Source organism: Vitis riparia, chromosome 2 (assembly GCF_004353265.1).
Source record: "Vitis riparia cultivar Riparia Gloire de Montpellier isolate 1030 chromosome 2, EGFV_Vit.rip_1.0, whole genome shotgun sequence".
NCBI classification, from domain to species: Eukaryota; Viridiplantae; Streptophyta; class Magnoliopsida; order Vitales; family Vitaceae; genus Vitis; species Vitis riparia.
Window position 1 is genome coordinate 15,890,849 of NC_048432.1, and position 67,364 is coordinate 15,958,212.

Genomic DNA, 67,364 nt, shown 5'->3' on the forward strand with positions numbered 1-67,364 from the left:
GCCCATACCCATTGGCTTACCCCCAGTAATTTGGGAATTTTTTGGCCCACCCATCAAAGTTGCGTTTCGCTGCAGGGGACGGCCGCGCGCGGCCCACAGGGTGAAGTGGCAGTTGTTTTGGATGTGGAAAGTGGAAGCGTGAATGAAGGTGAAGAAGAGGGTGGTGATGAGGAGGAAGAAGGAAGTGGAAATGTTGTTTCAGCTGCCGAAGAAAGTCATCTTGGGGTTTTGGCATTTTGGTGAGGAAGTGATCAGATTTTTCATGAATGGTTTCGGTTGATGGCTATGGGGTCGTTGGACTTGACTTCTATACGAGTCAACAAGCGGAGGGAGACATGTTTTGGGTGCCTCTCTTCAAGCCCAATATCGTGCCCCCAAATGGATCCAATTCAAATATCTGTAGGACTCGTTTGGCATCCACATCGCTTTTAGTGAAAAAATTTTAAAGGCACGTCTCTACTTTTCTCATTAAAGTACAGGCGGCTCCTTGTGAGGATAAAAGTTTGGGGATGATCCTCTGCTCTGCAGTCCAGGCCAGGATGCCATGTGTCGATCAGTTTCCTACTTAATGGAGGCGGCTACTTTGACTTTTTGTGCCCAGTGGCGAGGATGAGATCAAGATTAATATTAAGTAGTTTGATGCCGCGTGGTGTGTCTGGGACATCTTTCAATCCCACTCAGGTCTAAAGTCAAAGTTTGATTGGAAAACTTTTACACAAAAAGATTTATAAAACATGATAGTTAAAAAATCACTTTTAAATTTATGTTAATTGGTGAGAAGTTTAATAAAAATTTGTTTCTTAAATAGGCAACTTCCAATCCAAATACAAAATTTAGAAATTCTCTTAAAATTTACTTTCAAATCGGATAAATTTAATAAAAATGTTTTTTTTTCAATTAAAACTTCACAAATTATTATAAATTTGAAAATAATTTCTCAATTATTAAAAATATTAAATAATTTTTATAATTATTATTAGGGTGTAACAATATACGACTCTTAAATAAAATGGATAAATCATTCAAATAATAATCATTGAATATTATAAAAGATTTAATTTAGTCTACCACTATCAAAGATCCAATAATTACGATTTTCATAATAATTTTATGATAACATTTAAAAGAATATTAAAAATCTTATTCCCACTTAGATTTTTTTTTTTTTTTATTTATCACACATGGTCTCCTAACACTTGTCCTTGAAACCAAGCTTTATTAATTTATAAGAAATTTAACTCTTTTTAAAAATATAAAATCTAAATAATAATTTTAAATTGATTTTATTATGATTTTAGAGGTATTCATGACTACTCTTTAGATTTATAAAAGTATTGTTTTATCACCCTTGTCACTGAAGCTTGGATCGGGCCTCAATAAACATAGTTTATTTATTATCCCTAAACTAGTAAATTAATCTTTATTATTAAAAAAAAAAAAACATTTCTTTGAAATATTATTGACTGCTTAGATTTAATATGAAAAAAATTTCAAGCTCAAAATTCCTTTTTTATTTTACAGAAAAGAAAAAAGAATTATTAATTATTTTATTAGATCTGTACTCAAATTAGAAACCTGTTTGATTCGTAGATTATTGTCGGGTGTCGAAGGAATCTATTGGGCCTGTTCAGGCTTCCACTACTTATTTCAGATCTAGTAGTAAAAAAAAAAATTATTCTGCTTGAAGACAGCCTATATCAGTATGGGCCGCTGTCGGGTGTTGTTGGAAATTGAAAGATTCTCACATATTCAATTCTGAATTTCAGTTTGGGATGTGCTGCCTTTTTCTTTATAGGGGTTCGTTTCTTATCAACCTATTTGGATTTCATGTCCTTCATAAAGTGTATGCTGATGGGTTTGGGCTCATTAATATAAATTGGGCGGACATCATGGGCCTAAATTTCAAGCCATCCAGTTGCAAATTTGGTGGGCTGGATGGGTTAGGTGTGTTCCTCCAACCAGTCCCAACAACAAATGGGGTGGCAATTTGTGTAAAATGGTTATATTAGTATAGTGTTAAAGCCTAAGCTTTCTATTATATAAGTTAATCTAAACCCGATATGAATAATAATCGTATTAAAAATATAAATTCAAATATTATCAAATTATTAAACAAGTAATACATTATGTAATTCATTTAAGAATTAATTAGTTAAAAGGGATGAAATAATCTTCATATTTATGAATTTAACCTCTCCCATGTTTTTATTTGAAGAGTAATCAATTTTTAACATAAATGTCCTTAACTATTTCAAGTATTTACGTGTGTTTTAAAAGAAAGAGTTATTTTTATAAAAAATAAATAAATGAGGCCAAAAAATAATGAAGGGTTTTGTATTATGGAGGTTGAACCCAAAAACTATGTTTTTGTTAAAGTTATATAGGTTGACAAGTTTCATCCAAGGTGAAAATGAGTAACTAGGCTTCTTCATTTATTTTTCACTGGAATCACATTACAGACTGATTATCACGTCACATGCGCACAATACTATCATTACGTGCACAAATTTATTCTTTACTACGCTGAAAACTAAAACTTTCCTGGGTGTCTTGTACTCTTTTCATTCACCAAGAAAGTGAAGGAAAATGAGTTCCAACTTTCAAGGGCAAAACGTGACCTTGTAGTTGGTACCAGAAGGACAGGTGAACAAGCTGGTTTTATCATCCTGAGGGTAGCTATAAGCATCTGGGCACCTGTCCTTGAAGAATTTGGAGTATGTGGTCGGACCACAGCTTCCAGGTCCATCAGTGCAACAATACTCATTGGTCTTGAACACTGTACACGGGTTGTTGCATCCACCGGGGGCCTTCAACTCACTGGGGCATTGCCCATTGATGTCAGCGGAGCACTGGATGCCGCGGCAGCCGCTGAAGTCCATGGGGATGTTGAAGCCATCGACAAGGGAGATGTCGATGTAGTCGAGGTTATTGGGCTGGTTTAGAGCGAATTCAGCGAGGGTGTTTGGGGGTGAACCGTAGCCCTGGCATTCGAGGAGGCCATTGCAGTCACCAGTTTCGCATTTGCCACGCCCATTGGCGTCGAAGGTGCATGAGGTTCGGCCCCAGATGCGAGCATTGGTGGTGCCGGGGTTGACGGTGATTGTCCAGGACTGGCCGGAGTCAAGTCTCCGTCCGCCGCCGGGGGAGGCGGCTGCCCAGACGGTGTAGGTGCATTTATTGAGGATGTCGAAGGTGGCTGCATGGGTGGAGGTAAAGAGGAGGCTGAGGAGGAGAGGGATGAGAATTGGGAGGGTGGTGTTGAAGCGCATTTTGATGTTGAATGAATCAGATGACCAGAATCGAAGTATTTAGAATTCTTATGGGTTTGGGCTAATGCGGTGTCTTGGAGATGGATGTATGGTGGGGTTTTTATAGATGAAGGGTGGCTATGGTTTGGGAGATTACGTGAGAAGTGGGTTAATTCGAATGGAAATTTCAGCATTTTGTTGGACTTGATTGGATGATTGATTTCAGATAAAAAGATGATGAAAGAATCAGAATTGCCCATTCATGAATACTGAATTTATTTCAAGGGGTCCACATCATTATCATTTTTATTATTTTCAGAAACCTGTCTAACTTTTATGGAAATTCATGAATACTGAATTCTGAGGACAGGCAGGAAGGCATCTTGAAAACATGGCCGGGTGCGTGCCGCGTTGCGTTGGAAAAATTTATTTCAAACTTCCTTTCTTGAATGAGATAGCAATATGAATGGCCACTTCAAATGCTTTGAAAATTTGTTCGACTGGGAATATTTTCCATAATATCATAATTGAATTTTGACCTTTATCTGAGAAGCAACCAATTCTAGAGAAGAGAAAATCCACTGTTTATTTTCCAATTAAAGGCACATGACCACTTTGTGTGATTTTCCAATGTCCTCTCGAACCAACTCCGTGGATGACTACAACGTACGCATGTTAGGCAAAACGTAATTTTAATTATTTTTATAAATAAAATTTTGTTTAAAACCTCAAATATAAAAAACTATATTTTTATTTATTTTTTTAAAGGTAGTGTTTTGAAATGATGCTCCCATAATTTGAAAATAGAATAGTAAAATAATAAAAACCCTTTTAATTATGAAGGAAACCCAAAGAACGAAACTAAAAAATATTCATCATATAAATACAAAATTGCAACCTCTCTTTTTACGATTTAGAGGAGATAACATAAAAACTTGCAAAAAAATAAAAGTTTTTTTTAGGATGAAGAATATCAAGGATGGATGCCCCTCAGATAGCATAAAGAAGCTCTCCTTTTTTCTGGTTTTTTTTTAATTATGTGAGATGACTTTCACTTTAATATTATTTCACTTGAAATCATATTTCTATGTTTTACCCTATCACATGTTGCTTATGTTATTGTGAAGTCAGAAGAGGATTTGCACTAATTGAATTTATCAGTGTTAATTGGTTTTGTTAAGGCATTTACCGGATTGTCCTTCGTATGAATGTTTTGCATGTTCAGTGCTCCTTCTTATACTACTTCAAACAAAATGATATTGAACTTCTATGTTTAGTCCTAGAATGATTTAGACAAAGTGATATTAAAAGTAACCACAATGAAGACAAAGATTGACATCCGTTACACAAACTATTCATACTTGATAGCTACATGAACCATGCTTGCAAAAAATAATTTGCAAGTGATCATGTTAATGCAAACACGACCTCATCCAAAATCCTGAAGAACATTTTTTAGTTATACATTAAATCAATGAGAACATATTACATAGAAAGTTGTATAACAAAATATATATATATATATATAAGAGAATGTTCTTAACAGGCCAAGCCAAGACAGAGCACTAACACTACATTTTGATATTGAATGAATTTGATGATCAAAATGGAAGTATTTAGAATTTCTCATGGGTTTGGGTTAATTGATGTTTTGGAGATGCATGTATGGTAGGGTTTTTCTAGATGAATGGTGGCAATGGTTTTGGAGATTACGTGAGAAGTGGGTTAATTCGAATAGAAATTTCAGCATTTTGTTGGACTTGATTCCATGGAAAAAGATGAAGAAAGAAATGGAATTGTCCACTCATGGCTTTACTCTAGACTTGGCAAGCCAAGTGGCCATGGTAGAACTGAGGAAAGGCCAGAGTCAGGAGAATACACGCATAATAAAATCAAGACAATCCTCCCATGAGAAAACGTGACTTGAATGGAGCGTGCATCTTTCCTGCTTAGATTCTAATTCATCACGCGTCCACACACATAGGAATGACTGAAGAGAACGGCATTAATCATGGCCCTACATCTGTGACATCTCCAATGCAGAATGCGGAAGTGAAGTCAAGCTGTCAGAACCTAGAACTTGGAAGAATCCGGGGAACCCGTAAACTTGCATTTGAACAACCTATCATGTTCAATTTTTTGGATGACCCTTGACTGTTGCTTTAAATTATCAATGCCATTCTAGATGAAATGGCGTCAGGAGCAAATCAATGAAGAAAAGAAAAAAATTGTTAATAAAATTGATATTTTTTTTTTATATATGTTTGACTATATTATAAAAAAATAATAAAATAAATTTAATTATAAGCTCATACAATTTTTATATTAAAATTTAAAATAAATAAAATAAGTTTAAAATAATATATAAAAATAATTTATTCACCCTAAATTTATTTATTTTTTTTCTTACACTTTATGATGAAATTTTTTAGAATGATTAGAATGATAATTAAAATTATTAGAATTTTAATATTATATTTGGTTCTCATAAAATTTAAGGAAAAATAAATAAATAAAAAATAGAATTAAAAGATGATAAATTATTTTTATATATTTTAACTCATTAATATAAAGATTAAATAATTTTAAAATCTATAAATTTTTAATTATTTTTAATCATATTTAATTTTTTAAAATAATTTATAGGATAATCAAATATAAAAAAAATTATTTTTTTAATAATTTTTTTCTTTCCTTTTACTTTTCGAAACCAAATATAACCTAAGAGATACAGTAGACTTTTCTAGAATCCGAGTATTAGATGATAAAAAGATACGAGGTTTGTGGATTGTTTGGGCGGACAGCGTCTCTTTAGACTTTTACGGTGTTTGCCTGAGTCGTTGGCTGCCAAAATGTCTTGCAACGAAGCCTAAGTTTTGGCTTTCAGTCAATCTCTAGCCGATGAATTTTCCCCGCAAATCAAGGTGTAGTTTATTACTCGTGTTTAGTTCAGGAAAATTTGCGGAAAGAAAATACAGAAAATATAATAATATTATAAAAGGTTTGAAACGGTCATCTTATGGCATATTCCTCATGAATTTTACGATGATACTTTAGATTTTCTGAGTTTCCATTCAACGAAAGATGTTGCATCGGAAGTGATGATTACGAACAGCCTATTTGACGATGTCATTTGAAAACAATTTTTTAAAAATAAAGTAAAATATAAAATAATTATAAAAAAAATAATGAGAAGTCTGTGGGTCCTACATCCATCTGGATAAAAGCCTCTCTCCGTCGAAATATTAAAATGATAAAAGGATATTCTATCAACGTCTTTATTCACTGCGCAAATAATAAATATTTCAAATCATTATATCGGATGCCTTCACAAGTATAAACGTCCTACTGTAAGCTCAAAAACTGTTATTTGCAAGGTCAATTACAGAAGTTTAAAGTATTAAAAAGACACATAAAACATTACAACTCTATTATAATAAAACTATTATCTATTTCTTCAAAAAATAAACTTAAGCTTCAAAAAGACATACCCAAAAAAATAATTCGAACACACTTTGTTACAAGTACATTCATCGTTCACTTAGAGAAAGCTAGCGGAAAAAGACATTATTAACCGTAAATGAACAAAATCATATTCACATATTTTTTTTAGAGAAAAAAGAGAAAATACAGATAAATGAAAAATATATATAATTTTAAAAATATTAAAAAAAAAAAGAGTAAATTAAACAAAATATGATTCAACTTTCCTTTCATTATCTGTCCATGAACTAGTATGAAAAATTGTCAAATATAATCTCTATTGCAATTATACCTATTTTTGTTAAAGGTTTTTAACTTCTCTAAATTTTTTCATTAGATAAATAGATTTTAAATTTAGTAACACTTGGTATGGGATTTATTAACTTTTATTAGTCTGAATGTTCAATTTTTGTCCGTATATCAACATTTTAAACTGATGACAATCCTTTATTTATTTATTTAAAAAAAAAAATTGGGCTAGAGCACTATGACATCATCACTACCCATTGGCCCACCCCTAGTAATTTGGGACTTATAAAGGCCCCCTCCCAATAATTTGGGAATTTTTTGGCCCACCCATCAGAGTTGCGCTCCGCCGCCGGGAACGGCCACGCGCGGCCCACAGGGTGAAGTGGCAGTTGTTTTGGATGTGGAAGGTGGAAGCGTGGAAGCGTGGAGGAAGGTGAAGAAGAGAGTGGTGATGAGGAGGAAGAAGGAAGTGGAGAGGTTGTTGCAGCTGCTGAAGAAAGTCATCTTGGGATTTTGGCGTTTTGGCGAGGAAGGTGATCAGATTTTTCATGAACGGTTTCGGTTGACGGCTATGGGGTCGTTGGTCTTGACTTCTAGACGAGTCAACAAGCGGAGAGAGACATGCTTTGGTTGTCTCTCCTCAAGCCCAATATTGTGCTCCCACTTGGATCCAATTCAAATATCTTTAGGACTCGTTTGGCATCCACATTTAAAATTTTTAGATGACTCTCCTTTTATGACTTCTTTTACAAAAGTATGCTAGTTCTTAGTATCATCTCTCAAAATTTTAAAGAGTTTGAAATTTATAATACTACAGCTTTTAAAAATGGGCATATTGATACATTACTTTTTAAAATAATACAGAAGTTATCGAGTATTTATTTCAATGGGTCATCGAACAAAACTTAGGAAGAAATACCCTCATAGCATAAAATTACACGGCAATTCAGAAAATTCTTCAAACAATGAATAGCAACCCATAATTCAAGGGCAGAAGACTACACGATAGTTAGAGCCAGTGGAGCAGGTAAACAAACTGGTTGAATCATCATCCTCAGGGTAACTGTATGCATTTGGGCACCTATCCTTGAAAAACTCGGAGTAAGTTGTAGGGCCACAGATCCCGGACGTGCAACAGTACTGAGAATTTTTGAAAACGGTACATGGGTTGTTACACCCACCCAGGTCCCTCAACTCATTTGGGCACGGCCCGTTAATGTCGCCTGTACAATTGGCCCCTCTGCACCCATCAGAAGTTGGGCTAAACTCCATTGGAAGGTTGAATCCATCCACCAGAGAAACATCGAATAAATCAGTTTTGTTGGATTGGTTTAGGGTGTACTCGGCAATGGTGTTGGGCGGTGAACCATATTCTTGGCATTCAAGGAGGCCTCCACATCCACCGGACTCGCAGCTCCCCCTTCCGGCTTCATCGAAGCTGCACTTGGTTCTGCCCCAGATGCGGCCCGTTATGTTGGAGCTCACTGAAAGGTTCCAGGTCTGGCCTTGGTCGAGTTGCCTTCCGCCGCCGGGTACTGCGGCTGCCCAGACGGTGTAGGGGCAGCTGTTTCGGATTTCGAAAGTGGTTGCATGGATGAAGGTGAAGAAGAACAGGAGGATGAGGAGGCAGAAGGAAGTAGAGAGGTTGCTGCAGTTGCAGAAGAAGCTCATTTTGGGGTTTACGCGTTTTGAGGGGAAAATGAAGCTTTTGGGTTTTTCCGATACGTCCGCTTCATTGAACGGAGACGTTGACTTGTCTTGAAGACAAGTCAAAAAAATACAGCTGCACATGGCAGGCCAGGCCCACCTGCCCCTCCCCATCAATAAATCTTTTGGGCTTCTATAACCATGGCCCAGTTAATCTTTTTAACTTCTGAGGCTCTATTAGCATGATAGATGAATAAATAAAGCTTTGTTTGAAATAGTTTTTTATTTTTAGATTTAACTAAATGTTGAGGGTGCAACCAAAATCTTAATTTTTAATAGGTAATATTAGTATTATAAAATTTATATTAAATATTAAAATATTTCTTATCTAAATCATATTAAACTCGTTTTTAAATCATAAGTTCTTTAAATAAAATTAGTAAAATAAATATTAAAAATCTTATTGATATTTTTTTTTTTTACAAAAATAAATTCAAACATATATTTATTTAATTGATAGACAAGTGGAACTTCAATATTTATGTGACATAACTCTCCTCGATATAGGGTTATGGTTTGAATTACTTATGCCACTTTTAACAACTTTCTTTTCCACTACTGCAATAAAGGGTTATGACACGCCGTGTTTGGACTGCTACAATGTTTTCCCGGAAACGTGAGTCAAATATTATTAAAAAAAAAAAATGCCATGTACACAGTAAGGAAGGTAGTTTCCAAGTAGGATAATGACTTGTAGGCAAATCCTCCTTGGCGGTTTGTCATATTTCGTTCTCAAGACCAATGGTTTGGACCGCTTGATTCTAGAAAAAAATAAAATAAAATTTACACTTTAGTCAAGCTTCATTAACCGATCTTATCCTCAGATATTATATAAAATAAAATATATATATATGAAATATTACTTGGACGGGACCATAGACGTTAGAAAGAAAGAAGATCGCATAAATCTATATATATATATATATATATATATATATAAAAAAAAACATCCATTACTTCTACTAGTGTAGAAATCTTGTTACATGACCACGAAAATGTGCCCAACTTTATTCCTCTAGGCTTTTGGAACCCAAGGTGGATACCATTGCCTCCTAATAGTTGAGACTAGTAGAGGCATACTAGCATATGATTTAAATAATAGATTTATGGGCAGAAGATAACTTCATAATTGGTACCGGCAGGGCATGTGAAGGTGCTTGTCTGATCGTCCTTAGGGTAGCTATAAGCATCAGGGCACCTAGTCTTGAAAAACCTTGAGTAATCTGTAGCACTACAGCTCCCAGAATTGCAACAATATTCATCGGTCTTGAAAACGGTGCATGGGTTGTTGCAACCACCGGTAGTCTTTAGCGCAGCGGGGCACTCTCCCACGATGTTGGCGGTGCAACTGATACCTCGGGTGCACCCATTGGAAGTAGGACTAAAGGTCATAGGCACATTAAATCCATCAACCAAAGATATATCAAAGAAGTCCAAGTTGCTGTATTGGTTAAGTGCGAATTCGGCTAAGGTGTTAGGGGGTGTACCATAGGCCGTGCATTGGAGGAGGCCACCACAGTCCCCGGTCTCACACTTCCCATTCCCTGACGCATCGAAGTTGCAGTTGGTACGGGCCCAAACACGGCCTCCAGTGGTGCCGGCATTCACATTGAGGCTCCAGGATTGGCCTGAGCCAAGCTGCATGCCCCCGCCTGGGACTGCCGCAGCCCAAACCGTGTAGGAGCAATGGTTTTGGATGTTGAAGGTGGCTGCATAGCTGGAGGTGAAGAATAGGGTGGTGAGAAGGAATGAGGAAATGGAGAGGATTTTGCAGAGGCCCATTGTTGAGGATCGGAAGATAGGCTTGATGGTTGGAGTGGGGTGATCTGTGAGGAAATGGGTGGGGGTTTATATAGGGTGAAGGTGGGCTTGGGTTGGTGTGTATGTGGAAAAAGCGTCCTGTAAAAGTGCCAAAAGATGGCGTCATCTTTGTGGTCGACTTCGTTGTGGCCTGTACGCATGGAAAAGTCAATGTAGCGTGGCCCTTTTGTTTTTCCTCAAATCTGATCAACAAAAGCCCATAATTTTTTTAAGAAATAAAAATAAAAAAGCTTGTAAATTTTTTTTTTTTTTAAAAAAAAACATATATTACATATTGAAAATACTTATTTTTAGAAAAATAAGTATTTTTTATTTAAAATAATTTACAGAGACAAGGGTCCACGTGATTATCATTTTTTTTATTTCCAGAAATCTGCCTAACTTGTATGTAAATTCATGAGCACTGAATTCTGAGAACAGTAGGAATGTATCTAGAAAACGTGGGTGCATGGTATTGAGAAAATTTATTTCAAATTTCTTTATTTGAATGAGACAACCCTGTTGAGCACCTTCCTGGAATTCTTCCAATACGATTGGCCACTTCAAATATCTTGACTAGTCGTTAGATTGGGACTATTTTCGATAATATCATAATTGAATTTTAGTCTTTATCATTTAAAATATTGAGAGGCAACCAATTCAAAGAAAATCCAAAGTTTATTTTCTTAATGATGTATTTATTTTTCTTACTTGAAGTTTCAAAGTCTTTGTCGAGGTGGGAGAAAATTTAAAAACACTTCCCAGGAATTCCAAAAGGAATATATGCATCATGATAAGAAAAAGAGATAAGTATCTCAATTTCCCTAAAAACAATGTAGTTATTTTTCTTAAATATGTATTTAGGGTTCTAAAGTCCTTTTTAAGGTGGGGAAGGCCCTGAAATCACTTTTTCGAGTTGCTTAAATGAATATATAAACTATAATAAGGGAGATAAGAGTGTTGATTCCCCTAAGAACAAATATACTTATTTTCTTAAAGATGTACTTGGAGTTTCAAAGTCTTTTTCGAGGATGACATAAAATTACTTCTCAAGGATCTCTAACGGAATATGTAGACTATGATAAGGGAGATATGGGTTTGGATTCCTTTAAGAACAAATATACTTATTTTTCTTAAGAATGCACTTGGAATTCTAATGTCTATTTTGAGGATAGAGAGATATCCAATCATTTCTCAAGGGTCTTCGAAGAAATATATAGCCCATGATAAGGGAGATAGAGGTCCTAGTTCCCCTAAAAATAGATGTATTTATTTTTCTTAAAGATATACTTATTTTTTAATGATGTACTTGGGGTTCCAAAATCCATTTCGAGGTGGGGGAGCTTGAAATCACTTTTTCAAAGTCCCCAAAGGAATATATAGAATATGATAAAAGAGATAGGAGTCTTGGTTTCCCTAAGAACATATGTATTTATTTTTTTTAAAGATATACTTATTTTTCTTAAGTATGTACTTATTTTTCTTAAGGATGTAATTAGGGTTTGAAAGTCCATTTTAGGGATGGGGGAAGGCTTGAAATCACTTCCCAAGGGTCCTCAAAAGATAGGTGTGTTTGACAGTGATTATAGGAAGTATTTCTAGTATTTTTAATACTTAAATGATGAAAATTTTCAAATGTTACAGAGGTTAGAAACACTTCTTATAATCACTACCAAACGTACTCTATATAAACCATGACAAAGGAAGATAGGGTCCCAATTATCCTAGGAACAGATGGTCTTAGTTTTCTTTAGGATATGCTCATTTTTCTTAAGGATGTATTTGGGGTTTCAAAGTCCATTTTAGGAACGGGGAGAGCTTCAAATCACTTCCTAATGATACCCAAATGAATATATAAATCATGATAAGAGAGATAAGGGTTCTGGTTCCCCAATAACAAATGTACTTATTTTTCTTAATGATATACTTGGAGTCCCATAATCCATGTTTTGGTATGTGAACATCTCAAATCCTTTCCCAAAGAAACATATAGGTTATAATAAGGGTGATTGGGTCCTAGTTCCTAATGAAAAAAATGTATGTATTTTTATGAGTAATGTACTTATTTTTCTTAAGGATGTACGTGAGATTCCAAAGTCCATTTTTGGATAGGGGAATGCTTCAAATGACTTCCTAAGGGTCTCCAAAGGAATATATAGGTCAAATATAGGTCTTCCACCACCTCAAAATGTGATTTTGAACCTTATGTGCATGCTTAATACAAACATGTACATTCTTCATAAAAATACGTATATTTTTTTGGAGGTTAATTGGGACCCCTTTAGGCCCTATTTGGGTCTATATATTCATTTGGAGAGTCTCGAGAACAAATTGAGGCATTTGCCCACCCTAAAATGTAATTTGTAACCCTACATATATTATACTTGAGAAAATATATATATATATATACATATATATTCTTTACAAAAATATGTACAATTTTTTGGAGCCAATTGAGATCCCATTAGGCCCTATTTGAGTCTAAATATTCTTTAGGGGATCCTTGGGAATGGATTTGAGTCATTCCTCCACCCAAAATACGATTTAGAACCTCATGCATATCCTTAAGAAAGATATGTACATTCCTCATAAAAAATACATATGTTTTTTTGGAAGTTAACCGATATCTCATTAGACTTTGGGTCTACATATTTATTTGGAGAATCTTGAGAACGGATTTGAAGTCTTAGGCCACCATAAAATGTGATTTGGATATACATCATTGACAAGAATACATACATTATTTACAAAAATACATATATTTTTTTGGTAGCCTAGGGCTTTATTAGGCCCCTATTAGAATGAATATATTTTTTAAAGGATGCACATAATTTAACAAATATAAGAAAAATTGATTAAGAGAAATTAATATAAAATGTTAAATAATTTTTTTGTATGAAAAAATATATTTTCTTTTATATTTTATCTTGATAAAAAATTAAAAAATTTAACCAAGTAAAAAGTTAAAACCACAATTAAAACCATAACAAAAAAAAATTACTATCACTTATTGTGATTTTGATATGAAGAATTTTAAATAAAAATAAAATTAATAAAATAATATTACAAAGATATTTTTTTACTTTTACGTATGATAAGATTTACAAAATCAATAAATATTTTATTTAGCATTAATATAAAAAAATTATATCATAAACCTCTAAATAATAAAAACATAATTTTTAAATTTAAATCTTAAACATTATTATAATTAATATTTAAAATTATCAAGTATATTATTTGTGAGATAATATTTTAATTTTTGTTCATTAATATTATGTTTTTATTTAATTTTTTATTATTAACTATTTATTATATATTATCATTTTAAGTTTAATGTGTCTAAAAAATGATTAAAATCAATAAATATGGAGAGATTAGAGAGCAGAAAAAAATTGAAATTAAAGATGTTTTATAAGAAAATACATGAGAAATGTCAAAGAAAAAAAGGGAAAAATAACAATAAGAAATATGATAGGTGGCTATGAATATGTTGGTGAGAGATAAAAAAAACGTATGAACATGGCGGGTGAAATGGAGGTGTGAGAGAGTTGATGTAAAAAAAAAATGATAGGTGTACTTAGTATACAAAATTTTTGAATGTAATTTTGGAATAAATTCAAAAGTGTTATTGAAATGCATGAATGAGTTTTTTTTTTTTTTACCCCACTTTACGCACTCAATTTGTGAAGGTAAAAATAAAATCCCAAAAATACTTATTTTATTGGTCCAATGTATGGTTGGATTATTCCCCTTAGAAAAAGTGTCATGTTCACAATAAGGGAGGTAGTTTTCAAACAGGATGATGGCTCTTAGGCAAATCCTCCTTGGCTATGTGTCATATTTCCTTGTCAAGACAATTAATTTGGACCGCTACAAGGTAGGATTAGAGAAAAGGAAATAAAATAAAATTTTTGACGTCAGTCAAGCTTCGTTAACTGGTCTTTATCCTCACATATTACATGACCACGAATATGGGCTCAACTTTATTCCTCTAGGCTTTTGGAACCCAAGGTGGATACCATTGCCTCCTAATAGTTGAGACTAGTAGAGGCATACTAGCATATGATTTAAATAATAGATTTATGGGCAGAAGATAACTTCATAATTGGTCCCGGCAGGGCATGTAAAGGTGCTTGTCTGATCGTCCTTAGGGTAGCTATAAGCATCAGGGCACCTAGTCTTGAAAAACTCGGAGTAAGTTGTAGCATTACAGCTCCCAGAATTGCAACAATATTCATCGGTCTTGAAAACGGTGCATGGGTTGTTGCAACCACCGGTAGTCTTTAGCGCAGCGGGGCACTCTCCCACGATGTCGGCGGTGCAATTGATGCCACGGGTGCACCCATTGGAAGTAGGATTAAAGGCCATAGCAACATTAAATCCATCAACCAAAGATATATCAAAGAAGTCCAAGTTGCTGTATTGGTTAAGTGCGAATTCGGCTAAGGTGTTAGGGGGTGTACCATAGGCCGTGCATTGGAGGAGGCCACCACAGTCCCCGGTCTCACACTTCCCATTCCCTGACGCATCGAAGTTGCAGTTGGTACGGGCCCAAACACGGCCTCCAGTGGTGCCGGCATTCACATTGAGGCTCCAGGATTGGCCTGAGCCAAGCTGCATGCCCCCGCCTGGGACTGCCGCAGCCCAAACCGTGTAGGAGCAATGGTTTTGGATGTTGAACGTAGCTGCATAGCTGGAGGTGAAGAATAGGGTGGTGAGAAGGAATGAGGAAATGGAGAGGATTTTGCAGAGGCCCATTGTTGAGTTTCGGAAGATAGGCTTGATGGTTGGAGTGGGGTGATCTGTGAGGAAATGGGTGGGGGTTTTTATAGGGTGAAGGTGGGCTTGGGTTGGTGTGTATGTGAAAAAACCGCCCTGTAAAAATTCCAAAAGATAGCGTCATCTTTGTGGTCGACTTCGTTGGGGCCTGCGGGCGTGGAAGAGTCGATGTGAGGTGGCCCTTTTTCTTTCCTCAAATCTTATCAACAAAAGCCGATAATATTTTTAAGAAATAAAAATAAATAAGCTTGTAAATTAATTTTTTTTAAAAAAACATATATTACATATTGAAAATACTTATTTTTAGAAAAATAAGTATTTTTTATTTAAAATATTTTACAGAGAGAAGGGTCCACTTCATTACCATTTTTATTATTTTCAGAAATCTGCCTAACCTTTGCATAAATTCATGCATACCGAATCATCAGAACAGTAGGAATGTATCTGGAAAACGTGGGTGCAAATTTCCTTTCTTGAATGAGACAGCCCTGATGTTGATCACCTTCCTGGAACTATGCCAATATGAATGACCACTTTCGACTGGGTCTATTTTCGATAATATCATAATTGAGTTTTGGTCTTTTACCATTTAAAATACGCAGAAGTATCTGACTATAGAGAAGAGAAAAATCTAAAGTATATTTTCCACTGCCATCACGAACCAACTCCGTAGACAACTAGAACATAGGCATGTTAGGCAAAACAAAATTTTAATTATTTTTATAAATAAAATTTTGTTAAAAATCTCAGACATAAAAAAAAAAATAATAATAATAAATATATATATATATTTTTTTTCTTAAAGTTGACATACACTTATATATAATATATTTTTTTTAAAAAATAATTTTCATATTTTTAATAATTATTATTTAATATAACATAATAAAAAAACCCTTAAATTTATTCTAAAAGATAATTCAGTTTTAGAATATATTCTCAATTTCTTTAAATTTAATTTTTTATATTTTAAATAAAAAACTATTTTTAAGCATAATTTTTATAAAAAAAAATTGCCATAGTTTCTTAATTTTCGAAGAAGAAAATATTAATAGGCTGGCGTGGCAAACAGGTTTTCTACAACCTTCTAGAAACAGACATCATAAAATTTCTTTCCTCTATATTTTTCACAACTAAGGGTAAAAATATTTATTGCTTGTACTACATTAGTAGTATCTTCCATTACACTTTTATTTTTCAATTTTTTGAATTAAAATTGTGATAAATGTTTTTGAAAATCATATTTAGCAACAATTTTTTTCCTTTTAAAAATTTTATAGCAATATATATATATATATATATATATATATATATAATATTTTTATTATCTAATTTTTTTAAAACAAATTATAAAAAAAAATAATACCCAAAACCCAATCACATTATATTTCATTATTAACTCAATAACCTACTGAAAACAAAGAACCAGAAAGAAATCATTGAAAATTGACAAAAAATCATCATAAAATGATTTTTTTACTTTTGGTTATGTAATTATTAAATGTTTTTTTTAAAAAAATTACTAAAAATGTTGAATTAATATTTATAAAAAGCAAGAACCTAATATAAATATGTTTATATTTTTTAAATAATTAAGACAAAAATATATCCTACTAATAGCTAAATTACTTACATTCATGTTGTTAATTTAGTAAATATTTTATCCATACCATGTATTAGTAGAGGAATTTTATTACTTATTAGGACTAATATAGGGTTATAACTTAGTGTTAAGATTTAGTTATCTACTCAATTTCAAATGAATGATATAAGAGAGACTAACTATATTTTTTACATCAACTTTTGCATGACCAAAAAAATAAATGGTAAGTTATGTTAGAAAGTGTTCTAAATTTCCAATGGGTAATTTTATTTTTTATTTTTTTGTAAAAAATATTGTATAAAATATTTTGTTTTTATAATATTATATTTACTTATAAAATAAGTAAAGTTATTTTAAATATCTTTATAAATATTTTAGGTTATAAGGGAAAAAGGTCATAAAATAAAGATAGATCTGTAAAAGTTATATGAGGTGGATAGAAATATTTGAAAGAATGGGAGACTTCAGGTGGAATAAAGGAACGGATTCATGTTTTAGAATGTAAATACAAGAAGTAGGAATATATGAGATGTTTTGGGAACTCAATAATTGTAAATGATTTTTTCATTTGTAATATTTTTTTATAGTATATTAGAATGATTTTATCTCAACTATGAATGTAAACATAATTAGTCAAATCATATTAAAACCTCATGCACTTTTCTATAAATTATTTTTATCTTTGTATTTTTCAACTAATATTATTTGCATTAAAGTTTTTATTGGCACAATAACTTACCTTTCAAATAAAGGGTTCCTCTTTCTTATTGATCAATATCCTAATTGAAGAGAAAGAGAATAAAAGTAATATCCTCTATATTGTTAGGCATTACTTAACAATATCAACCTATGGTGTTGGTGCATCCATTAGAACTAAGGGTTATGTTTGGCTACCGGAAATATTAGGAAAAAAAAAATATTAATAAAAATGGTTTTCTCATATTTTGTTTCACTATAAAAAAAAATAGAAAATCAAATCAAATATAATTTATTATATTTAAACTATTTTTTATTTTTCTTCATTTTTTTGTCCTCGGTATTTTTTTTCCTTTAAATTTTCTCTCAAATTTTTTTAGAACCAAACATAGTTTAGAAGCACAATTAAAAATAAACTAAAGACATATCAAATATATGCTTGGACAATACTATATTAAAGAAGTCCAAGTTATTGAATTAGTTATTTATAAGTTATTAAATTGGTTTGAGTAAATTTTAAAAGCAAATATATTTGAAATTTAAAATTTATTACGTAATAATTGAATGGAAAGCGTAATAGTTGGATTGAAAAAAAAAATTGTATTAGATTTAATTGATGGACGAGTCCAACTTCAATACGTATGTGTCCCGCTATTCCACACAATAAATGACTACGATTTTAATTAGTTAGACTTTTAGCCACTTCCCTCTTATTTATATGGTGTTTTCCTTGAACAAGCAACCTGTTTGGACTCTATGGAAGCTACGGGGAAGAGCGAGTCAAAGATTACTAACAAACGCCATCGCCCCGATAAGGGAACATAGCTCCAAATAGTTATTGACTTTTTGGCATATCCTCTTTCGATGTCTGTCATATTTCCTTACCAATTTTTTGGACCACTACAAAGTAGGTCTTGGGAGAAAACACTGAAACTTCGACTTTAATCAAGCTTCACTAACTAACTAGTCTTGTCCGCAAATCAATTTTCCTTGTACTCTATCCTCGACATCCTTTTACAAAAATTTAACTTGGGTACGTAACTCAAGCCTCCACCACCGCTCTTGACTCTTGAGCAAAGGTTTTTCCACACCACAATAACAGGATTTGTTTATGTTAGAGCTGAAAAATAATTTATTCACTTCTAAAAATTATTCAAATAAAAAATCCCAAAATATTTACCAATTTAATTTAAACACCATTACTGAATTCTATCATTCTCGATGTATTTAAAATATGAATTCATTTAAAAGTGATTCTAATAACTATGTTTTTAATATATAGTATTTAGAGTTTGTTTGATAATAATTATAAGAAATATTTATAAATTTTTTAATATTTAAAAAGTTTTATTTTTTAAATATTAAAATAATTAAAAATACTTTTAAAAATCAGTACCAAACAAACTCTTAGAAAACAATATTTCAACTAAATCATTTTCACGAATAATTAGTTCTAAACTTTTATAAGTAAAACACATTTAAACATTATTCAAACTTCTAATCCCTCTTAAAATCATTCGATTTCCACCATGGTAGAAATCTGATTACATGACTATAGACATGGACAAGTGCTCAAATTTATTCTTCTAGACATTTGGATCCCAAGATGGTACCAAATCGTCTAACAGTTTAGACTAGTAGAGGCATACTAACATACAATCTGTAAGAGTAGATTCATGGGCAGAAGATAACATCATAGTTAGTACCACCAGGGCATGTAAAGGTGCTTGTTTGATCATCATTAGGGTTGCTATAAGCCTCCGGACACCTATCCTTGAAAAACTTGGAGTAAGTTTGTAGGGCCACAGTTCCCAGAATAACAACAATATTCATCGGTCCTGAAAACAGTGCATGCATTGTTGCAACCACCGGGAGCTCGGAGCTCATCAGGGCACTGTCCGACTATGTCGACGCTGCATTGGATGCCACGGGTGCACCCATTGGAAGTAGAATTAAGAGCCATGGGCACATTAAATCCATCAACCAAAGATATATCAAAGAAGTCCATGTTGTTGAATTGGTTAAGTGCGAATTCGGCCAAGGTGTTAGGGGGTGTACCATAGGCTTGGCATTGGAGGCGGCCACCACAATCCCCGGTCTCACACGTCCCGTTCCCTGACCCATCAAAGGTGCAGTTGGTACGTGCCCACACACGGGCTGTGCCAGGGTTCGCATCGAGGCTCGGCCCGGACCAAGCTGCCTGCCCCCATCTGGTACCGCCGCCGCCCAAACTGTGTAGGAGCAATGGTTTTGGATGTTGATCAGCGTGGCTGCGTGGCAGGAGGCGAAGAATAGGGTGGTGAGAAGGAATGAGGAAATTAAAGGGATTTTTGAGGAGGCCCGTTTTTTCAGGAAGATGGGCTTTATGGTTTGGGGTGGTCCGTGAGGAAATGGCTAGGAGTTTATATGGAGCGAAGGTGGACTTGGGGTGGGACACTAAAACAATGTTTGAAAATTTCTATTAAGGATTTATCTTTTTGGTTTTTAGAATTAAAAAAATATAAAAACACATTCGATTGTTAATTATAAATTTAAAAGTAAAACTATGAAAAGTGATTTTTTTTTTTTTACATATATTATATTTTAATTATTTTTTAGGAATTATTGAAAAAATTATTGAATAAACATGAAGAATGTCTTAAAATAAAGTATTATAAATATGAATTATTTTTAAGAAATATTTAAAAATATAAAAATAAATTGAGAATATTCTAAGCTCTTCAAAACTTTTTATTTTAAAAATATTAAAATATTATTTTTAAAAGTTATTCTTGAGAATTACTTTTTAAGAATTATTTCTAAAAATGTTCCTCGACCAACCCTAAGTTAACGACCCTAAATGAAAATATTTTAGCAATAAGCTTTGTTAAAATCTAAAAGATGGTGCTCGACTTAGAGGCATGGAAGAGCCAATCTTACCTCATCTTTGTTTTTCCTCAAATCTTATCAAGGGAAGCTGATAATTTTTTTTCTTAAGAAACAAAAATAAATAAGCTTGTATAAAAAGAAATGTAAGATTTAACATTTTTATAAAATTTATGTTCAAACTAGTCCTTTATTGTCACATAAAAGTCATGTCAGAAAATATATATATAAATAAGCTTTTATATATAGATTTTTTATTATTTTAAAGTACATGTTTATAATTTTACATTAAAAAAAAACTAACAACATATATGCCTTGAAGATGCATTTTAAAATTAGTTAATAAAATTAATTAAAAAATATTTACTACAAAATATAATTTTTAGTAGTTTCATCTATGTCACAAAAAATGTTCACTAAACATTTATATAGTAGGAAATAAATTTTATAATCTCACATGCCTTTTCAAAGAGAGAACATATACATAACTCCCATTTTAGTCATTCCTCTCTAATTGTAACAAGTAGTATTTGTAATATAACTTAAATTAACAAATTATTTAATTTTATATTTTATTTATATGTTATATAACTTTATTATTTTAAAATTATTAATTTATTGATAAATAAAATTATTTATTTATTTATAATAGTTATCAATTTATCTTTATTAGAATAATGCTAAATCCTTAAACTTAAATATATAATTTTTTATTACAAATTAATATTTTTAATTAAATTTTAAAATGAAAAAAAAATAACTAAATTCTCAAGGTTTTAGTTTAAAAAATAAAGTTTTAATCGTCAAAATAAGGTTTTAATTAAAAAAATAAAGTCTCAATTATCAAGTGAGGTTTCAATTAAAAATGAAGTATCGATTATTAATTATCACTTTAGTTCAAAAATAAAATTTTCAACTTATATTTTGAAAAAAAAAAAAAATTATAGTGGGAGGTGATAATAAAAAGGACTAGTTTGATTGTAAGTTTTGCAAAAAGGTTTAAACTTTGGGCTACCCCAAAACTTGAGTTTTGGGTCAAAATGGCCTTTTTTAAAAAGAAATTGTAACATCTAATCACTCTTTCAAACTTATGTTCGAATTAGCCTCTTTGATGCCACATAGGCGTCATATCATTAAAAATATTTTTTTTCGTCATTTTAATTAAAGCTCATTTTTGAACTAAAATCGCAGTTGTATCATAATACAAATAAATTAATATCTTAAAAAACAACAAATTAAATATCTTAAATTAATAAATTATATAATTTTATTATTATTTATATATTATATAAGTTTATTATTTTAAGATAATTAATTTATTAATAAATAAAATATTCATTTATAATATCTTCTATTTATCAATTTATATTTGTTGAAGTAATACTAGATTTTTAAATTTAAATATAAATAATTTATTATTTAAGTATATTTTTAAATTAAAAAAATTAACTAAAATCGTTTGGCAAGTGCGGCTTTAGTTCAAAAATGAAGTCGTAGTTACTAATTGCGAGTTTCACTAAAATAATGAAAAAAATATTTTTAATGAAATGACGCCTATGTGGCATCAAAAATGCTAATTTGAACATTGAAAGAGTGGTTAGATATTACAATTTTTTTTTTTAAAAGGGCCATTTTGACCGAAACCTCCCAAAACTCGGAGAAGACTATATGATAGTTAGTGCATGCGGCGCAGGTAAACGTACCGATTGAATCATCACCTAAAGGGTAACTGAATACATCTAGGCACCTAACCTTGAAAAACATGAAGGTGTAGGCTAACAGCTCCCGGTATTGCAACATTACTGAGTATTGTTGAAAACGATACATGGGTTGTCACACCCACTCGGGTCCCTCAACTTGTTTGGGCACGGCCCGTTAATGTCGCCCGTACGAGTGACCCCACGTTTGCACCCATCAGAAGTTGGGCTAAACTCCATTGGAAGGTTGAATCCAACCACCAAAGAAATATCGAAGAAATCAGTTTTGTTGAATTGGTTTAGGGCGTACTCGGCAATGGTGTTGGGCGGTGGACCATATTCTTGGCATTCAAGGATGTAGGGACCCCTCCCCCTGATGACACGTGGCATGCATTTCTATCAGGATAAGATCCATCCGGATTCTCCCAAAAGGACACGTGGCGCGCTTCTCCTATCCGGACTCCTTCAAAGGAGAAGCACACGACACTACAACGTCATATCCGGACGACCGTCATATGTTTGTCCGGATCGCTGACCAAAGTAAGCGAGTCTTACTACGTCATTTCGACAGCCTGATACAGCCCACATTCCGCCGCCTGCAGAGCGAAAGGACAGGAATGATGACAAGTCACCTCCCACGATCTATGTCAGCCAAGTCACCTCCAAAGATCTCTGACAACCGCCCGTAAAGTAATGATAACCCTGACACCACCTAGAGGCATCATGACAAGCCAAAAAGTCTTTCATTATTAAAGAAAGAGATAGAATTTCTGTCACTATATATATGAACCTTCACACAAGGATGAAGGTAAGCTTGTTATATCTAGTAAAAGGTCAATTGATTAATCTCTCTAGATATATGGCTGACAAAACCATCGAAGGGTATGTTCGGACAACCCATTCGGACATCTTTTGCAGGTATGACTGAACCAAAATTCAATATTGGTTGAGAGTGTGCATCCATTTGGCAGCCACAGGAATCACAGGGACGCGAGGCCTCAACAAAGGAGGCCTCCACATCCACCGGACTCGCAGTTCCCCCTTCCGGCTTCATCGAAACTACACTTGGTTCTGCCCCAGATGTGGCCTTGGGTTGTGTTGGAGCTCACTGAAAGGTTCCGGGTCTGGCCTTGGTCGAGTTACCTTCCGCCGCCGGGTAAGGCGGCTGCCCAGACGGTATAGGGGCAGCTGTTTCGGATTTCGAAAATGGTTGCATGGATGAAGATGAGGAGGAAGAAGGAAGTAGAGAGATTGCTGCAGTTGCAGAAGAAACTCATTTTGGGGTTTACGCGTTTGGCGGGGAAAAATGAGGCTTTTTGGGATTTTTCGATACATCAGCTTCATTGAACGGAGACGTTGACTAGGCTTGAGGACTAGTCAAAAAAATGCAGCTGCACACGGCAGGCCAGGCCCACCGCCCCCATCAATAAATCTTTAGGGCTTCTGTATCCATGGCCCAGAATCTTTTTAAGTGTGGAGTTTATTTTTTGCCTTTTAGCTTTTCCCGTTCAAGTAATATATTAATATCAATTAAGATATTTAAAGTAAATTTATTATCAATATTCAATTTTGTTATATTGATTAATATAAATGGATTAATTTTAATTAAAATTAAAAAAAATAAATATTTTAACTTTTTCTACTCAATTAAAAAAATAAATACGATTTAAAATTTTCTTTAATTTAAGTATTGAGATTTTGATTTAAAATATTAGACAATCTTAACCTTTGAAACACCTTTTCACATCCGAATTTAAAAAAAAAAATTATAAATTAATAATGAAATAGAAAACATGATAGATGATAAAATAAAATTATCCTAGGCTTTGTTTGATATAGTTTTCTATTTTTAGATTTAACTAAATGTTGAGGGTCCAACCAAAATCATAATTTTTAATACATAATATTAGTATTATAAAACTTATATTAAATATTAAATAATTTCTTATCTAAATCATATAAAACTATTTTTTAAATCATAAGTTTTATAAATAAAATTAGTTAAATCAATATTAAAATTCTTATTGAACTTAAAAAACCATTCAATTTCTTAAAAATCAATTCTAACATATATTTATTTAATTGATAAACATAATTCTCCGCAATTAAAGGTCATGATTTTAATCAGTTAGGGCATTTCTGGCAACTTTCTTTTCTATTTATGCCGCGTTTTCCTCTGAAAAGCAACCTGTTTGGACTTCTACGAGAAGGTTTCCCGGAAAAGTGAGTCAAATATTATTAAAAAAATGCCATGTACCCCAATAAGGCAGGTAGTTTCCAAGTAGGATAATGACTTTTAAGCAAACCCTCCTTGACTGTATGTCATATTTCCTTGTCAAGACCAGTGGTTTGGACCGTTACAATTAATGTTGGATTCCAGGAAAAAATAAAATAAAATAAAAGTTTAACTTTAGTTTCCAAAAATTATATATATATATATATTTTTTTTGGTAAAAGGGTAATTTTTTATCATGAATTTTTTTATAACAAAAAAGTGGCATATTATCATGATTACTTTTATAAAAAACGATGTGTTGTCACAAATTTTATTTTATGGTAAAAAATGACATTTTATCATAAATTTTATTTAATGGTGAATATTGATATTTTGTTATAAAATTTATTTTATGAAAAAATTATTTATTATAAAATTAAATTTTGTGATTAAAAATAATTGTTTACAAATTTGTAGCAACAAACTGGTCGGAAATATTTTTTTGTGGAAAAAAAATCTTGTAACACAAAATGTTTTTTTTTTTTAACCACAAATTAATTTATAATAAAAACACATGTTTGTGGCACTGCTGATGGGCAGAAGATAACTTCATAATTGGTACCGGCAGGGCATGTAAAGGTGCTTGTCTGATCGTCCTTAGGGTAGCTATAAGCATCAGGGCACCTATCCTTGAAAAACTTGGAAAAACTTGTAGCACTACAGCTCCCAGAATTGCAACAATATTCATCGGTCTTGAAAACGGTGCATGGGTTGTTGCAACCACCGGCGGTCTTTAGCACAGCGGGGCACTCTCCCACGATGTTGGCGGTGCAACTGATGCCACGGGTGCACCCTTTGGAAGTAGGATTAAAGGCCATAGGCACATTAAATCCATCAACCAAAGATATATCAAAGAAGTCCAAGTTACTGAATTGGTTAAGTGCGAATTCGGCTAAGGTGTTAGGGGGTGTACCAAAGGCCTTGCATTGAAGGCGGCCACCACAGTCCCCGGTCTCACACTTCCCATTCCCTGACTCATCGAAGCTGCAGTCGGTACGGGCCCAAACACGGCCTCCGGTGGTGCCGGCCTTCACATCGAGGCTCCAGGATTGGCCTGAGCCAAGCCGCATGCCCCCGCCTGGGATTGCCGCCGCCCAAACTGTGTAGGAGCAACGGTTTTGGATGTTGAAGGTGGCTGCATGGCTGGAGGTGAAGAATAGGGTGGTGAGAAGGAATGAGGAAATGGAGAGGATTTTGCAGAGGCCCATTGTTGAGGAAGATAGGCTTGATGGTTGGAGTAGGGTGGACTATTCAGGAAAAGGGTAGGGGTTTGTATAGTGTGAAGGAGGGCTTGGGTTGGTGTGAAAGTGGAAAAACCGCGTGCATAAAGCCTTGTAAAAATTCCAAATGATGGCATCATCTTTGCGGTCGACTTCGTTGTGGCTCGTAGGCATGAAAGAAAGAGTCAATGCGCGGTGGCCTTTTTTTTCCTCAAACCTTATCACCAAAAGCCAATAATTTTTTTTTTTAAATGAAAAAGGTTTGTTTTTAGAAAATAAATAATTTTATTTAAAATATTTTGCAGAGACCATGCCCCACGTCATTATCATTTTTATTTTTATTTTTTATAATTTCAGAAATCTGCCTAACTTTTATGCAAATTCATAAATACCGAATGCTGAATGAGATAAACGTCGGTGGATGATGTTGGAAAAATTTATTTCAAAATTCAATGAGACAGCGTGTTGAATTATTCCAATATGATTGACCACTTCAATTATTCTGAGACTGGGACTATTTTCGATAATATCATCATTTATCATTTAAAATACTGAGAAGCAACCCAGTCCAGAGAAGAGAAAATGCAAAGTTTATTTTCCACTTAAAAGACACGTGACTGGGCCCAATGTCATGGAAAGCCCATAAATGTTGGGTTTTAGATGGATTCGTGATCCATGTGGGTCCACTACGAAGTATCTTTCAAAACTTATCAACTGAAGCTGATATTTTTTCTGAAACATGATAATAAATAAACTTGTAAGCAAATACACTGGCACAAATTTAAATAAATATATATTTTTATTTAAAATATTTTCCAGATAAGGTCCATATCATTGTTAAAATACTCCACACAACTTTAATTAAAATCATTTTGAAATGATATTTCAGGGTCTATTTGGAAATATTTTTTAAAACTGTTGTCCAAAAATAATTTTCGAAAATATGTGTAGATCCCAAAATTTATCATAATTTTATTTTTACATTAATTTTGAGCCCAATTTTAAATCACAATTACATATGTTTTTTTTTGCCCACTCACCTTTTAATTTTTAGTTTTCATTATTTCGTAAGTTATTTATTTATTTATTTATTTATTTTATTTTTTTATTTTTATTTATTCATTTTATTTGTTGTTGTTATTATTATTATTATATTATGTTATTTTTTTATTTTATTTATTTTTTGTTTTATTATTTTATTTTTCCTCTCTCCTCTTTCTTCCTTTCTCCTCCTACTACCCTCACACACCCATTCTTCTCTCTCCTCCTATACTCTCACCACCGCCACCATTTCATCTCTTCCTTTTTATTTTTTTATTTTATTTTCTTTTCTTTTCTTTTTTCCCTCCCTCTCTTCTCTCTCTTCCCCAAAATTCCCTTTGGCCGACTCCCCCGATATTTCTTTTCCCCCCAATTCCCAAGATTTTTCCCTCCATTTTTCCTTCCTTTCTCCTTTCTCCTCTTTCCTCCATCCCCCAACTCCGAAGACAGGGGGCCATGATTCAAAGTCGCAGTATCGGTCACTGACTCGGAGGGTCCCGAGGCATATCGGTCTCGGTGTAATAGTTTGGTATCGAGCGATACGTAAAATAAGTTAATTAGAAAATTCAAAAAAATATAAAAATATTATGCAAATCATAAAATATATATATATATATATATATACAATTAAATAAGCTCAAAAAATTAATAAAATAAAATTATCTCACATTTAACATTATTTAAATAGTTATAAAAGCATATGCTCAAAGTTATTTATGATAATGCTAATAAAAGAAACTTATTTTTATTTCAAATATAATAACATTTTTACTAACAACACGTACAATACAATAATCAATTCCATGTTGAATGACGAAGGGGTGCAAAATCATCATCATTAGTCCTACAACAAGTATACAAATTGGGGTGGCAATTCCCGTAGTGAGGATATAGTTGAAAGAGTTGTTCATAACTCGAATATGTTGGGTGAGATGATTGGCTTGATGATCTATAATCAGGAAATTCTGGTTTCGAAGGCTGTTCGGGATCAACACCATATTGATAGTATCCAAAACCTCGATAAGCAATGCTACTGCTGCTAGAAGATTGATCATATCCATATGAGTCACTAGCTCGTGTTCCAATATTTGAATATCCCTATGGATGCATCATTAGAAATCGATCAAAATCATTTATACTAAAAGTACTGGAAAAGCTATCACGGTCTCTAAAGTTGTGATATGATCTATCATCTACCCCTCTGAAATACGGCTTTGATCCTATATGCAAATTTTGTAAGTGCTCATCAATACGGTGATAATTTGATCTATGATAATCATGCCCACTAGAACAATCATCATTGCCGGGAAATGTAGTTAGTCTTTCCAAATGCTTTCGTTGTTCCCATATCCCTGGTCGATATCGATGATCTGTATCTTGTGTGGCATAGTAATTTTCACCTCCTTGTGCCCATGACATGCCGGGATCTACTTGACTAACATAATCGCCCCCGGTGCTACCATCTCCTCCAGTACCCTCACTAGTGCCACCAACTCCTTTATTGCACTCACTAATGCCACTATCCCGCTTACCGCCCCCATTGTCACCATCATCACTGCTAGAACTTGAAGAAATTGTTCTAAAAGCCTTATCTTTACGACGAGAATCAACATCTCTTTTTCTACCTTCTTCATTAGTGGGAAGACCTTTATCCAACCAATCCAAATTATCAGATGATAAAATAGGCTCCTCTCTTTCTCGTATCCACTCATATAATATATCATCATCATTAAATATATGATTCAGATCAATTAGATTGTATAAATATTCATTGCTTCGCTCTTGCATCAAATTCTTAACTCGAAGTCGCATATTGTAGTACACATAAACTAACTTATGCAACTTTTTCATTGCCAAATGGTTGCGCAACTTTGTGTGAATCAATGACCATGTGCTCTAATTTCTTTCACAACCTGATGAAGAACAAGTTTGGCTTAAAATTTTAACAACAATCTTTTGTAGATGTGGACCTTCGTCGTCATAGTTGTTCCACCATTCAGCTATAATAAAGAAAATGCATACTTATTAATCACTATGATATATTTAACAAAAAATGATGATGATTTCTTATTTGTAATAGATGTAAATTTATTGAGTACCTGGAAGAGATTGATTTCTTGCTTTCTTTGTAAGTGCACTTCCAAATTCTCCTTAACCGTCAACAAATAATTTCACCTACATCATTAACATTTGTTTTTGTTAATGCACATTACATATACAAAATGCATTATATAAAGGTCACAAACTATTATTATACCTCGTTAATAGCTTTTACTTGTCTATCTAAATCTGACTCTAATCTCTTGGTAACCTCCTTTAATCCAACTTTAATTTTCGGATGGTTGGAGAAATGCTTTGAATATTGGAACATTGGATTTAAAAAATATGCTACCATAAGTAAAATAATGATCAGTTTATAATAATTTGTACTTGAAAAAAATAATAAAAAATATATAAAGAATTTTTTTATTACCTACAGCATGCAAATGTCTGTGCAATTGCCTTCCCACCTTCTATCAATGATTTCCCAATACTTTTCCCACTGCTTGACCGATGCCTTGATAGCCAATTTAGCTCTATCCATTGCTTCATAAATGATTGATAGTGTGGGCTTTTTATCTTGATCAACCAATTTCAATACTTTGACGAGAGGTTCTATGATGGTTTGAACTTTCCCTACCTTCTTCGAAAATCGATCAGTTAAGATAAGGTTGGATACCTTATCTCTTAGACTTTTTTTGCTCCTATCTTTATTGAATTCACGCCACTCATTTGTTGTGCACATTCTCTTCAAATCATCCTCATAACGTATAAGACTCTCAAGTGAAATGAATTCAGTGGCAAAACGGGTTATTCTTGACCTTAATAGATTTCTATTCTTGGTGAACACTTTCATCAAATTCACTACTTTCAAGCTATTATAAATAAATCCTGTGATCATCTTAGCTTGATCTAATGTCTCCTTAATCTGCTTCATGCTTCCAATATCTTTAAACATTAAATCAATATAGTGGGCTGCACAAGGAGACCAAAACAAATGTTTCCACTTCTTCATCAACAACATATCGGTTGCTTTAAAACTTGTCTCATTATCAGTGACTACTTGAACAACATTTTCCTCCCCAACCTCCTCTACAATTTTATCCATAAGGGAAAATATGTAATTTGTTGTCTTAAGTATATTGGTAGTGTCAACTGAAGAATGGTATATCATACTTCTATCACAATAAATCATGAAATTGATGATAGGTTTTCTAGTCTTAGAACTCTAACCATCACACATGATTGTGCACCCATATATAGGTCATTTAGCCTTCAATGTTGTTATGTATACCTCAAGCTCTTGCACCTCCTCTTCCAAATATGTATTTCCAATTTGGTATCCCATGGGACCCTTGATGCCTGGACCTGTTTCTGCTATGGTGTCAGTCATTGATTGATAGTAAGGCCCACTGTCAGCTGCATTAAAGGGTATTGCATTAAAGAGAAAGAATTTAGAAATAGTTTTACCCACTTTCTTCACACATTCAGTAGAAAACAAGTTTTTTTATTGATTTCTGCTTTGATAGGAACATGTAGGGATCAATTCATTTTGGAGGTATGCTAGCTCCTTCTCTTACACTGAAGCTATGTGTTAGTTCGCGCTTAATCCTAGCATTAAAAGGTTGTGAGGAACTACCACCCTTCTGATACTCTTGTCCACTTTCTTCAAAAATTCGACGACTTTCTTTCATTGCTTGTTTCATTTGTCTTCTTTTAAAATCAGCCATAGCAACTTCCTCTATTTCATCATTAGAATTACCCTCATACCATATGATTTAAATAATAGATTTATGGGCAGAAGATAACTTCATAATTGGTCCCGGCAGGGCATGTAAAGGTGCTTGTCTGATCGTCCTTAGGGGACCTATAAGCATCAGGGCACCTATCCTTGACAAACTTGGAGTAACTTGTAGCACTACAGCTCCCAAAAGTGCAACAATATTTATCAGTCTTGAAAATGGTGCATGGGTTGTTGCAACCACCAGCGGCCTTTAACTCAGCGGGGCACTGTCCTACAATGTCAGCAGTGCAACTGATGCCACGGGTGCACCCTTTGGAAGTAGGATTAAAGGCCATAGGCACATTAAATCCATCAACCAAAGATATATCAAAGAAGTCCAAGTTGAGGTATTGGTTAAGTGCGAATTCGGCTAAGGTGTTAGGGGGTGTACCATAGGCCTTGCATTGGAGGAGGCCACCACAGTCCCACAAAATGGTGCCTATAAAAGCTATCCTCATTGAGGGCAAAGCCATCACCTTGATTGTGGGCTTAAGACTCAGCCCACAAAATGGTTGGATGGGTGTGGGCCTTGTCATAATAAGATAGGGCCAGCATCTGAAGACATTTTATTCAGTGTAACTCTTCCATTCTTCCAAAATGAGGAGGTTAATTTGAACTGTTCGGTTCGTTTAGAACCGTCTAGTTTCATCGGGTCATCGATCCGACCGCTGATTCAGGCAATTTGTGACTGGTCCAATAGTTAAATGGTTCAATAGAGTGAATCGGATCGGAAATGTGATCGGTCGACGATTGAACCGGTTGGATCAACTGGTCCGATCCGATCCGATATTTAAAATATTGGTGTGAATGTAGAAAAACCGTGTGCATAAAGCCTCGTAAAAATTCCAAATGATGGCATCGTCTTTGTGGTTGACTTCGTTGTGGCTCGTAGGCATGAAAGAAAGAGTCAATGCGGGGTGGCCTATTTTTCCTCAAACCTTATCATCAAAAGCCAATATTTTTTTTCTTTAATGAAAAAGGTATGTTTTTAGAAAATAAATAATTTTATTTAAAATATTTTGCAGAGACGAGGCCCCACGTCATTATCATTTTTATTTTTATTTTTTACAATTTCAGAAATCTGCCTAACTTTTATGTAAATTCATAAATACCGAATGCTGAATGAGAAAAACGTCGGTGGATGTTGTTGGAAAAATTTATTTCAAATTTCAATGAGACAGCCTGTTGAATTATTCCAATATGATTGGCCACTTCAATTATTCTGAGACTGGGACTATTTCCGATAATATCATCATTTATCGTTTAAAATATTGAGAAGCAACCCAGTCCAGAGAAGAGAAAATCCAAAGTTTACTTTCCACTTAAAAGACACGTGACTGGGCCCAATGTCATGGAAAGCCCATAAATGTTGGGTTTTAGATGGATTCGTGATCCATGTGGTCCACTACGAAGTATCTTTCAAAACTTATCAACTGAAGCTGACATTTTTTCTGAAACAAGACAATAAATAAACTTGTAAGCAAATACATTGGCGCAAATTTAAATAAACATATATTTTTTATTTAAAATATTTTCCAGATAAGGTCCATATCATTGTTAAAATACTCTGCACAACTTTAATTAAAATCATTTTGAAATGATATTTCAGGGTCTATTTGGAAATATTTTTTAAAACAGTTGTCCAAAAATAATTTTTGTAAATATGTTTCAAACAATTTTTAATTTTTTTTTTACTAGAAGCATGTTTAGAAACTTGAAATATTTTTAATAAAATTTTTATATTTTTAAAAATTATATGTAATATTTTATTTTCAACTCTTCTTAATATTTATATAATTAAATTTTTTAAATGATTCTTAGAAAATAAGTGAAAAAAATATTCTAAACACTTTCTTCTCATTTTTAGAATAAATAATTAAAAAACAATTTCTTATTTAAAATATTAATAAAAGTTTTCAGGTAAAAAAAAATTTATAAAAAAATTTTAAAAAATAGTTTTCTACTATGCCATATACCTTTTTCTAGTGTCATTCAAGATGTAAAAGCGAAGAGATAAGCTCAACTTTGGTGGGTGGTTCAGGCCTCTCCGAAAGCAACTCCATGAACTAACCATGTGATTTTTGGGCCTGCAAAAAATCTCTACATTTAGTTATTGACTTTTATTATGTATAAAAGTAATAGACAGACCACTAAGAAGTGCAAAGAGTAGAAAAATCAAAAAGAATTTTGTATATATACTATGCAGATACCAAATATGATAAATATCATGTTATGAGGACAAAATAAAATACCCATATAGAAAGCTTCTTCCACTACATGGAAAATTGAAAGTTTGCTCACAATCAAATCTTCTTTATTTTTTTTTTTATTGTTTTTTCCCTGAATCCTGTATGGTCTAAAAAGTCTAACAATGCGTTTCACAATGATTTTAAGAAGTTTTTTTAATTTTTTTTATATTTAAATTTTTTAAAATATTAAAAACACCTCATAAAATCATTACTAAAATTATTATTTAAAAATAAATACAAAATATGTTTTTTTTTACCACATTCCATTCTTCTCTCTTGTCGGTTTTGTAACTTTTGTTTTTAATCTCTTATCTGTTTTATTTTAATATTAAACTTGATTTTTGAAAAAACAAATTTATTTTTCACTTTATAATGATGGATTTGTTATTTAAATTGAATTCAACCTTTGGAAAAATGAGTTAGTTTTTTTTTTTTTATAAATATTTTCCATCTTTTTCAAAGTGATGTTTCATCTGCAATCCCACCAGACAAAAAAAGTTTAGAATTATTTTGATAGAATGGCTTCTATTTTTTATTTTTATTTATTTTTTTTTTTTTAATTCTTATATTTGCTCGCAAAGTGCTTCTATACCAGGTCCTACATGATTTAATAATATGTGTAAAGTCCCAAAGATTCATAAAAACATCCATTTATTCTACTAGCGTAGAAAAGTTGTTGCATGAGCACATTCAGTACACATACATGTGCTCAAATTTATTCCTTAGACTTTTGCATCTCAACATGGACGCAAAAGCACCCTAGTAGTTTAGACTGGCGAGTACATGCATACTATAGTTAATAGAGGCTTTATGGGCAGAAGATAACATCATAGTTGGTATCACCAGGGCATGTAAAGGTGCTGGTTGGATCATCCTTAGGGTAGCTGTAAGCATCAGGGCACCTAGTCTTGAAATACCTTGAGTAATCTGTAGGGCCACAGCTCCCGGAATTGCAACAGTACTCATTGGTTTTGAAAACGGTGCATGGGTTATTGCAGCCACCCTGAGTTCCGAGCTGACTGGGGCACTGTCCCACGATGTCGGCCGTGCACAGTATCCCACGGGTGCACCCATTGGAGGTAGGGTTAAAGGCCATAGGCACATTAAACCCATCGACCAAGGATATATCAAAGAAGTCCAGGTTGTTGAACTGGTTAAGTGCGAATTCAGCCAAGGTGTTGGGGGGTGCACCATAGGCTGTGCATTGGAGGACGCCACCGCAGTCCCCGGTCTGGCACCCCCCACGCCCAGCCCCATCGAAGTTGCAGCCAGTCCGGGCCCAAACACGGCCTCCAGTTGTGCCAGGGTTCACAGTCAGGATCAAGGACTGTCCCTGGTCGAGGCGCCAACCCCCACCCGGCACAGCTGCTGCCCAAACTGTGTAGGGGCAACGGTTTTGGATATTGAAAAAGGCTGCATGGGCGGAGGTGAAGAAGAGGGTGGCGAGAAGGAAGGAGGAAATGGAGAGGCTTTTGAAAAGGCCCATTTTGAGGAAGACAGGCTTTGTAGTGGTGATGGTGGTTTATGAGAAAATGGGTAGGGGTTTATATAGGGTGGGGGCGGCGGGAAAGTGGGAAACAGCTTTTATTAAATTCCAAGGAATGGCGTCATATATCTTTGTGCCCTCGTGCTTGACGTCATTCCATAGACGCAAGCAAGTCAGCTAATGGGGCCGCACAGGGTAGATGGCAGGGCCCAATGGGCTAAGGAAAGCACCTTGAAGCCCACCGTTTCAACATTGAACAAGTCAAGTATTTAAGTATTCAAGAATTCCCATCCATTCAGTCCACGTACACAAGAATTATCTAAGCGCCATCTCATTAATCTCAATCGTATTATCTGTCGTGGCTAGAACACGATATGGGGACCATTTTGAAGAAGATATCAATTAAGAGTATATATATAGATATATTTGTAACACTAAAACTACTTTTCATATCAATTTTTTTTTCTAACAAAATAAAATGTATATATATATAGTCATTTTGCCCTTTACTTTTTTTTTCTTACCAAATTTACGGTGTTTGGTGACCAAGAAAATCTCATTTTCTTATTGATTTTAAAGTCACTTTTAACAAATTTTCTTAAGAAAAAAAATAGTTAATCTCTTTATTAATTCAATCTCTCAAATTCTGATTTATTTGGGTTTGGGTAAAAACCCATTTTTCTTCTTAAACGAGCTTTAAAAAGAGGTTGAGATCAATTATGATGAGAATGTCAAGTATAATATGAAATATGAGAATATGCCATTGAAGTGAGAAATTGTTGGTTAAGTCTACGAAAGATTAAAGGACTTGAGTTAGGTAAATCATTGTACACATTACTTATTCTTTATAGTTTATTGGTGGGAAGTCTGTATTTTTTTTTTATCTCTTAGAAAGTTTTTCACGTAAATTATAATGTCATTATCTATTTTTTTTTCTTATTATACTCTTTGATTTTTTTTTTCAGTTTTAGTTTTCATTTATTACTTGTGGATATAAGTTGAATGGAAGAACAATGAGCTAAAATAGGTGTGATCATCTTTGGATATCTTGAATTTTTTTTCTATTTATTTTAATATAGATATTTAGTAGAAATTGAAATTTGTATTATTAAGAAATTATTCTTATGAATTATGTTAAGGAGTGTTGCATATGCATGTGACTTGCATTTGAAATTTATTGGAAGAGTTTGCATGTGACTTTTACTATTTGTCGGAAAGTATTTGAAGAATAAAAAAATTGTGAGAATTTTTATGATTAAATAATATGTGTTGAGGATATATTTGAATTGGTTTTATATTTAAAAGTTGAACAAAGTATTTTGAATAAAAAAGAATATAAATCAAAATATTTTAATTAGAATCACTTTGAAATGATATGTTAAAATCTATTTGGAAATATTTTTGAAATAAAGATAATTTTTTAAAATAGGTTTCAAACCATTTTTAATATTTTTTTTGAATAGAAACTGTTCGTTTAGAAATTTGAATTTTTTTAATATATTTTTTATATTTTTAAAAATAAATTTTGTATATAATATTTTACTTTTAATTATTCTCCATATTTATTAAATTAATTTTTATAATATTTTTTTTATAAAATAAGTGAAAAAAAAATATTCTAAACACTCTCTTCTCATTTTAAGAATAAATTCTTAAAAACTATTTTTTATTTTAAAAAATAAATTAACGTTTTTAGATAATCTTTTTTATTTAAATAATAAAGATAATTTTGTACCATGTGTGGACCCCGCATTTCGGCTCAAAAAATGAATTTTATTGATTAAGAAAATGACTTGGAGTCGCCACTTATTTTTATTTTATTTTTAAAGGGTAAACAAAATAAGAAAGAAAAACCCTAAGTGTGACTCCTTATTTTGGAAAAGACAATCTGTGAAAAACCGGATCGGATTCGGGGGTCAGGTTACTTATTGGGAAGGTACGGTAAAAACCGTAACACCCTTTTAAGTCCCTAAAGTCGAGTCTCTACTAATAAAATGAAGTAATCATGGCAATTGATGAGGGAATCAATGAATACTCAGAGTGATCATGCACATGTGAGAATCTAAACATGCATACAGAAAATGACCCGAGCGGATGTGGATGCGTACCTGGGCAGTGATCCATAAAGTACTATCAAGAAGTGAGGGTTAGTGCACAATTAAGGAATAATCTCATGCATGTCACAGATCAGAATAAATCAATCATGCATGGCAATCAAATCAATCAATCAATCAATCAATCAATCAATCAATCGATCATAAAATCATATATGTCGGGCTCCCACTAAAGTCCGTTTATTTTAGCATGAATTAATTCCATAAATTCCATTATTCGGAATTACGGAATTAAATTCTTGCTTATTTTAAAACATTTTAAAAGATCATGAAAGATTTAAAAATTACTTGCCGAATAGAAAAGTGGCAGCAGATTTTTACTGGAAAGTGAGACTCTTGGAACCTCAATATTCTAAGGCTGAAGGGAAATATGGAGTTGAATTTATAAAAGAATACTAAAATCCGAAAGGTTATTTGAATAAAGGAATTTGGAAAATTATTTGAAGAAATAGGGCATGAAAATAAAGGGTAATAAAATAGGAGATGGTACGTGGCCCCAAAGGTGGCCATGCTGAGAAAGTGGGGTATTCAAATAGTTACCAGATCAGATAATGGAGTTATGGGCCCTACTCACTTTTCAATCACATATATATCTTACCCATCAATCCAGCCGTTGCAAACCCAAATCGCTTTCTTAACTCTGTTGCTGATGCCATCATTTTCCTCACACCCTTCTCTTCTCTGACTTCCTTTTCCAGCACCTCAATCCTCTCTCTGTCTCCTCTTTCTTTTTCTGATGACTCCACGTTGATGTCTCCGTTGAGATACCTATTTGCATAGCCGTTTCTTGGTTCAGACAAGCAGGTCCCGACTAATGGGGAGTTTTCATTGAAGCCCACATGACCAACACAGTGATCTGCAATTGTCTTTCTCAACTTCTGGACCTCTCTCTCAGAATCAAACGGATCTCTGTTTGCAACATCAAGCTGCACCTGCAGATGTGAGGAATAGGACAGTTGAGAGCTCAATGAATTCTACAATTTCATGATTTGATCCTATACCCCCAGTATCATGTCGTCTATTTTCCTCAATTGCTTCCTCAGCTTTCGTATCACTTTCTGCTTACTAAAGAAGTCAGAGCCGGATTCTGAGACGCATGGCAGGTCTGAACAGTTTGAGGGGTGGAACGGCTTTGGAGACAGCTCAAGGTGCTCAGGGGAGGATGCCTAGACAGCACCGTTCTATCTGGTATGCCTAAGGGTAGGCACCATCATGAACTGCCCGTCTGATGAGAAGCATATTGATTGTATTGCATCCATGTTTTCTTTGAGAACTGCAATGATGGTTTCCATTTTTCTTACATCCCATACCAGGCATGTTTGGTTCTGGGTCCCTGTCGCAAAGATGTTCCCGCTTGGATGTTGAGTTGAATCAAAAGGGTAATCTAGATGACCTTCCATAGAGCTCACCACCTTCCCGTTGTGGGGATCTACCAGCCATCCATGTAAGGTGGTTTCCAACAACAGTAGCAAGCTTGCGGTCTGGGCTTATGGGTGTATGATTCATTGGCCAAGGGAAACAGAAGTAGCTCAAAAGCTGAAAGCTCTCCATGTTATGCTCTCTTACAACACAATCGTTATTAGGTGTCATGAAATAGATTCCGCCTCTTGGAAGTTGGAGCTTCGTTTTGATGGTGCCGAGGGGGTGGAGGCAGAAGTAGGTGAATGCGCTGGCGATTCCAGTGATGGCAGAGGCGTTTCGCCGCCGGCGGCTTGTTCGAGAACAGCTTTGCAGCTGCCCAGGCGAATTCCAGTGAGTTTGGCAATGATTTCCATGTCAAGGACCACAAAGCCATGGGTCGGAGATTGCAGAAGGAGTGTCCACTGAGTGTAATTCATTTTGTAGATGAAATTGGCAAGGACAATCTCCACATGCCAATACTCTCTTCTTCACACATAAGGGGCAACTTGTATCACCCTCTTCCAAGGCTATTTCTCTGTGTCTTTCTTCAAACAGCTTTCATGAACTCTCTCTAAATAGCTGAAGATATCTTTCATCTGCTCCTTTACTTTCCTAAAGATCTCTGCTCCCTCTATGGCTCCTTCCTTACCCTCAAAACTTTTTCCTCTCACAAAAATAACCCTCAGCAAAACTTGCCTCCAGCATCTTCTTTCATCTCTTCCCCTCAAACTTGCCCCTCAAACTCAATGAACACCCTCAAAAACATCTTTGTAAAGCAACAACCACAAATGCCATTTCATTTGCTCCCGTTTTCTCTCTACTCTCGCTGTTTTCCTCTCCTTGGCTCCTCTTTCTTCCCTGCCTTCCCTAAGCTAAAAACCCCTCCCAAAACTCTCCAGTTCGCCCCCCTCAAAAGCATCACCTCAGCTCCTTTCTGTCACAGAAACGCTGCCATATCTCTCAACAAACACGTCCCCCAAAAGCAACCTGTAGCTAGCCTGCTACCCCCAAAAGCCTCCTCTCTCATACGCTCCTGGCAGCTAGCACTAACAGCCTCCAAGATTCCATAACAGGTGTCCCTTTTTCATTGCTCCTCAATTCTACTACTCTGATTCCCAGTATCCATCCACAAGTCGACAAGTGGCCCTATGGGACTATGACACTTGGTAAAACAGGCTACCTAGAGATGAGGCCCCAAATGGGGGTTTACACATGCCATATACTTTTTGTAATATTAAAATTTGTCCTAATTTTTTTTATATTAATTTTGAGTTTAATTTTATTCTTATATTTCAAATCGATTATATTTGAATTTTTTTACCCATATATATTTTTAAATCCTAATTTAAATTTTTGGTTGATTTATACCTTTTAATATTAGTTTGATTTTTTTTTTTTTTTTACCTATTTATACATTTTAAATCTTAATTTTTATTATTTTATATTTTATCTATTTTTATTTTACTTTCTTTTTTGTTTTCTCTTTTTCTTCCTTCCTTATTTTCTTTCTTTTTCTCCCACCTACTCCACCCACTCTCTCAACTCTCTCTCTCCGGCCCATTACCACGTCATGTCAGAGACCCATACCCCACACCCCCTCCTCCCCGGCTCTCATCTCTTTATCTTTCTACCTCTACTTTCTTTCATCTTCTTTTTTGCCATTTTTCTCCCCTCTTGGCCCACTTCCAGAGAACATGGTGGGCCTTTCTTCTGTTTTTTTTTTTCTTCTTCTTTTCTTCTTCATTTTTCTCTCACCACACTCACTCAACCCTCACTATCGACAACACAGTCGGTCCGTCTCCATCGGTGATCTGCTACCGTCCGGCGACCCCCTTTCCCCTTTCGTTCTCCCTTTCCACCTATCTCTCATCTTACCATTTTCTCTTTCTTTCCTTCTCTATCTTCTTTCATACCTCACACCCCCTCCCCCGGCTCTCATCTCTTTATCTTTCTACCTCTCCTTTCTTTCATCTTCTTTTTTGTCATTTTTCTCCCCTCTTGGCCCACTTCCAGAGAACATGGCCCACCTTTCTTCTGTTTTTTTTTTTCTTCTTTTCTTCTTCATTTTTCCCTCACCATACTCACTCAACCCTCACTATCGACAGCACAGTCGGTCCGTCTCCATCGGTGATCTGCTGCCGTCCAGCGACCCCCTTTCCCCTTTCGTTCTCCCTTTCCATCTATCTCTCATCTCACCATTTTCTCTTTCTTTCCCTCTTTATCTTCTTTCATTTTATTTTTATTTTTATTTTCATTAGCCTCTATCAACCCTTCAACCATATACTTCAAATTTGGGCAAATTTATTTTCTTTTATTTTTATTATTTCTGTTTAATTACTATAATGGGTTCTTCATGGTAAGTTTATTCCTTCTATTTTTATTATTTCTGTTTAATCACTACAATAATTTGTTCTTGATTATTGAGATTATTGGTTTGGGCTAATTTTTATTATTTTCATGTTTGCATTTACTTAATCGGGACATTATTTGTAAGCTTAGATAATCTGGATCATTTTGGACCTTGTATTTTAATTTGTATTCATAAATTCGGGTTTGTTAGTTTATGTTGTATTTGGATTTTGTGATTATTGGATTTTGGATTTGAATATTCAATTAGGCTTGAATTATAAGATATTGAATTTATGTTAGAATTTATTTTGATTTATCATATTATGAGTTTATTAATTAATTAATATGAAATTTAAGCTATTTTGATGTTGGTAAAATTTGTTGGATTGATTGATATTTGATGTAGGTTTTGCTCATGAATTATTTAATTGAGACAATATTATGATATATTTTAGATATTATTTCAGGTATGTATATTAAATTGGGTTTGATTTTGGTTATGAATTTGAGTTTGCGTATTAAATTGGGCTTAGGATTAATTGAGATTATTTTGATATGTGGCTTGTTGATGGATATTAGATTTTTGTTGTATTTTGATTATTAATTTGAAAATTTTGAACTAATGTTCAAGCAAATGAGATATTTTTGTTGAGATATACTTATTAATTTGATTTATTTTCATTGGTGAAATTCATTTGACCAATTTGAATTTTGCTATTGGGCTTATAGAATTTGGGTTTGAATATTTATTTTGGATTTTGCATATTTCCAAATACTTACTGGACTCATTTTTGTTTTGCATGGCCCATTCCACTACTTGCATTGGTATTCTGTCTAAGTATGGATCCGTGACACATCAAAGGTTGAATTTCATGGAGAAAAAGGAGTTGTAAGCTTGTTGGATACACATTTTATTTTCACTTTTGTTTGGTTTTATTTCTATTGATTCAAAGTCAAAAATTTTGTTTAAATATTCACAACAAACCAAAATTTTTGTTTAAATAAGAGGAACCATTTAATAAATAATTTTTAATAAAATAATAGTTCTAAAATGATTCTTTTAAATAAAAGAAAGTTTTCTTAATAAAAAAATTCAAAAAATATTTTTAAAGGAATTCTAAAATTGTTTTTAATTAAAATTTTAAAAATTGTTTTTAATAATTGTCTAAAATTTATTTTGTTCAATTAAAATTGTTCAAAAAAAATTGATTTTTAAATAAAATTGTCCAAAAGCTTTTTTTTAATAAAATTATCCAAAAAAATGATATTTAAATAAGTTCTCTTTCCTTAATTAGAATGATATTAAAAATAATTTTCATAAATAAATGTCTTGAATAGTATTTTAATAAAAATAAAATGTAAGTTTTTTTTTGCAAATTGAAGTTGTAAAAATAATTTTCTTGATAAAATTGGATTGAAAATATTTTATTGTAAAGAAATTAATTCTTTGTAAATAAAATAAAATTAAAATAATTTTAAAAATAAAGTTGTAAAAATTCATTTTTTTTTTAATAAAAGTAAGTAAAAATCATTTTTGTTGTCGAATTAAATTTTCTTTTTTTAAAAAAAATCTTTTGATAAAATAAGTGTAATTATAATTTTTTAAATAAAAATTGAATATGAATAAAATTAAATCAAATCTTGCTGGAAATAAATTGAAACTTTTTAAAAATAGAAAATAAATTGAAATTATTTATTCCAAATTGTTTTTAATAAAAAAATTTCAAAATTCTTAAAAAAAATATTTTTTTGAAATACATATATTTTTAATTTATTTAATAAATTATTTTTTAAAATTTTTTTGTCATTTATTTTGTGCATTATTTTGATTTGATTTTATTATTATTTTTTGTATATTAATTTATCTTCTTAATCTTAGTATCTATGATTAATTAATTAATCATCATACTTCTTTTCATTCATTTAGTAAAAACAGTATGCACATAAGTATAGAAAAGTGTTATGAATCAGCACCCTACCTTTCTAATAAATAACTTAATTAAATTCAGTTTTTAGATATATATATATATTCAAAGAATTTGGAAGCAGTGAGAAGGTGTCCTTATTTTGTTTAAGAGGTAAAAGTGAAAAGTGAAAAGTGAAAAGTCAACCGATTTTACAATTCAATGCACGCGACTTTAGTGGGGCGTTGCTAGTGAGTTGAGTGCTCTCTGAGTATACGAATAAGTCAAGCTCTTCCTATCCACTTCTTTTCAATGAAGGCTGCATTGAAGATGCAAGCAGATTTAAAAGCCAAAAATAATCCTACGCACGTGCTATGCAGGGAATCAAGCAAAAGACATTAAATATTATCAAAATTATGTACTATGAAAGACAAAATAGAAAATCTACATAATCATATATATTAAATAGGGACAGAAAAAAAAAAAAAAAAAAAGGCAAACTCATTAGGGTAAATTCAAAACTTAAACCAGAAAAGATTTGAAATCATAAAATCTTTAATATAACAATTGGAAGGAGATGCTTTTGACGAAAAATTTTAAATTTTTTTCTTTTCCTATATATTTCCATGTAAATGGATATAATTGAAAGTGAGTGGGGAAACAATCAATTTCTCCCCAAAGTCCAAACTCTCCATTAACAGCCTCCCACCCATTAAGGAAGGTGTCTTCCACCACATGGAAAATTGATTTGGGAGTGAGGTCAGTCAGCAAAGCACTGCTCACAGTCAAACCCCTTTTTTTTTTTTTCCTTGAAACCTCCATTCTAGTGGTCTAAAGACTAAATTAACAATTGGTCTTGCGGACAAAAACCGAGCTTACTTGCAATCCATTTAGACAAAAAGAAAGTTAGAATTATTTTGATAGAATGATTTTTATTTTTTTTCTTTGTTTGAAATTATTGTACAAAAGTGTTTCTCTATTAGGTCCTACATTAATGAGTTTGATATTGATTTTAAAAAGTAATTTTAGTTTTTTTAATACTTAAAAATTTTCATATTTCAAGTATGAAAAAAATTATAAAAACGTTCTAAAATCACTATTAAATATACTTTTAGAATGTATTTGAGAGTAATTTTTGAAAATATTTTTACTTTTTTTAACATTTAAAACTTTTTATCTTTCAAATAAATAAAAAATTAAAAACACTTCACAAAATTACCGTAAAATCTCTCATAAAAACATCCATTTCTTCTACTAGCTTAGAAATTGTGTTACATGATCACATGCAGTACACATACATGTGCTCAAATTTATTCAAATTTATTCCTCTAGGCTTTTGCATCTCAACATGGACTCAAAAGCACCCTAGTAGTTTAGACTAGCGAGTACATGCATACTATAGTTAATAGAGGCTTTATGGGCAGAAGATAACATCATAGTTGGTACCACCAGGGCATGTAAAGGTGCTGGTTTGATCATCCTTAGGGTAGCTGTAAGCATCAGGGCACCTAGTCTTGAAATACCTTGAGTAATCTGTAGGGCCACAGCTCCCGGAATTGCAACAGTACCGATCGGTCTTGAAAACGGTGCATGGGTTATTGCAGCCACCCTGAGCTCGGAGCTGACTGGGGCACTGTCCCACGATGTTGGCCGTGCACCGTATTCCACGGGAGCACCCATTGGAGGTAGGGTTAAAAGCCATAGGCACATTAAACCCATCGACCAAGGATATATCAAAGAAGTCCAGGTTGTTGAACTGGTTAAGTGCGAATTCAGCCAAGGTGTTGGGGGGTGCACCATAGGCTGTGCATTGGAGGACGCCACCGCAGTCCCCGGTCTGACAACGCCCACGCCCAGCCCCATCGAAGCTGCAGCCGGTCCGGGCCCAAATACGGGCTCCAGTTGTGCCAGGGTTCACAGTCAAGCTCCAGGACTGACGCGGGTCGAGGCGCCTACCCCCACCCGGCACAGCTGCTGCCCAAACTGTGTAGGAACAACGGTTTTGGATATTGAAAATGGCTGCATGGGCGGAGGTGAAGAAGAGGGTGATGAGAAGGAAGGAGGAAATGGAGAGGCTTTTGAAGAGGCCCATTTTGAGGAAGACGCTCTTTGTAGTGGTGGTGATGGTGGTTTATGTGGAAATGGGTAGAGGTTTATATAGGGTGGGGGTGGCGGAGAAATGTCAAACTGCTTTATTGAATTCCAAGGCTTGGCATCATGGTTGTGCCCTCGTGCTTCATTTCTTTCCATACACGTAAGCAAGTTAGCTATTGGGGCTGTACAGGGCATATGGGCTGTCGTGTCAGGCCCAATGGGCTTAGGAAAGCACCTAGAAGCCCACTGTTTCTAGATGGATTAATGGATGAAGACCGAACTAATCAACTATTCAAGAATTCCCATCCATTCATTCCATGTACGCAATAATCCGGGAAAAGTGGGAGTTTACTCACAATTTGAAATTATACGTGAAAAGGAACGTTTTATCTCCGTCCATGCAATTTTTCATAAATGGGATAATTATTTTTTAAAATGATTCTGTAAACCCCAAATTTAAAAAAAAATTTATTTATTTATTTATTATTATTATTATTATTTTCTTTTCCTTCTTTTTTTCTTTTAATTTCCCTCATTTTCCTCTCTCCTCTTTCTTTAGCTATTCAAAAATTTTCATCCATTCATTCCACTTACACAATAATTTGGGAAAAGTAGGAGTTTACTCACAATTTGAAATTATACAAGAAAAAGAACGTTTTATCTTCGTCCATGCAATTTTTCATTGATGAGATAATTATTTTTTTAAATGATTCTGTAAACACCAAAAATTTTCAAAATTTCTTTTTTTATTTATTTATTTTGTTATTTATTTATTATTATTATTATTATTATTATTATTATTTTCTTTTAATTTCCCTCATTTTCCAGTCTCCTCTTTCTTCCCATCTTACCCTCTCCAATTAACCGCTTTACCTTTTACCTTCTTCTGCACATCTCCCCACAACTTCCTCCAACTTCTTTTTTTGGAAGAATTGTGTTTTGAGTCCAATTAGGTCCAAAAATTAACATTTGGTTCATGTATCATGTATATTTAAAGGCAAAACCTAAACAAAGTATGAAAATTAAGATGAAGAATATTGTCTTTCATTAATCCTTAAAATACCCTTAATCATTACATAGACACAAATGAGTGTGAATTTCATTTTTTTTTTTTTTTGTGTTTTTTTCCCTTTTCTATTCCTTATTAAGTATTATTCATTTCTAACTTTTTTTTTTATTTTTCTTCTAATCTATATTTCTATTTTATGTCAAATAAAAAGCAATAATGTTTTTTTGTTTTTTATTTTTAAAGATATTGAATCTTTTTGCTCCTATTATAAGCAATGATAAAAATTTTGGAATTTTTCATCCAAATATTTTTTATCTTTTTGTATTTATCTTTTAGTTTAATTTTTATTTTTTATTTTAAATTTATATTACCCTTTCATTTATATTTTTCTCTTATTTTTAATTATTTTTTATATTTTCTACATTAACCATATTTTAAAAATTTTAAAAATTGACTATCACTTCACTTTATTATATATATATATATATATCCTTTTAGCTTTTTAATTTCTAATGTTTTTATTTTAAAATTTTTGAAAAGATAAATTTATTGAAAAAAATAACTAAGATATGAAGTTCTAATATTATATTAATAATTTTTCTTATCTAGATAGACTAATGCAAAGTATTTAGACTCACAAGAAAATTGTCAATACAATTTGTTAGTTAAACTTTAGAAATTAAATTTCAAATAAAATATACTATATAAAATTTTATCTAAAAATTATTGAAAGTGGTATTTAATTTTTTTTAATGACTTTCAAACTTATCTAATTTTTTAATTGAAAGGTAATAGAGCATGTTTACAAAAAAAAAAAAAAAAAATTGGTTTTTCATTTTTTAAATAAATGAGTATAAATATATTAAAAGAATTAAAGATAATCTTAGTAAAAAAAATTGATAAATATTATTACAATTTTACATATAGATTCATTTGAATAAAATTTCACCAAAAAAAAAAAAAGTGGAAAGAAAGAACATTGTTAAAACTACAAAAACAAAATATGCAATTACAAAATTTTGATGATGAAATTTAAAATAAAATTCGAAACAATTCTTGAGTGAGAGAATTTGAGTGGGGAAAAAATATTTGAGTGGAAAAAAAATGGGAAAGTTTTTCAAAATCACTTGAAATCTTTAATAAAAAGTAGTCTTGTACAGCCTTGTACAATTAGTAAATTTGTCTTGTACAGTTAGTGTAGTACCCTTATACAATAACTCAAATTTCATATATCATCTCATGAATATTTGACAATAGGTCGGTTAACCATGTTTGCATTGGTTTGATTTTGAAAAAGAAGAAAATTGTTGTATAATTTTGTTTTACAATCATCATAAGTGAGGTATTTTTTCAAATGACCATATACAAGTTAAATAAAGTGTATAAGATGAATGTATGCTTAACTAATGTGTGTAAGGAATGTCATTTATCGTCGGTTAGGGGAAATAAACAAACTAGTTTTTCAGAATCACTTAAAATCCTTCACAAATAATAATCTTGTACACCCTTGTACAGTTAGTATATTTGTCATGTACACTTAGTGTAAATACCTTGTACAGTGACTCAAATTCTATATACCCCCTGCTCAATGTGTAAACCATAGGTAGGTTAACCATGTTTTCATTGGTTTGTTTCAAAAAATAGTGGAAGATGGAAAAACAAAATTTTATTTCAAACATCCTTAGTGGGATAAGTATTCAAATTATCATGTAAATAAAGTGTATAAGATGAGTGTGTAATAGAAGAATGTGCACCTTAAGAGTGTGCAATCCTTAGATGACAAGATAAAAAAAAAAAGTTGTCCAAAATTGATTAAAATCTTTCATAAAGGATAATCTTGTATACTCCTTGTATAGTTAGAACATTTGTCTTATATAATTAGAACATTTGTCTTGTCCAATTGAATATTTACCTTGTACAGTTAGTATAACACCCTTACAAATTTCATCCATATGCATACATTATATGCCACATATGATGTGTGAACCATGTTTCAAATGGTTTGATTTAAAAAATGATATAAAACGTAAAAACAAAATTTTTCTCTAAACATCATTATTAAGGTAAGTATTTGAATTTTTATATGCGAGTTAAATAAAGTACATGAAATAAAAGAATTTGTGGTAGGAGAACATATAATCCTTAGATGACAAGAAAAAAAAAGTTGTTCAAAATGTACAGTTTTGCACACTCCTTGTACAATTAGTGTAATAACCTTGTATAATGGTATAAATTTCATATATATGTATAAATTATATCCACGTGAGTATGTAAATTATGTTCTCAATAGTTTGACATTTAAAATAATTAAAATAAATAAAATTTTATTTTATTTTATTTTCAATATAAAATGTAATTAAAAATAAGACAAAGAAATTACTTAAAAACTATTATTTAAGCCAAGTTTATTTATTTATTTCCTTTTATTTTTGGAAATAAAGAAAAAAGAATAAAAAATTTATTTAACTATAAGAAATATGAATATAAGATCAATTAGAAAATACTAAATTTATTTATTTATTTCATTTTATTTTTGGAATTAAAGAAAAAAATAAAAAATTTATTTAACCATAAAAAATATTGATATAAGATATGTTAAAAAACAGAAATAATCCCAAATTTATTTACTTATTTCATTTTATTTATTTAAATTAGAAAGTAATTTATTTTAATAGATTAAAATGTGCACAATTGATTTATTACTTTTTTAATTATGGATATATTAAAATTTTCTATTAGACAAAAAATAAATAAAGAAAATAAAATTAAAAAGAGTAATAAATATATATAATTTAGTTATTTAATTATATTTTCATGTAAAAGATAGTCCTATAAAAAACACATAATTGATCAATTTCTTTATTTAATGGTAAACATACTATATTTTTTATTTTTTTAAATAACTAATGGAAAAAAATAAAAATGGATAATCAATGAATGTAATTTAATTCTTTTTATTATTTTCATATAAAAAAAATAGTACTAAACAAGGTTTTCAATTTTTATTTTTAAAAATAGTTTTCATTTTTTAATTAAATGTTTTTTCAAAAAGAAAATATAAAAAATATAAATCATATTACCACTTGTTTAGAAAGTATTTTTTAAAATAGTTTTTTAACATAATTTTTCTTTATTTATAATTTAAAATAGAAAATAATGTTGATTTTCAATTATTTATAAAAAAAAATAAAAACAATGAAAAATCCAAATTGTTAAAATAAAATTATTATGGTTGTATGAATAGTGGTGCAATATAGACAAAAAAAAACTTATGTCAAAGGTCATTGGGTATTTTAGTCTATCACTATTTTATATTCTTAAAAGGTAATATATAGAAATTTGAAGGATATATTGGTCTTTTAACATCTTATATCATTTCCATCAATTATGAAAGTTATATGAACCAAATGTTAATTTTTGGGCCTAATTGGGTCTAAAACACAATTCTCTATTTTTTTTATTATAATTTTGCTTCTTTTGCTCTTCCACTTCCTTCTCCTTCCGCACACTACTGCTACCACACCCCACTTGCTCAGATTGCATCTCCACCCACACGGCCACTCACGACAGACACCCACACGACCCCATTTTTTTTCTTTTACTCTTCCATCTTCTTTCTCTTTCCTACTTCAACAACACTTCCAACACACACCACACAACACCCACACCATCATCTCTTCTTTCGTCATTTTTCTTTCTTTTCCTTTTATTTTATTTTATTTTAATTTTCTTTTGTTTTCTTTTCTTTTTTTTCTCTCCACCCAAACCCATTACACCACTCTATTTGTCAGCTGATTATCAACCGCTTGTTGACGATGCCACCTCCACACACTGCCATTCCCAATATTCCTTCCATGGTCTAAAAAAAAAAAAAAAAAACGGTGTAAGTTTATTTTGTTTTATTTTATTATTATTATTATTATTTTTCTTACTTTGATTTTAATAATAATAGTTTGTGAAAGTTGGGTTGGTGATTTAATTTGGAATTTTGGTTCATTTGTTGATGAATTAATATGAAATTTGTGTTTAGTTAATTAATATGAAATTTGGATTAATTTGTTGTTGGTCAATTAATATGAAATTTGGGCTCATTTGTGGTTAATAAAATTTGTTGGATGGATTTGTGGTTGATATGGATTTTAATATGGCATAAGACAATTGTGATATATTCTGGATGTGGGTTTTCATATTAAATTGAGCTTGATTTTGGTTATGAATTTGAATTTGTGTATTAAAGTAGGTTTGGATGATGGGAAATTAAGTTTAGACCTAATGAAATTTGTTTTAGTTTATCAAATTTTAAGTTTGGTTGATTGTATTTATATTTTGGTTATTAATTTGAAAATTTTGGACCAAGACTTATAACATGTGAAATATTTGTATTGGGTTATATTTACTAATTTAGACTCATTTTTAATTAATGAAATTTACTGGACTAATTTGAACTTTGAATTTGAGGTTGAATATTTATTTTGAACTTTGCAAATTTCTAAATATTTACATTTGGACTACTTTTGTTTTTCCATATGTTCATTTTGCAATTTTGTTGGTTGAATACAAATTTATGACATGTGACGCATAGAATTTCATGGAATAAAGTGAGAATTGAAAAACTATAGGAAGACATTGAGCTTATTATAAGCTTATTTGGGTACACATTTTATTTTCCACTACTATTTGGTTTTATTTTTAGTGATTTTGTAAATATTTGTTTGTATATATTTACTTGTTATATATAGAATTGAACATTGAACAAACAAGAAATTTTGTTTAAATAAGAGAGACAATTCAATAAATATGTTTTAATAAAATAATAGTTTTAAAATATTCTTCTTAATAAAAGAAAGTTTTTTGTTAATAAAAATTCAGAAAAATGCTTTTAGAAAAATAAAATAAAAATTGTTTTTAATAGAATTTGAAAAAAATGTTTTTAATAGAATAATAATTGTTCAAAAAATTATTATTATTTTAAATAAAATTGTCCCAAAGGTTAATTTTTAATAAAATTGATCAAAAAATGTTTTTTAGATAAATTCTCTCTATTTAAGTATAATGGAATTAAAAGTAATTTTTGTAGATAAAAGCCTTAAATAATTTTTTTTTAATAAGAATGGAATTTGTAAGTTGAAGTTGTAGAAATCTTTTTTTTTTTTATAAGAAAATTGGATTGAAAATATTTTTGTAAATAAAATTTGTAAAAATAAAAAATAAAAATTAAATAGATATCAAATTAAAATACATTTGTAAATAAAATTGTAAAAAAATCATTTTTTAAAAATAAAAATAATTTTTTATTGTCAAATTGAATTTTTTTTACTAAATTCCTTTAATAACAATGAGTATAAATAACTTTTTTTTTTAATTGAATACAAATTATATTAAATTAAATCATTTATTGAAAATAAATTGATTTTTTTTTTGTAAATAAATAAATTGAAATCATTAATTCAAAATCGTTTTTAATAAAATCCTTTGAAATTTCTTGAAAATTAATTTTTTTAATATTTTTTTAGTTCAATAAATCATTTTGCATAATTATCTTGTTATTTATTTTATCTATTCTTATAATTTGATTTTTTTATCATAATTTGTACATACTCATTTGTGCGATTCTTTTTCTTGGTATCCATGACTAATTAATTAATTGTTACAATTCCCTTAATTCGTTTAGTATAAGCCGTAGGTATACGGGCTTAGAGGGGTTTTACGGCTCACCATCGTACATTCCCAATAGGTAACTTGACTCCTGTATTTAGACTCGATTTTTTACAGATATGTTATTTCCAAATAAGGAGTCACATAGAGTTTTCTTTCTTATTTTGTTTTTCCTTTAAAAAATAAAACAAAAATAAGTGGTGACTTCAAGTTTTTTTCTAAAAAATAAAATTTTCACCAAATAAAAAACGAGTCTCATCGTTCGAGTGGGGATGCACGTGAAAAACGCAGGTCCATAAAATGACGACTCCACTGGATATGTTTAGAGAGTCAAACTTGAACTCGAGTTAAGGGAAATATGGTGTTTGATTGGTTGATCAATAGATACCCCTCTTTATGTGTCTTTGTATGATTGGGTGTTGATTACACGTTGAGAGTTTCAATATGTTTATCCATGATGCATGTTTGGTTATTATTGTTCATTGGAGATGTTCACATGTTGATTATATCGATTAATTCTCTTATATACCTTTCATAGTGACTCTTTTTGTTGTATGATTATCTTGCTTTCCTTAACATGCATATTCTCATTTTTGTACATCTCATTCATCTTGACATGATTGATTATCTTTGTTATATAACATCTTGTTTGTCTCAACATATTGTCTATTATGTTAAATGCCTATCTTGTTTATCATATTCATGCCTAGTTTGTGTATAGATATGAGTGATATACATATTATTTGCATGATTGTTTGGTGCATAATTGCTCTTCTTCTATGTGATGCATGTATTGCTTGTCTGTGTGGGACACACATCTATCCTTTTAGCTCTAACTCCCTAGTCTCGGTTGACCTTGTTTTTCTTGATCTCATATTTGATACAAGACTTGTTACTTTGTTTGCTCTTCGACCGAGCTAATGATTCAGAGTAGAGTTTAATGATGGTCTATATCTATGTTTGGGAGCATTCTGGAGAAAGTCAACACATTGATACTAATTGGAGTCCAATCTTTGAAGACTTGTATAGCGTAGAGCTAGATTTTCAGGATATTTGTGTGACCGATGTGTTTTCTTTTCACTAAGTTTGATAGGATTTTTAGGTTCACCCACACCGTTCATTATGCACCTTAGATTACCACTGAGTATTGAGAGATGTGACAACCTTCACCATTAAGAAATCCTCTAGGATGAGAGATAGTGGATATGTGGAGGTTATGACCACATTGCATGAAAGCGCCTCCATCTCTTTGGAGGTGTGCAGGAGGTTGCGTACCATGGAAAGATACGATTGTTTTTGCTAAGGATCCTTTAAAGTCCACCATTTTTTCTTTTTAGAGTCGCTTTGTCCTATTAGGTTGAGTCTTAGATCATTTGATTAGGATTTCTTACTTAGACTTGAGTGCATTTGAGAGCCTTTGGGGCTGCTTTAGTCACAGCATGGATCCAATACTCCATCTTTAGGTCTTCAGTTGAGAGTGTTTAGAGATCAGTGCAAGTTTGAGAATCAGTTGGACCACTCTTTGTTGTATAGTGTTGGTTTCTTCTTATTGCTTGTTGAGTCTAGCACGTTTTCCCTTAGGGCTTTAGACATATTTTCTTTCTTGAGTTAGCATTTTTTTGGTTGATTGTCACTGTGCTTGACATTTTGGGGTGTGCTTATTGATCATGCTCACCCTTTTACATTCTTCACTTATCATGGGCTTGATACTTCATTTTGGTCAATTCGCTTGATTCTATTTTCAACTCAATATTTTCATTACAAAAATGTGAAAAACATGTTTTCACATTCACACCCTTTTTGAAAGATCTGCCTTGATCACTTTATCATTTTTATTTATGGAGCTTAGGTTGAAAGTGAATTAGGGATACTTTGTTATAGATGGAGTATCGATTTCCTGGCAATGTTGTTTTTCACACCTCATTCATTTTCTAGATCACTCATAGAAATTCTTTAATCACGTTTGTAGTCATCTCATATTGGACACCTTTATGACTTTATAGTCTTTGTCATACATCCAAATTTTGATTATCATCACATGACCACATACCATGTGTTATGTTAGGTTTTTTTTACTTGAGACATCTTTTCACTTGCACATTATGGTCTTGAAGCCTAACTTATCATGGAGGATATTGAGCCTATTAACCTAGGACCACATATTTGACTTAGAAAGTTGGAGACTGTGACCCATCTTCTTATGATCAGAGCAGTGCCTTATTCACTCTCACACCTTGACTTTGTTTTGACCTACATCCATGCATTGTGAGCTTTACACATCACCCTTGACACCATTAGATGACCTTTTCATCCTCAACTTTTCTAGCTTTGCACATCCTTTCTCTGATCCAACTAGGTAGAGTGTAAAGAGTTTGAGCTTAGGGTTGATCTTGCATGGCAAGGGATGACTTATGATCTTTGGTTGGTTTATGATGTGAGGATTGGTTGATTTTCTGATGAAACTGTCACTTATTCTGCCATGAGTATAGAGATTGGTCTTACATGATGAGAGTTGGCTTGTGATGAGTAGTTATGCTTGACAAGATGATTGTTTACTTTGTTTTGAGAGGATCGTCTTTGAGATTATTATAAAGCATCTAGAGCAGGGTTTGGCACACGATTTCAGAGGGTTGACGTGGTTATATCAAATGAACATCGATCTTTAGTATTGATCATTTGAGGACTTGAGAGCACAATGTTTGAGACTGTGGTCGAATGATAAGTGACCTTCATTTTGGTTAGCTCACACTCTATTACCTTTATTGACATTTGGGTCATTGTTAGCCCTTTGAGCCTCGCATGGCATCATAACATTTTCTTTTTTATAGCTTTGCTCACCTTTTACACTAGGATAAGGACCCTTTAGTGTATATTTGCTTTATTCAGAAGTTTCATGAGCCACAGACTTACTAGTTCACCTTGTTTATTATTTTTTTGTCCTCCTACCATCATTTTTCATCATAACTCATTGGTTATATCCTTTGTTCCATTATTTGTCTTTGTCATCATATTTTTTTATGCCTTGAGTGATGATTTTTCATTCCATAGACATAAGCAAGTCAGCTAATGGGGCTGCACAGGGTAGATGGCAGGGCCCAATGGGCTAAGGAAAGCACCAGCCCATTGTTTCAGGATGGATTAATGTGAACACTGAACTAGTCAAGTATTCAACAATTCTCATCCATTCATTCCACGTACACAAGGATTATCTAAGCGAGATCTCATTAATCTCAATCGTACTATCTATCGTGGCTAGAACACAATATGGGGGCCATCTTGAAGAAGACATCAATTAAGAGTATATATCTAGATATATTTGTAGCACTAAAACTACTTTTCATATCAAATTTTTTTCTAACAAAATAAAATAGATTAAAGCACGTGATTTTGGTGTATTTCCACATCTTTAGGGAAGCAACTTTATGCAGTGTAGTGTAATTCTCGAATGAAAGACTAATGGGCTTGGCCCACGAAACAAGTTTTCCACAATTTTATTGGGTCTGTATTTGGGCTTTAAAAGGCTAAATAGAACTTTTGCGCCTTTTGTTCATGCAAAAATCGGATAAGATCAATGTTTTCATCATTCCATCATTGACCGGGTTGAAATGTTGCCATCACATTATAAATATATAATTAATATTTTATTAAAATAAAAAAATTATAAATAATTAAAATATATACAAAGAAATTTTAAAGCAATAATATTTATTTTTCATCTTTAATATTGTCAATTAAATCATGCATAAAATAAATGTTTAAATATTTTAAATTTTATTAAATAAAATATGTATAATATTTAAACATGAAGATATGTATATTAAAAATGGAAGGAAAATTGCATTATTTAATTTTATTTATATATTAAATATACAATTATATTATAATTTTAAAATATATTTTGTTATTTTTTTTATATGATTTTCATATTATGAAAATAAAAAAATAAAAAATAAAAAATAAAAAAACTTGTTAATTTGTACGTGTCTTGCAATTTTTTTTTTTTTTTTTTAAAAAGTAAGCCTCCGACTTGCTTACTTTCTGGACATTTCTTAACTCAATAAAGGGGAAGAAACATTTAGAATCAACATCCAACAATGATTGTTTTATGATTGTTTCAAAGATGTTTAGCTAATATTTATGCTTTTCCAAGAAAGAATCCTACTCACTAGACACAAACTATCCACCTCAATCTGATCGAGGTGCCTTGAGGTGTTTACCTAATTGATTTTCTAATTCTATCTTAAATTCATTAAATGGGTATTTGGTACATAAGAATAGAAAATAAAAATTGATATTTTGTTTTCATTCTTATTTTTGGTGAATAAAAATGAATTTGGTAATTTTATTTCTAGTATTTTGATGAACCTAGGAATTCAATATTAGAATGATTATTTGTTTTCATTCTAATGTTTGATAATAATATAGATGATAATAAAAATTAAATAAATTGATAATAATACTCTTACACATAGTTTTTTTTAAAAAAAAAAAAATTATTTTCATTTTAAAATAATAATTTTTGAGTTTTTTTTTTTGCTAAATAATAAAACTAAAAAAAAAATGGTTTTGTTATTGGATGAAAACGCATTAGAGGTTGATAAATGAAATTCAAGGGTAAAATAGTAATGTTAGGCTATTTTATATTTTCTTATGGATGAATGAATTAAAATACCACCGACTTGTGATGAATTGAAATCTCACTTATAAGTGAGATTTGATTTATGTTATAATCATTTTTTATTTCATTCCTACCTTCGTAAAATTTATCCAAACATAGGAATGAAGAAGGGAAGGAATGAGATTTCTATTTCAACTCCTCATTCCCAGGTAACAAACACCCCTTAAATTCATTCAAGACATTGGATTTCTTATGCATAAGATAAACATAACTATACATAGATTAATCATCAACAAAAATGATGCAATATTCATGCCCTCATGCATGGACATTAAAGGGTTCATACACATTAGGATGCACTAACTCTAAACATTCTTTGGCTCTAACCTCTGTAGCAATAAAGGACCTCTTAATCATTTTACCTTTTATACGGTATTCGCAAACTAAAAGATTTTTTGGAACTAATGAGTACGATGTTTTAGACTTAACTAGTCTTTGAATTCTATTTAGATTTATATAACCTAAGCATAAATGCCACAAATATGTTTGGTTAGTGAGATATGATTGTTTTCAACATAAGGTAGAATATAACCAGAAGTAAAATGATTGAGAATGTTAGTCTATGGGTTTGAGTAAATAAATGAATTATTATTTTTAATAAAAACATATTTATTGAAATAAACTAAATGATCACATTTATTTAAATTAAAAATTGAAACAAGATTCTTTCTAGTCTCGAGTACATAAAGACAATCCTTAAGTTTTAGATCATAATTATTTTTCAAATACTTCTTCAAACTTTTGTCTAATGAAAATTAAGTTGTTGGATTTGCTAAGAGATGAAATTATGTAGTTGAGGTCGGAGTTAGATGAAATTAAATCAATCATATTTTTTAAATGTTGTTTTTCTTAAATATATATATATATATATATATATATATATATATATATATATATATATATATATATATATATATATATATATATTTAAAGAGTTAAAGGAGATTTAGGAAGCATTTTTTTATTTTTGCTAAGTGTTTAAATGTCATGTTCCAGGATTGATCAAAGTTTATGTTAATTCAATCCAAGTTGCACTTTCTTGATGTTATTTCAATCGTTTGATAAAAGTTTCTTTTAACTTAAAAAACAAAAAATGCTTTTTGAATGTGAGACATGCTTTTTTTATCCAGCACAATCCATGTAGTCACTAAATGAGCCCTAAAAGTGTTTGGATAGGTGGAAAATGAAATCAATGGTTTGGTGCATTTAAAAAAGACCCCACAAAAGCTTAGTAGGCATCAATTGCAAATGGCCTTAAAAGCATAGGACACATTTTCAATGTTGCAGCACCAACTTGCCTTTCCATCCACAATTTGCACAAGCCTCTAAGCATTTATGTCTATTTTGTTTTGATTTTTTATTTTCCCCTACCGACTTCATTTTTTGGCTTCACTCCTATTCACATCACCATGAATTTGCAATAATTTTCTGCTAACTATGCAACCATGCGTTGTCTCTGTCTCTTTTTCCTCCCTCTACCTCCACTACTTCAATTTTCCTCTCACTTTCCATGATCATGTTTTCAATGTAAAAATGATTAAGATATTGAATGATTAACTAGTTTACTAACTAAATCTATTGAAATGATCATATGTTTTGTAATTTTATTTAAATATTCATTTATTCGATATAATTGCTAGACATAAATAATATAATATTGCCTTTCTTGAATAAAAAATTAATTAAAATTAATAATATCGCAAGTTTCGTCTTAAAATCTGAAATAAAATCATATTAAAGGAAAACATCGGAAGTAAACATTTGATCCTTAAAGTCATAATATTATTATTCTAATATCGAAAGAAACACTTTTACTAATTTTAAGTCCTGAATCATGTTATATTTTGTCAAATTTTTATTTTCAAAATAATAAAAAAAAAGTACTTTAAATATCAGTTCTAAATCTTCAACCCTAACATACATAAATTGATTCCAAACTTTAAACCCTAATATTTAAAGCAAGCACATACTCTTAAAATTTGTGTTATTGAGAAATTGTTCTTGTAAATTATGTTGGGGGAGTGTTGATACATATGTATGTCACTTGCATTTGAAATTTGTTGGAAGAATCTTATTGTATTTACACTTGCATGTGACTTTTGATCTTTATTGGAAAGTATTTGAAGAGTAAAAAAATTATGAGAATTTTTATGATTAAATAATATGTGTTGAGGATATTTTTTAATTGGTTTTATATTTAAAAGTTGAACAAAATATTTTGAATTAAAAAATATAAATCAAAATATTTGGAAATATTTTTGAAATCTACTCTCCAAAGATTATTTTTTTAAATATGCTTCAAACAATTTTTAATATTTTTTAATAGAAGAGTCCGGTTAGAAATTTGAATTTTAAAAATCTTCCTTTTTTCTTTCATTTTCTTTCTTCCTCTTCTTTTCTTTTCTTTATTTTTTTTTATTTTTATTTTCTTTTTATTTTCTTTTTTTCTCCCCTCCTTCTCCCCCCGACCCACTTCCTGAGAACATGCCCCACCTTTCTTCTTTCCTTTTCGTTTTTTTCTTTGTTTTTTTTTATCTTCCTCTGTGTTATTTTCTTCTTCATTTTTCCCTCACCACACTCACTCAACCCTCACTATCGGCAACACGGCCGGTCAGTCACCGTCAGTGATCTGCTGCGGCGGTAACTAGCCGACCGACGACCCCCCTTTCCCCTCTCTTTCTCCCTTTCCACCTGTCTCCCATCTCACCATTTTCTCTTTCTTTCCTTCTCATCTTCTTTCATTTTAATTTTTATTTTCATTCTCCTCTATCAACCCTTCAGCAATGTACTTTAAATTTGGGTAAATTTATTTTCTTTTATTTTTATTATTTCTGTTTAATTACTTCAATGGGTTCCCGGTAATTTTATTTCCTTTCATTTTTATTGTTTCTGTTTAATTACTACAATAATTTGTTCTTGATTATTGAGATTGTTGGTTTGGACTAATTTTTATTATTTTCATGTTTGCATTTACTTGATCGGGACATTATTTGTAAGCTTAGATAATCTGGATATCATTTTGTACCTTGTATTTTGATTTGTATTCATAAATTTGGGTTTGTTAGTTTATGTTTTATTTGGATTTGGTGATTATTGGATTTTGGATTCGAGTGTTAAATTAGGCTTGAATTAGAGATATTGAATTTAGGTTTGATTGAATTTATTTTGATTTGTCATGTTTTGAGTTTATTAATTAATATGGAATTTAAGCTATTTTTGTTGTTGGTAAAATTTGTTGGATTGATTGATATTTGATATGGGTTTTGCTCATGAATTATTTAATTTGATTTTGGTTATAGATTTGGGTTTACCTATTAAATTGACTTTGGAGTATGAAATATTAAATTTAGGTTTAATTGAAATTCTTTTGATTTGTTGCTTATTGAAGGATATTAGATTGTGCTTATATTTTAGTTATTAATTTGAAAATTTTGAATTAATGCTTATAGTAAATGAAATATTTATGTTGGGTAATACTTGTTAATTTGGGTTTATTTTCATTGGTGAAATTCATTGGACCAATTTAAATTTTGTTATTGGCTTTTAGAATTTGGATTTGAATATTTATTTGGACGAATTCATTTTTGTTTTGCATGGACCATTACATTACTTGCATTGGTATTCTATTGAGAATTGACTGAGTATGGATGCATGACACATGAAGGGTTGAATTTCACAGAGAAAAAGAAGGATGAAAGCTTGTTGTGTACACATTTTTCTTTTCCTATATATTTCCATGTAAATGGATATAATTGAAAGTGGGTGGGGAAACTCCAAACTCTCCATTAACAGCCGCCTACCCATCGTGTCTTCCACCACATGGAAAATTGATTTGGGAGTGAGGTCAGTCAGCAAAGCTATGCTCCCAGTCAAACCTTTTCTTTTTTTTTTCTTCTTCCATGAAACCTCCATTCCAGTGGTCTAAAGACTCTAACTTAACCATTGGTAATGATTTCCTAATAATTTTAGGAAGTGTTGCTATTTTTTTAACACTTAAAATTTTTTATTTTTTAAATATTAAAAAGACTGAAAATATTTCTTATAATAACGATAAAATACATTCTTAATGATATGCATAAAGTCCAAAAGATTCATAAAAACATCGATTTCTTCTACTAGCTTAGAAATTTTGTTACATGATCACATGCGGTACACATACATGTGCTCAAATTTATTCAAATTTATTCCTCTAGGCTTTTGCATCTCAACATGGACTCAAAAGCACCCTAGTAGTTTAGACTGGCGAGTACATGCATACTATAGTTAACACTTAATAGAGGCTTTATGGGCAGAAGATAACATCATAGTTGGTACCACCAGGGCATGTAAAGGTGCTGGTTTGATCATCCTTAGGGTAGCTGTAAGCATCAGGGCACCTAGTCTTGAAATACCTTGAGTAATCTGTCGGGACACAGCTCCCGGAATTGCAACAGTACTGATCGGTCTTGAAAACGGTGCATGGGTTATTGCAGCCACCCTGAGCTCGGAGCTGACTGGGGCACTGTCCCACGATGTCGGCCGTGCACCGTATCCCACGGGTGCACCCATTGGAGGTAGGGTTAAAGGCCATAGGCACATTAAACCCATCGACCAAGGATATATCAAAGAAGTCCAGGTTGTTGAACTGGTTAAGTGCGAATTCAGCCAAGGTGTTGGGGGGTGCACCATAGGCTGTGCATTGGAGGACGCCACCGCAGTCCCCGGTCTGGCACCGCCCACGCCCAGCCCCATTGAAGCTGCAGCCGGTCCGGGCCCAAATACGGGCTCCAGTTGTGCGAGGGTTCACAGTCAAGCTCCAGGACTGACGCGGGTCGAGGCGCCTACCCCCACCCGGCACAGCTGCTGCCCAAACTGTGTAGGAACAACGGTTTTGGATATTGAAAATGGCTGCATGGGCGGAGGCGAAGAAGAGGGTGATGAGAAGGAAGGAGGAAATAGAGAGGCTTTTGAAGAGGCCCATTTTGAGGAAGAGGCTCTTTGTAGTGGTGGTGATGGTGGTTAATGTGGAAGTGGGTAGAGTATAGGGTGGGGGCGGCGGAGAAGTGGGAAACAGCTTTTATTAAATTCCAAGGAATGGCGTCATATATCTTTGTGCCCTCGTGCTTGACGTCATTCCATAGACGCAAGCAAGTCAGCTAACGGGGCTGCACAGGGCATACGGGCGGTCGTGTCAGGCCCAATGGGCTAAGGAATGCACCTTGAAGCCCACTATTTCTAGATGGATTCATGGATGAATACCGAACTAGTCAACTATTCAAGAATTCCCATCCTTTCATTCCACGTACGCGATAACCCGGGAAAAGTGGGATTTTACTCCGAAAATATACGGGAAAAAGAACGTTTTATCTTTGTCCATGCAATTTTTCATATATCGGATAATTATTTTTTAAAATGATTCTTTTATTTTACAATATTAAATACAATTATAAAAAATTTAATTTATTATTTGAAGTTAATAAAAGTATATACATTATAATTTTTTATTATATAATATAAGATATAAATTATTGTGAATTTTTTTTAATATCCTCAAGTAATAAATAAAATTATTTTTAATCCTTTAATTAATAATAATTTTATATTTTATATTATATAAATCACCTCATCTTCTTATATTTTTTAATAAAATTGATTAAAAAATTATTTTAAAATTTAAAAATTAAATTAAAACTAAAAAAAGTAAAAAAGTAAAAAATAAAATATTGTTTTTCACTTCTCATAAAATACACTAGTCCAAAAAATTGATACCCAGACAGAACTAAAATCCAATGTCAGTCAATATTTTATTTTTAAATTTTTAATTTTTTTTTGTTTTATTTATATTTAAATTTTAATTTTTTAATTTTAAATTTTTTTAAAATTTTATTTTTTTGTTGTTCAATATTTCTAAGATGTTTGTTTCTAGAGGAAAAAAAAATCTCAATTGAATTATGTATGTCACTTTTCAAAAATCAGAGATGATTTAATTTTTATTTGATCTGTAAATATTTAAAAAAAATAGTTTATTACAATAAATTAGAAAAAAAAAATAGTTTATTTAAATCATTCAATGACAGGCAAATAAATTTTTGTAGCATTAAAACTACTTTTCATAAGGTTTTTCCACATCCTATGGGGAACCAACTCTATGCACTGTCGTTTTCGAATGGAAGAATAATGGGCTTGGCCCACGAGCCCAGGAGACAATTTCTCCTGAACTTTATTGGGCCGGTAATTGGGCTTTAGAAGGCTAATAGAACTTTTGCCCTTTTTTATCTTTTTTTTTTCTTTAATTGAAAAATGGGACAAGATCAATGTTTTCACAACCGGATTTTGTTTACCAATAAATTATTGCCCCATTGGGTCTCCATCGATAGGTTGGTGATTGGATGTTGTCGAATGTCGATGATAATATAAATATATAATTAATATTTTATTAAAATTATAATAATTTTATAAAAATTTAAAATATATACAAAAGTTTAAAAGAACTACAAAATAAAATAATATTTAGGTTTGTAAAAAAATAAAATAAAAAGGAAAATTAAGAATAAATAAAAAACAAAAATATAAGAAAAATCATTTTTAGTATTTTTTTTATCCTTTCCTTATCAATTTCCTACGATGTAACATGGCCTAATTTTTTCCCCCTTTCAAGAATAAAGAATTTTAAAATATAAAAGTATCTAAATAATTTATTTTTTATTTTTTATTTCTCTCCATATTTTTCATTGTAAATCAAATGACAAATTCTTTCCAACTTTTTTATTTCCCATTTCCTAGTATTTTTCATTAACCAAAGGTTGGTTGGTGAAAATTTTGAAAGAAAAAATTGAATGTAGAAGGAAAGGAAAAGTGATGAAAAATAAAAAATAGGTTTAAAGTTAACAAATTATTTTTGCATCTTTTTATAAACTCATTCGACTTTTTTTCCTTCCTTTTCTATATAAAGATTTAATAATTTGAAAATAACTAAGTTTAATTTCAATTTTCTTTGTATTTTTTTTGTTAAATCAAACATGAAGGCTATATTTAATTCTTATAAAATTTGAGGGAAAATACAATGGAAAAAAAATATAGAGGAAAAGTAAACAGAAGGAAAAAATAAATGAAAATAAAAAATATATTTAAATTCAATAAATTATTTTTATATGCTCTTTGAACTCATTTCACATTTTTTTTTTCATTATACTTATTTTTTTTCATTATATAAATATTAATTAAGTTTAAAATACAAGAATTTCGAATTAATTTTAATTACATTTGATTTTCTCTCATATATTCCACAGTGAAACCAAACATGAAAAAAAAAAACAATTCCTTAAGTTTTTTTCTTTCCTCCATAATTTTTGAGAACAAAATATAGCTAAAAAAAATCATTTAGTGTAACATTTTTATTTTTAATTTTATTTTTTTAGTACTTGGTAAGAATCAAACATAATCTTAAAATCAATAAATTATTTTTACACACTTTTTCAAGCTAATATTTCTTATTTTTCTTTGCATATTTAAATATTAAGGTTATATTTGGTTTCAAAAATTTTGAGTAAAAATAAAAACCAAAGAAGAGGGAAAGAAAAACTAAAATAAAATAAAAAGTGAAAAAACTAAAAAATAAATTTAAAGTTAATAAATTATTTTTATGTGTTCTTTCATCCTCATGTTACTTATTTTTCTTAATCAATATAAAGATTAAATAATTTGAAAATACATAAAATTTTATTTAATTTTAATTATATTTAATTTTGCTTCATATTTTTAATAATAAACCAAATATGAGAAAAATCATTTTTATTAATTTTTTTTCTTCTTTATTTTGTACTTTACTAAACCAAACATTAAGAATGACAATTTGTGTTGATAGATCATATTTGTATCATTTCAAAACTTAGGTACTTGGTTAAATAAGTCAATCCAAATGTAATGCAAATAATTATTGAGTTAATATAATGAATCTTGACATGTAAATTCAAGTCAAATTGATGTTATACACATAGATCGACATGAATTAAACCCAAAAACAATTTTATTTAACCAAAATCCACAAAAATCATGTCGAGTTTGAGTAATTAATAACTTATTTATCACGACAAATCCTAAACTAAGCAAGTGATTTTAAGTTATTGCTTACTTTTTCTTTTTCATTTTTCTTAATATTTCCATAATTCACCTAATGTGTATTTTTCTTTTTCTTCTATTTACATAGACGAAAACCATTAGTCATTTATTTATGACATTGATTATTTCCCTCTAATACTTTCCCTTTTGTAGGGACCCCTCCCCCTGATGACACGTGGCGCGCATCGCTATCCAGATAAACTCCATCCGAACTCCCCCAAGAGGACACGTGACGCGCTTCCACTCCCTCAGGGAGAAGCACACGGCACTCGCGAGCGTCACGTTCGGGTGACAGCATGTCCCTATCCGGATATACTGTCCGAATCATTGACTAAAGTGAGCAAGCTTTGCTACGTCATTCCGACAGCCTGCCACAGCCCACGTTCCGCCGCCTACAGAGCGAAAGGACATGAATGATGACAAGTCGCCTCCCACGATCTCTGACAACCGTCCGTAGGGTGATGATGACCCTACCACCACCTAGAGGCATCATGACGAGTCAAAAAGTCTTCCCACCATTAAAGAGGGAGGCAAAGCTTCTGACACTATATAAAAGGGTCTTCATACAAGGAGGAAGGTAAGCTTGCTATCCCTGAGAAAAAGGCCGATAACTTAATCTCTCTAGTCATGGCTAACAAAACCATCGGAGGGTGTGTCGGGACATCATGTCCGGACATCTTTTGCAGGGAAGACTGAACCAGAACTCAATCTTGGTTGAAAGCGTACGTCCACTTGGCAACTACATGGATCATTGGGACGCAAGGCCTCAAGACCTTTAATGTCCATGTTGATCTTTATCGATTCCATTTATTGTATTATTCTATTAATTATCATTTATTTTCGTAATATTAATTTAATAATAGTATTTTTTATTCCATATATTATATCAGGGAAGAAAATGTGGAAAAAAAAATTACCTTCCTTTTGGTTTTTAGAAAATTTTAGTAAAAGTACCAAAGAAAGAAAATAGAGAAAAAAAAAATGAATTTAAAGTTAATAAATTATGTTTAAATATATCTTTATTTATATAAAAATTAAATAATTTAAAAATATCTAAATTTTTAATATTTTTTAATTATATTTAATTTTCTTTTATGTAAGATAGTTATTTTCCTTAATTTTTTTTTTCTTCTCGATCGTTTTTTATAACTAAAAATATTCTTAAAGTTATAAATTATTGTTTACACACTTTTTTTTTAACTCATTTCACCTATTGTTCTTCTATATTAAATAATTTTAATATATATAAAATTTTAATTTTATTTATTTATTTATTTTTCGTATTTTCCATAATAAGCTAAACAAAAAAAATCAATGGACTTCACATTTGAAAAATGTTTTTCTTTTATATTTTTTAAAATTACATAGCAAATTTTGAAATAATAATAATAAATTAATTTTTTAATTTCCAAAATATTAAAATGGAAAATCCACATTCATCGATAACCCATGTCCAATATTGATGTGTTTTCCCATGAATATTGAAAAATATTCCAATTGTTAAACATGTTTTTGTTTTCTATGTTTTGAAAATAAAAAATAAGACTAAAAATAATGGAAGGTCGCCCATTGTTTTTATCTTTAAACGAAACATAATAACCAAATGATACCTTTATTAGTATTAAAATATTTCCAAAATGACTCTTGCCTTTTTGCTCTTTTCAATTTCTCATTAAACTTTAGTCACCCCAAAAAGTCAATAAATTCACGTCCTTCTTCCTTTCTTTTTTTATTTTTTTATTTTAATTTTCTCTTTTATTGTTAATAATTTACAAACGACATCTTGAAAACTTATTTCCTTTTTCAAATCTGTCACTTATCTTTCGCTGTTAAATCCTTACTAACACTCAAAAAGCAAAATTACGTTAATGTTACGTTTGATTTCTAAGAAATTTAGGAGTCATTTGGTCATATTTTGTAAAACTTGTTTATAAATTAATGGACTCATGTTTTCCTTTTTCATTTTAAAAATAGGTGAAAAAAACATTTTCTATTTCACTTTATTTTTATGTTTCCAAAGAATAATGGTGGAACAATGTTGAAAAAAAATTTAAAATAGGTTTTTTTTTTTTTTTTTAAAAAAACATTTTTAAATTACATAGCTAAACAAGCTCTTGGAAACATAAAAAGAAAAATTAAAAAGGAATAGAAAACAAAAAATTTTTAAATTAAAAAAAATTTAAAATTTAAAATTATTTTTATTTTCTATTTTAAGTTTATTTTTTTAATTTGATTTCCTTAATATAAAATCCAATAATTAAAAAGGTATACATTTCAACATATTTTATTTTAAAATTTTTTCATAGTAAAATTACACATAATTTTTTTAAAATATTATTTTTATTTAAAAATAAACTTAAAAAATAGAAGGTGTTACAACATTGATGGTATTTATTTGGGAAAAGTTGGTTTTAATTAATTGATATGAAAATATATAGAAAAAAAACCTCAAAATTTTTAAATCAGTATAATCTTTATTTATTTAAAAATAATTTGAAATACATACATGAGTCATTCAATTATTCCCCAAAATGTTCATTTGACTTGTCATGTCATCAATATCAATTGACAATATATATTTTCCATTTATTATTATTATTATTTAAGATTATTTTTTTCATCTAGAAACAAATATTTCCTAGAAAAAATTAAGCCTTTTTTTTTCTCTGTAAACAAACAACCCATTGAAGAGTGTGAATATTAAAAGTAGGGAAACTTATTGTAAATGGGTTTGAGTTTTGTTGGAAATAAGATTTATGATTTTTTTCACGGTCTTTTTAAATATTTTTTTTCATTAAGGCAATGCCCTAACTCATTTTTCCTATGGAATGCTTGTTGATGAAGATAAGAAAAAAAAAAAACTACTTACTTAGAGAGTGAATAAATATTTAAAAGGAAGAGAAATATATGTGAAAGAGTGTAGTTATTAAATGATGTTGATGATATGACAAGTCAAATAGATATTTTGGGAAATAATTAGATGATTTGTTAAAAAATACATATATTTTAAATTATTTTTAAATAGATGAAAATAATATTGATTTAAAAAATATAAGGGTTTTTTTTATATATTTTCATATTAGTGAATCAAAACACACTTTTTCCTATTTATTTTTTTATTGGAATAATTTGATTCAAATTTGAATATAAGCTATTGTAGAAATATTATTTATATTTACACATAAAGGTTAAATTAAAATATCTAAAATTAAAATTATTAAAATTCAACTCTAAAAATAAATGGCACTGAAGTTTATTATAAGGCAGCGGGCAGAAAAAACAAACTTCGCCGGAAAAGAAAGAAATTGTAACGGTAGAATAAACGGCGTAAAAAGACGACCGTGACCGTCTCTTCTCTTCTCATTGCTTCCAAAGAAAGCTTTTGTGTGTGAGCCGTTTAAATCAAAACGCAACAAGCCAGTTGCTCTCTCTCTCTCTCCTCACTTTCCCGCTACTTCGTGTCGATCCCAATGTCTCTACACCTCTTCAAACCCTAATTCTCTAATACAAAAAAAGAAAGACAAAGTTTTTTTCTCTGTTCAGTTTCACTTTCTTATGAATACCAAACACTTGTCGCTACTCATTTCTTTGGCGGTTACATAGGCTTGACAATTCATTGAGATAAGCCCTAGAAACTGCTTTCGTTAAGTGGTGTTTGGGTGCTCAGAAACTGCGGGAAACGAAGGAAGGCTTGGAGTTTTGTTACGGGTATTGAAATTGGGATGGATTTCGTGAGTGATTTTGGGATTTGACTTGGTTTCGTTTGTTCTGACTTCTGCTCCGTTTTTTTTATTTTTGTAGGACTGATTCGGAGGAGAGGTGGTGATCGCGATCATGTC

General features: G+C 31.3%; 8 protein-coding genes and 2 pseudogenes across 8 annotated transcripts in view; 1 reads left to right on the forward strand and 9 right to left on the reverse strand.

Moving 5' to 3' along the window:
• Positions 1-2,398: 2,398 nt before the first annotated feature.
• Positions 2,399-3,341, reverse strand: LOC117926668 (thaumatin-like protein 1). Its single transcript, XM_034845878.1, has one exon. The coding sequence runs from the start codon at positions 3,267-3,269 to the stop codon at positions 2,601-2,603; it is 669 nt and encodes a 222-aa protein (XP_034701769.1). The 5' UTR covers positions 3,270-3,341; the 3' UTR covers positions 2,399-2,600.
• Positions 3,342-7,843: 4,502 nt separating this feature from the next.
• On the reverse strand, positions 7,844-10,503 carry LOC117908081 (thaumatin-like protein). The gene is made up of 2 exons (XM_034821752.1): positions 9,796-10,503; positions 7,844-8,565 (listed from the first exon to the last, which is right to left on the reverse strand). The coding sequence occupies exons 1-2, from the start codon at positions 10,467-10,469 to the stop codon at positions 7,965-7,967; spliced, it is 1,275 nt and encodes a 424-aa protein (XP_034677643.1). The 5' UTR covers positions 10,470-10,503; the 3' UTR covers positions 7,844-7,964.
• Positions 10,504-14,299: 3,796 nt separating this feature from the next.
• Positions 14,300-30,962, reverse strand: LOC117930704 (thaumatin-like protein). The gene is made up of 2 exons (XM_034851356.1): positions 30,477-30,962; positions 14,300-14,549 (listed from the first exon to the last, which is right to left on the reverse strand). Exon 1 carries the CDS (start codon positions 30,960-30,962, stop codon positions 30,498-30,500), a length of 465 nt encoding a protein of 154 aa, XP_034707247.1. The 3' UTR covers positions 14,300-14,549; positions 30,477-30,497.
• On the reverse strand, positions 14,389-15,283 carry LOC117905125 (protein P21-like). Its single transcript, XM_034818036.1, has one exon. It carries the CDS (start codon positions 15,246-15,248, stop codon positions 14,571-14,573), a length of 678 nt encoding a protein of 225 aa, XP_034673927.1. The 5' UTR covers positions 15,249-15,283; the 3' UTR covers positions 14,389-14,570.
• Positions 19,054-22,520, reverse strand: LOC117930697 (annotated as a pseudogene).
• LOC117905115 (protein P21-like) lies at positions 24,795-25,657 on the reverse strand. The gene has a single exon (XM_034818025.1). The coding sequence runs from the start codon at positions 25,611-25,613 to the stop codon at positions 24,900-24,902; it is 714 nt and encodes a 237-aa protein (XP_034673916.1). The 5' UTR covers positions 25,614-25,657; the 3' UTR covers positions 24,795-24,899.
• A 2,410-nt stretch (positions 30,963-33,372) lies between the features above and the next one.
• On the reverse strand, positions 33,373-34,256 carry LOC117932039 (protein P21-like). Its single transcript, XM_034853087.1, has one exon. It carries the CDS (start codon positions 34,222-34,224, stop codon positions 33,547-33,549), a length of 678 nt encoding a protein of 225 aa, XP_034708978.1. The 5' UTR covers positions 34,225-34,256; the 3' UTR covers positions 33,373-33,546.
• A 9,078-nt stretch (positions 34,257-43,334) lies between these two features.
• Positions 43,335-44,101, reverse strand: LOC117932045 (thaumatin-like protein). Its single transcript, XM_034853092.1, has one exon. It carries the CDS (start codon positions 44,082-44,084, stop codon positions 43,407-43,409), a length of 678 nt encoding a protein of 225 aa, XP_034708983.1. The 5' UTR covers positions 44,085-44,101; the 3' UTR covers positions 43,335-43,406.
• Positions 44,102-59,644: 15,543 nt separating this feature from the next.
• The window catches only part of LOC117932063, a 9,329-nt pseudogene continuing 1,609 nt past the window's right edge, over positions 59,645-67,364 (reverse strand).
• LOC117932021 overlaps positions 66,938-67,364 on the forward strand; it is a 36,561-nt gene continuing 36,134 nt past the window's right edge. The window contains exon 1 of the mRNA XM_034853082.1: positions 66,938-67,233. The gene's annotated coding sequence lies outside the window, so the exon portion shown is untranslated. The remainder of the gene's footprint in view (positions 67,234-67,364) is intronic.

Bases quoted from the DNA above. Each gene is read 5' to 3' on its own strand.
- LOC117926668 (XM_034845878.1), bottom strand. From the start codon at position 3,269: ATGCGCTTCAACACCACCCTCCCAATTCTCATCCCTCTCCTCCTCAGC.
- LOC117905125 (XM_034818036.1), bottom strand. From the start codon at position 15,248: ATGGGCCTCTGCAAAATCCTCTCCATTTCCTCATTCCTTCTCACCACC.
- LOC117905115 (XM_034818025.1), bottom strand. From the start codon at position 25,613: ATGGGCCTCTGCAAAATCCTCTCCATTTCCTCATTCCTTCTCACCACC.
- LOC117932045 (XM_034853092.1), bottom strand. From the start codon at position 44,084: ATGGGCCTCTTCAAAAGCCTCTCCATTTCCTCCTTCCTTCTCATCACC.
- LOC117932039 (XM_034853087.1), bottom strand. From the start codon at position 34,224: ATGGGCCTTTTCAAAAGCCTCTCCATTTCCTCCTTCCTTCTCGCCACC.
- LOC117908081 (XM_034821752.1), bottom strand. From the start codon at position 10,469: ATGGGCCTCTGCAAAATCCTCTCCATTTCCTCATTCCTTCTCACCACC. The intron at 8,566-9,795 runs ATAAATCTATTA...CATCCATGCAAC, and splicing joins TATGAAGTTATCTTCTGCCC to CACTTTCGAAATCCGAAACA.
- LOC117930704 (XM_034851356.1), bottom strand. From the start codon at position 30,962: ATGGCTTTGCCCTCAATGAGGATAGCTTTTATAGGCACCATTTTGTGG.